This window comes from Malus sylvestris, chromosome 17 (genome assembly GCF_916048215.2).
Source record: "Malus sylvestris chromosome 17, drMalSylv7.2, whole genome shotgun sequence".
In the NCBI taxonomy this organism is placed as follows: Eukaryota; Viridiplantae; Streptophyta; class Magnoliopsida; order Rosales; family Rosaceae; genus Malus; species Malus sylvestris.
Window position 1 is genome coordinate 11,681,500 of NC_062276.1, and position 72,089 is coordinate 11,753,588.

Here is a 72,089-nt window from a genome sequence, read left to right on the forward strand (position 1 = left end):
AATTATCCAGCAGTGGTACTGTTCCTTTACAGTTGTGGGTAATAATATGGTAGCTAGACCTTCAAAATTTATGTGTCTAAACTTTTGTTAGTGCTGTTTTTTTGCTATTCTTTTACCTTTCTTGGTCAGAGCGATGTAGTGGGAGCTGCAAGCTTCACGTGCTCAACTTTGGCAGAGAACTTTGGCAAAGTTATTTGTGGTACCCATGAGCTATTGTTGCGTGTGGGAAGTGGGTGATTGAACAGTAAGATTCATGTGCTTTCTACTTCACCAGAAGTCTTCGACAGAATGCCCATAATTTCTGCAAAGCTGAGTGTGCGTGTGACAGGTGCTGACAAGGCTAGAAAAGTAGGTGCCTCTTCGATTTCTGAGATCGGCCCTCGTGGTCTCTGAGCAGCCCAGCTTTTGAGAAAGCGAGCGCCTCTTCGATTGATTCGGAGAACGATGCCTCATCGATTTTTGAGAAAGAAATCATGCTGGGGGTCTGGCTCTCGAGATTCGGGGAGCAGTGTCTCTTCGATTTTTGCGAAAGTAATCATGTTGGGAGTCTGGCTCTCGAGATTCGGAGGGCGGTGCCTCTTCGATTTTGTAGCAAGCAATCTTGTTGGGAGTGTTTTCTCGAATGTGAGTAAAGGTTGGGCATGTTTGCTAGTCTACCTTGCCACGAAGCACAGAGGTTGACACACAGGGACTTTCCAATTATCCAGCAATGGTACTGTTCCTTTACCCTCTCTTCGATTTTTAAGAAAGTAGTCATGTTGGGAGTCTGGCTCTCGAGATTCGGAGGACGGTGCCTCTTCGATTTTGGAGCAAGCAATCTTATTGGGAGTGTTTTCTCGAATGTGAGTAAAGGTTGGGCATGTTTGCTAGTCTACCTTGCCACGAAGCACAGAGGTTGACACACAGGGACTTTCCAATTATCCAGCAGTGGTACTGTTCCTTTATCCTTGTGGGTAATAATATGGTAGCTAGACCTTCAAAATTTATGGGTCTAAACTTTGTTAGTGCTGTTTCTTTGCTATTCTTTTACCCTTCTTGGTTAGAGCGATGTAGTGGGAGCTGCAAGCTTCACGTGCTCAACTTTGGCAGAGAACTTTGGCAAAGTTATCTGTGGTACCCATGAGCTATTGTTGCGTGTGGGAAGTGGGTGATTGAACAGTAAGATTCATGTGTTTTCTACTTCCCCAGAAGTCTTTGACAGAATGCCCATAATTTCCGCAAAACTGAGTGTGCGTGTGACAGGTGCTGACAAGGCTGGAAAAAGCTGGAAAAGTAGGTGCCTCTTCGATTTCTGAGATCGGCCCTCGTGGTCTCTGGGGAGCCCAGCTTTTGAGAAAGCGAGCGCATCTTCGATTTTTGAGATCGGCCTTCGTGGTCTTTGAGCAGCCCAACTTTTGAGAAAGCAAACGCCTCTTCGATTTCTGAGATCAACCCTCGTGATCTCTAAGCAGCCCAGCTTTTGAGAAAGCAAACGCCTCTTCGATTTCTGAGCAGGCGCCTCTTCGATTTCTGAAGCTTCGTCGAGTGCAGATTTTTATAGGGGCTGGCATTAAGTTCCAAAGCACACTTGAATCTCCACCAGTAGAAGCTTCATTCTTGCACTTCTAAGATCTTGATTTGTCCGACCTCTTCTCTCTTCAACACCTTTGAAAATGTCTGGCCCCTCCGACCGTCGTTTTGACTTGAACCTTGTTGAAGAGGCAGCTCCGCCTTCTCCAGACAACATATGGCGCCCATCCTTCGTCTCCCCTACTGGTCCTCTTACCGTTGGGGATTCCGTGATGAAGAATGATATGACCGCTGCGGTGGTGGCCAGGAACCTTCTCACTCCCAAAGATAACAGACTACTTTCCAAACGGTCTGATGAGTTAGCTGTTAAGGATTCGCTGGCTCTCAGTGTTCAGTGTGCAGGTTCTGTGTCTAATATGGCCCAACGCCTATTTGCTCGAACCCGCCAAGTTGAATCATTGGCAGCTGAAGTGATGAGTCTCAAACAGGAGATTAGAGGGCTCAAGCATGAGAATAAACAGTTGCACCGGCTCGCACATGACTATGCTACAAACATGAAGAGGAAGCTTGACCAGATGAAGGAAACTGATGGTCAGGTTTTACTTGATCATCAGAGATTTGTGGGTTTGTTCCAAAGACATTTATTGCCTTCGTCTTCTGGGGCTGTACCGCGTAATGAAGCTCCAAATGATCAACCTCTGATGCCTCCTCCTTCTAGGGTTCTGTCCAGTACTGAGGCTCCAAATGATCCCCCTCCGGTGCCTTCTCTTTCTGGGGCTCTACCGACTGCTGAGACTTCTCCTAAGCAACCTTTGTGAAGGCTCCCTCTTGTGTGCTTATTTTGACTCATGTATATGTACATATTTGTAGCTTATCGGGGATATCAATAAATAAGCTTTCCTTCATTTCAACGTATTGTGTTAAATACACCAAAGCCTTCTTCGCTAAGTTCTTTGAATTTTCTTTTGTTAAAGCTTGTATGTTGAAGTTTTCTGAGTGGAGCATGTAGGTTGGGGTAGTGTTCCCTTAATTTCCCGAGTGAGGAAAACTTCTCGGTTGGAGACTTGGAAAATCCAAGTCACTGAGTGGGATCGGCTATATGAATCTTAGAACGCCATTGTGCTCGATCCTGTGTCATGTCCTTCGTTAGATCCAAGTACTCTAAGTCTTTTCTTAGAGTCTCTTCCAAAGTTTTCCTAGGTCTTCCTCTACCCCTTCGGCCCTGAACCTCTGTCCCATAGTCGCATCTTCTAATCGGAACGTCAGTAGGCCTTCTTTGCACATGTCCAAACCACCGTAACCGATTTTCTCTCATCTTTCCTTCAATTTTGGCTACTCCTACTTTACCCCGGATATCCTCATTCCTAATCTTATCCTTTCTCGTGTGCCCACACATCCAACGAAGCATCCTCATCTCCGCTACACCCATTTTGTGTACGTGTTGATGTTTCACCGCCCAACATTCTGTGCCATACAGCATCGCCGGCCTTATTGCCGTCCTATAAAATTTTCCCTTGAGCTTCAGTGGCATACGGCGGTCACACAATACGCCGGATGCACTCTTCCACTTCATCCATCCAGCTTGTATTCTATGGTTGAGATCTCCATCTAATTCTCCGTTCTTTTGCAAGATAGATCCTAGGTAACGAAAACGGTCGCTCTTTGGTATTTCTTGATCTCCGATCCTCACCCCTAACTCGTTTTGGCCTCCATTTGCACTGAACTTGCACTCCATATATTCTGTCTTTGATCGGCTTAGGCGAAGACCTTTAGATTCCAACACTTCTCTCCAAAGGTTAAGCTTTGCATTTACCCCTTCCTGAGTTTCATCTATCAACACTATATCGTCTGCGAAAAGCATACACCAAGGAATATCATCTTGAATATGTCGTGTTAACTCATCCATTACCAACGCAAAAAGGTAAGGACTTAAGGATGAGCCTTGATGTAATCCTACAGTTATGGGAAAGCTTTCGGTTTGTCCTTCATGAGTTCTTACGGCAGTCTTTGCTCCTTCATACATATCCTTTATAGCTTGGATATATGCTACTCGTACTCCTTTCTTCTCTAAAATCCTCCAAAGAATGTCTCTTGGGACCCTATCATACGCTTTTTCCAAATCTATAAAGACCATGTGTAAATCCTTTTTCCCATCTCTATATCTTTCCATCAATCTTCGTAAGAGATAGATTGCCTCCATGGTTGAGCGCCCTGGCATGAACCCGAATTGGTTGTCCGAAACCCGTGTCTCTTGCCTCAATCTATGCTCAATGACTCTCTCCCAGAGCTTCATTGTATGACTCATTAGCTTAATACCCCTATAGTTCATGCAATTTTGTACGTCGCCCTTATTCTTGTAGATAGGCACCAAAGTGCTCATTCGCCACTCATTTGGCATCTTCTTCGTTTTCAAAATCCCATTGAAAAGGTCAGTGAGCCATGTTATACCTGTCTCTCCCAAAAGTTTCCACACTTCGATTGGTATATCGTCTGGGCCTATTGCTTTTTTATGCTTCATCTTCTTCAAAGCTACAACCACTTCTTCCTTCCAGATTCGACGATAAAAAGAGTAGTTTCTACACTCTTCTGAGTTACTCAACTCCCCTAAAGAAGCACTCATTTCATGTCCTTCATTGAAAAGATTATGAAAATAACCTCTCCATCTGTCTTTAACCGCGTTCTCTGTAGCAAGAACCTTTCCATCCTCATCCTTGATGCACCTCACTTGGTTTAGGTCCCTTGTCTTCTTTTCCCTTACTCTAGATAGTTTATAGATATCCAACTCTCCTTCTTTGGTATCTAGTCGTTTATACATATCGTCGTAAGCCGCTAACTTAGCTTCTCTGACAGCTTTCTTCGCCTCTTGCTTCGCTTTTCTATACCTTTCACCATTTTCATCAGTCCTCTCCTTGTATAAGGCTTTACAACATTCCTTCTTAGCCTTCACCTTTGTTTGTACCTCCTCATTCCACCACCAAGATTCCTTTTGGTGTGGGGCAAAGCCCTTGGACTCTCCTAATACCTCTTTTGCTACTTTTCGGATACAACTAGCCATGGAATCCCACATTTGGCTAGCTTCCCCCTCTCTATCCCACACACATTGGGTGATTACCTTCTCTTTGAAAATGGCTTGTTTTTCTTCTTTTAGATTCCACCATCTAGTCCTTGGGCACTTCCAAGTCTTGTTCTTTTGTCTTACTCTTTTGATATGTACATCCATCACCAACAAGCGATGTTGATTAGCCACGCTCTCTCCTGGTATAACTTTGCAATCCTTACAAGTTATACGATCCCCTTTCCTCATTAGAAGAAAATCTATTTGTGTTTCTGACGACCCACTCTTGTAGGTGATCACATGTTCTTCTCTCTTCTTAAAGAAGGTGTTGGCTAAGAAGAGATCATATGCCATTGCAAAATCCAAGATAGCTTCCCCATCCTCGTTTCTCTCCCCAAAACCATGGCCACCATGAAAACCTCCATAGTTGCCTGTCTCCCTGCCCACGTGTCCATTTAAATCTCCTCCTATAAATAACTTCTCCGTCTGAGCAATTCCTTGCACCAAGTCTCCAAGATCTTCCCAAAATTTCTCCTTCGAACTCGTATCCAACCCTACTTGAGGTGCGTACGCACTAATCACATTGATAAGTTCTTGTCCTATTACAATCTTGATTGCCATGATTCTATCTCCTACCCTCTTGACATCTACAACATCTTGTACCAAGGTCTTGTCCACGATGATGCCAACACCGTTTCTCGTTCTATTTGTGCCCGAATACCAAAGTTTAAACCCTGAGTTTTCTAGATCATTTGCCTTACTACCAACCCACTTAGTTTCTTGTAGGCACATAATATTTATCCTTCTCCTCACCATAACTTCCACTACTTCCATAGATTTTCCCGTTAAGGTTCCTATATTCCACGTTCCTAAACGCATTTTGCTCTCTTGAACTCTACCCTTCTGTCCTAGCTTCTTCACCCTCCCCCGTCTAATAGGATCAAAGTACTTCTTTTGTGTGTCCCGGGTAAAGTTGATAGGAGCATGTGCTCCCAAACAACTTTGAGTGGAGTCGTTCGAAAAGAAGTTTCTATGGCCCCCTTGCTCATTTAACACTGCATCCGGGTGCCGATGGAGATACAGCGACCCTTGCTCACTTATCACTGTGCTCAGGCCACACAGCGCGCCACTTACGGGTGACGCCCTAGCTTTAGCGCGATTTTGTTCTGGATTCATTTTCATAAGGATTCGACGTGATCATGGAGTGCCGGCTGTCGACTACCTGACGCCCTCCCCCTCCTCCTTTATCCGGGCTTGGGACCGGCCATGTAAGACATAGGCGGAGTTATTGAGTAGACACCATTGTACAAAATTCTTGAAGAAGTAACGGAACATCACTCTTATTCTTCATCAAGAACACCCAAGTTAACCGAGTACAATCATCAATAAAAGTAACAAACCAACGGAATTCATTAGAAGTAACTTTCGCCGGACCCCACACATCAGAATGTATCAAATCAAATGGCAAAGTAGCTTTAGAATCACTTATGGGAAAGGAAGCATGATGACTCTTAGCCATGACACATGTTTCACACTTGAACTCTGAATCCCTACAAGTGCGAAACAAAGAACGAAATAGATGTTTCATATAACTGAATGATGGATGTCCCAATCGTCGATGCCACAACCTAATTTGATATCTGTCATCCACTTTAGGACTTAAAACTTGATGATTATTTGAACCAGAAACAACAATATCCTCCATACTCAAGATGTACAAACCCCCATATTCTTTTAGCACGACGAATTATCTTCTGAGTTTGAATGTCTTGAAAATAACAATACGTAGGGTAGAAGTGAGCTGAACAATATAAGGTATCAAGAAGTTTTCCAACCAACAAAAGATTACACTTAACATCAAGAACAAGTAAAGCACGGACCAGTGATAAGGTTGAGTCAGAGAGATAGTGCATTCACCCTTCACATGGGAAGGTGCTCTATTTGCACTAGTAATATACGAATCACGAACATAGTCACATAACTCATCAAACACTCTAGGGTCACTAGTCACATGATCAGTGGCCCCAGTATCAATTATCCATTTATTTGTTCCACCAAGATGCATAACAACACTATGATTATATTGAGCCATTGAACAAAATCACAAACAATAAACACACAAAAGATACGTAGCGGAATGAAAACAATTTACCCAAACATTGTAGCAATCACTGTTCACGGCACTGTAGCAATAACTATTTACGGCACTGTAGAGGATCACTGTTCACAAGCAGGCCATTGTTCACGCAAATGTAACAAAGTGTTGTACTGTAGCGCGACACTATTCACTTTTTTTTTTTTTTTACGAAGGAAATCACGAAAAATGTGGGCACAAAATTAAAGCACACAGGTCACCAAGAACGAATTGCTCTGATGCCATATTAAACTAAACATGGTAAATACCAAAAATATATATGACAATATGTGAGAATTTCTTATATATTCATTAATCTCCAAAGTTGAGTATATATAGGAGTTGCAATTGGTATTACATATGTACTTCACCAATGTGGGACAATAAACTACTATTTACACTTTAACTAATATATAACTCGCAACAGTTTGTATATACTTCGAGATCACATACACCAAAAATTGCAAAAAACAAATGTGTAATAGACTAGTAGTGTATGGATGTTTGTTTATTAGGCTCTTATTTTCGAGTGTAGATGTAGTACTTAAACGACAAATGTGTTTTAATATTTTGAAATAATATTTATGTGGCAATGTGTGGTATGTGCAAATTTATAAAATATATATATATATATATATATATATATATATATATATATATATTTCTCAACAGGTCATAACGGGTGTGACACAACACAATCCGTTAAGATAACAGGTGTTACACGAAAACGACACGAACACGACAGACCCAACCTGTTTGCCAAGCCTATTCTACAGGGTATATAAAGGCCACCAATCTGTCACCTACAACCGACACCGGGTTTCAAAATATTTAAAAAAAATTAAAATCTATGTCAGCTACAAGTGACACAGGCTTTGAAAATATTTAAAAACTTTCTCTATTGTCAGGTATAAGAGACACCATTCTTCTTTTGACCGACGCTAACTTTATGTTGATTACAAGCGACACTGGGTTTCAAAATATTTAATAAAAATTAAAACTTATGTCGGCTACAACCGACACTGGCTTTGAAAATATTTAAAAACTATCATTAGTGTCGGAAAAAAGCGACACCAGTCTTCTTTTAACAGACACTGACATTATGTCAGTTAAAAGCGACACAGTTTTTTTTAAAGCGACATCACTATTAAAAAATATTAAAATATATGTCGGTTATAAGCGACAGTAATTACGACACCATGTAAAGTAGGTGTCAGAATCTCTTAAGCGCCACTATGTTTTATAAAAGCAACACCAACCACTGACACAATAAGGTCTTTTTTGTAGTAGTGTTTGGTCAGCCAAGGGCTGGTGCTGATATCAGGGCTTCTCGTCAATCCTACAATCGCACTGGACTCCATTTTTAATTGGTAAGCCTTTTGCTAAAGCAATTGATTTCATAATTGTATTTTATGCTCTGAAGCACCATAATTTTTTTTTTTTTTATCTATTTCATCTTTTATTGGTCAATTTTGATCAGGTTTTTTAACAGACATTTTAATCTAATTTTACATTTTTTTTATGTGATGCAATTCCAGCATGAACTACTTGAACTGGGACATGCAATTTATGTTAGGGCTAGCCGCAGTAGCCAGTGTTCGAGTCAGTAATGAGCTCGGTGCCGGCCACGCGAAGGTGGCCAAGTTTTCGGTGTTTGTAGTGAACGGGACGAGCATACTGATTAGCATAATCTTCACTGCGATTATATTGATATTCCGAGTCGCACTAAGCAAGCTTTTTACGAGCCACGACGAGGTTATCACGGCGATATCAAATTTAACCCCATTGCTGGCCATCTCTGTTTTCTTGAATGGCATTCAACCTATACTCTCAGGTATTCATATATGATATGTAGATGCAGTAGATGAACAACCTAGAAGCAAAGTTTTTAGAATATGTCTACATGAACTCGTGTGTTGATGAGCACTCGAAATGATAAGTTTATTTGTGCAAAAATATGTGATTACGAACGTCATGTGTTTACAACGAAAGTTTCTGACGTATTGCATTTTTTAGATACTACTGGCTCTGGTAAGTATTTTCATACTATATGTAGTATGTATATTTTGGAAACTATACTTGTTTTACGATGAGGGGTTATTATGTTTTCAAAAAGGTTTTTACAAAGCTTTATTTTTAGGCCCACCCACCCTTATTTTTTGTCCCTTTAGGTTTAACAGCTGAGCTTTCATATCGACGAGGATTCTTGGAAAATCTGGGTATAGGAGGTTACCTTCGATGGTATAATTCTCAATCTACTCTACTGTACTGTACTTGTTCTCTGACATCATGTGTGGAATGGGTTCATTCCCCCTTACTAGCACATTCTTACATATAGGCAGTTTTATATTTAAATTTATCCGCATTTTCCACTTCACTACACTTTATGGCTTCATCACCTTCCTAATATCGACCAACATAGCTTGATTCGGAGTCCCGGTGGACATTCCAAGTCGGGATGTGTCATAAATGTCACGCCCCGATCTCGATCTACGTCCAGGATCGACATGTGACAACTTTTAGTGGTATCAGAGCTTAGGTATTAGGTCCAAGTACCTTTACATTTGGGTGTTAGAAATTGTGTCATGGAGGTGGAATGTATTGTTATTGATTTTACACTTGAATCTTAAATATTGATTATTGTGAATTGAACCATGAGTATATTGATGAATTCTTGTTAGTAGTGGCATTATTTATGCTTGTACAAGATTGGTGTTGAAGTTATGTTGAGACAACGATGATTGTAGTTGTGGGTTGAGGTACACTGTGGTCGAACTTGAGTTAGCTAAATCTGGATATAGCTGAAGTGTGAACGTGTTTGTGCATCATTGTTTGTTTGAATTGTTGCTTTGGGTGGATAATGAATTGACAATGAAAATTTCAAAGACAACATTAAGGGGTGAAGAATGTGAAATCCCGTTCCTGGATTTCACTGTTGCAAACTATGTATTTGTATTAAGGAGATTCTATATTATTTTTGGGAATATATATTAATTTTAGATTTTAATTACTTAATACAAAGTTTGAATTTTTGAAAATAAGTATTTAAATCCGTAGACCCTCAGGGGTCAATCTTAATGTTTTCGAATTGAGCTCAACCCCACGAGCACATACGCGAAGGCCATTCGTGAATCGGGACGAGAAAAAAGAAGTTATGGACTTTAGAAGTTTCTTAAATAAAATAGGGATTTAATATTTTTAGGGGTTCCTATTAATTTGGGAAGGGACCAATAAGAAGGGGTGAAATCTTGAAAGAAAAACAAACAAACAAACAAAAAGACTAGAAGCCTGATGGTAGCAAGGGAGAAGAGAGAATAGAAGGTAAGGGAGAGAAATGAGGGAAGGTGATAGGAGCATATTTATGCGACTTAATTGGCTTGTTCTTGTGCGTTTACGTTGTGTTTCTTTAGTTATTTTAGTGTTTAAAGCCATTTTCATTTGTTTGTAGGTCTTAATAACAACCTTGGCAAGAAAAGTGCATTTTGGTGCACATTGGATCAATATTGGGCTCTAATGGATTGCATGCATGAGGATGGACGTTTTGGGCATATGTGTGTGCAAGTGTGTGTGTAATTGCAAGGATAAACAATGACAACTCATACACATGCAAAGAAGCCCACATGCAAAGTGAAAGACTCTAAGTACAAAGTATGCAAGAAGATGCATTTTGGAGGCCCTTGGAGCATGTTTCGGGCTTGGAATGGATAGCAAATGCACGGGCCAAAGTGGATGGACGAATTTGAGAACTAAAGAGGCCAAGAATGTGAAGAATTAGTGTCCAAAAGATAAAGAATTCAGCCCAAAAATTTGTCACTCCAAGTTGCACACTCCTTGCCATGCAAAACACATAGAATTCCCTTTGGATTCCCATGCCATGCTTGATCACTCTTGTCCCCTACATAATTTCTGATTTCATGCTTTAATTCATTTAATTATTTCACTCAATTGCTTGATACCTCTTGTTCCCTTCACCCATTAGATTTTAGACAACCTTTACATCCATTACATGCACCAATTGATGCTCCATCATTCACATTTGGAATCCAAGGGCATTTGTCACACATGTTGTTGCACTTTTGACCCATTTGTTGACACATTTCACCTCCCTTTCCATCTCTATGCAATGTACACAATCATTCATGCTCCCTAGCTGCAACACCACTCCATTTTACCCTTCACACTTTGCATCATCACTTCATTTTCACCCTTGGACCATTGCACACCACACACACCAACTTGCCATGCATTTCATCCCTAGCCTAACCTGATTTTCTAAGGTTTTTGGGGCCTATAAATACATGTTTACACCCCTTAGCCAAAGAACAATCCCTAATATTCATCATTTTATCACAGAAATTCGTCCATACACACCCTAGGAAGCAAAACACCCCAAAAACACCATTCTAGTGCCTAGAAAACATAACAGCCACTCCACCTTCTTCCACCCTCTTTGCCTAGTTCTCCACCACCTTCCAACCATCAAACACTCTTCCACACTCACCCTAAACCCCTCCATATCATTCCCCATCCATTCTACACCATAAATCCACCCAAAAATCTGTCCACAAGCTTCATGCCGCAACAAGGAGGAAGGGAGATCCATTGATGCACTTGCTTTCCAAGTTGGAGCATTTTAGGTGTTTTCTTTCCTTTGATTTTAATGTCTAATTTTATGTATCTTTGTATTGCAAGAATGAGGAACTAAACCCCCTTAGTTGGGGGGTGATTCGAAACCATGTACATGCTTGCAATATGATTTGATTATATTCAGTTGTTATTTCATAAGTTGCGGATTCAATTCGTTCATCTACTTGATTGATAACTTATTTGTGTATGTTGATTGAGAGTGCACGCTTAGTTTTCATGCATGAATATGATGCTAGATTATGAGGGAGTTTCACCTAATAGTTACAATCTTATAATCACAAGTAGTGAAGGTCGCTTGAAAACGATCGCGTTGAATGAATTCTTGGCACTAGTTTCATGCTCATCATAGTAACGAATGCCTCGTCAACACTTACAGTTCTCATTGTGCTTCATGATTCTTGATTGTATCTTTGTTGTGTTCATCACGTAAGGAACCTTTGAGGAATGCTTTGAATTGTTGTATGCGCTTCCAATTCATTAACTTAAGGAGAACTTGAAGGTTAATTTAAGCGTATCTAATTAACTTGGGGTGTTGAGTTTCATAATTTATTGAAAGAACAACTGAAAATCATTTTGTTTGCAAATGTGTCATGTGTGGAGAAGAACCTCCTAACTAGCCTTTTATCCATCCTTTTCATCCAAAAACGTTTTACAATCTGTTTTGTTTTAAAGTTTCTGTTTTGTTTTCAATTTTCGTCCAAAACAAATCCCCCTTTATTTTGAAGTCTTAGATTAGTTAGAAAGTGTTTTGATTTGTGTTTCTAAGTGTTTGGATTCAAGTTTTCATCCAACTTCGTCCAAGTTCTTGTTAGGTTCTCAAAACTGCCCAGAAAGTGGTTTTTAGGCAGTTTTGAGTCATTAGGTTGCTGTTTTGAGTTTTATGTTTGTTTAAGTATTTTAAAGTATAGTTTTGCATTCTTTGAGTCTAGTTTAGTGTTTTAAATTTTGTTTTTATGTTTTTAAGTCAGTTTTCAAGTGTTTAGCAATCCCTCCTAATCCCCGGCCTAGAACGATCCCTACTTACATACTTTACTACATTTGATAAAAAGAGGGTTTAATTTTGTGTGTTAACTTATTTTTCACATCAGAAGGCATTGGCTGCCCAATCAGAGGAAAAAGGGGATAGACCAATTAGGAGACGAGGGGAGAGAGGAGGACCAATCAGAAACTAGAGAATGGAGAGAAATGAGAGAAAGGGAGAAGCACCCAACGTGACCTCTTTTCTGTGACCCGACAACTCGACTGTGACTCGGTTTGTTTCCGGCCACTTCCACCATTTTTCAGGCCAAATTCACCCATCCACCACCTACAACCTACTCCATGACCCCCCATATTCCATATCCACATAAATTCGAGGGCTTTTAGGTCCAAAATTCGTGAAAAAAGACGTTGGGTTCATGGGAAGGTTTGACGGTGATCCTCCGTTCTAGCGAGTTTCACCACCCACCACCACCTTAATCAACTCCCCTTAGACCTAGGAATAAGACCCAACCAGTTGTAGGGGCGTCGAAACACCGAGGAAGAAGAATCGAAGCTCACCCATTCTAGGGTTTCTAACGGGTGCGAGCCAAATTGGTCATTTTTCCGGCTAAATTAGACTTAGTCACAGGCATGAAACTTGCTCCACTCATAAAGATCTACATTTTGTGAAATTTGGTAATTTTTTGAAATAGTTAAATTTTCCGGCGAGTCGGTGTGGCTGGCCGCCGCATGGGTCGAGACCCCACCTGACCACCCTAGGCTAATTTTGATTCCTCAATTCCATATTTGACATCCATTTAGTGAAATTCCAATGTTTTAATATAGTTCCGTGGTTGACCACCTAGTTAGCTGTCACGGGGTTATTATATGAATTGAAGATCCAACTGTTGGATCGTAATGAAATGTTAATATGTTGTTCTAGAAGTATAATGTGGACTTTGGGAAGTTACAGATCAGAAATCTGATCGGCAGATCTCCCAGATGAGATTACTAGAGTTGTGGACCCTACCCTCGATCTTGATTAACGGTTGACTTTTTAGTCAACTAACCTGAGTTATTCTAGCATGACTTATGGAATTTAGTGGGCTCATCGTGTTGACGTGTGTCTCGATTTACATACTAGCGACTATAATATATGTGATTCATATTGAATTGTTAGACTTGGCCGTCCTTCTATATTTATTAATTGTGATTTGACTGTGGGTTGGAAACATTTATGAAATATGCTTTGACGTGCATAGTTGAATGTGGTTTGATATGCACGATTGATATGATGTTATGAAATGTAAGTGACTTTAATATATGTGGTATAGTTATTACCCTGTTTCCATATGTAGTATCCTTTGAGGATATGACTTAGTTTTATAAATGTGTTTTCTATTGAAAATGTGATTTGACTTGTGTATTGGGAATGTTTATGACATGTGATTTGAAATGTATATTGAATTGCTTGTGAAATGTGAGAGCTAGTAGTGGACCGTTAACCCATTGTGATGGGGATTTGTTGCGTCGAGCCTTCGTGGATGGAATAAATTGGATCTATGTCTTGTTTCTTCGAACTGTTGTTATGCATTGTACTTCGTGATTCCATTGTGTGATGGTCCAGAATCAAATCATTTGACTTGTTGGTTCCTTGGATTTGATTTAAGCTTCAGAGTTGTAGACTTCGGCCAAACTGTGTTGCCCTAACCCTGCATTTCGGTGTATGATATGTATTATTGATTGATATGATTGTGGAATGATGTTGGTTGTGACTGTTGCCATTGTGATTAGACTCGTTGACTAGGATGACTAGAGAATATTATTGTGCTTCGTTGAATGTTCCTTGAGATGCTGCATGCCTGAATGGTGGTATTATGTTGAGACATAGTGATTTATGTGAAAAATGTTCGAGCGTAGCGAACGACGAACTACGAATGGCTTGATTCCTGTTTAGGGTACGTAGGCAGTCTAACGAGGAGGTTAGATGCAGCCATAAAGTATACGAAAAATTAATGTGCGATTCGATTCTAGAGTTGTGCTTTGCCATATCCCGGAGGCGAGGTAAGTTAGAGATACAGGTATTTGGTGACATCACGTGCCAATCCTGGACATAGGTTGGGATCGGTGCGTAACAACAAATGGTCCCTAAAATTGATCCTCATCATCAAGATGGTCCCTGAAATTAAAATTCAATTAATGTAGCTTCTGAAAATAGGTGTCGTAAATCAATGTAGTCACAATTCTATTAAAAATTCTGTTAAGTGGTGATGTGGCACCTAAATAGGGCCCACAAGATTTACGATTTTTATCACAAATGGTCCCTGAAATTGACCCACACCATCAATATGGTCTCTGAAATTGAAAATCAATAAATGTAGTCCTTGAAAATAGGTGTCGCATATCAATATGATTATTCCGCCACTATTTTGTAAAAAAAAATTATTATGCGCTAATGTGGGTTTAATATTTAATTAAAAAAGTTGTCTAAATATCTTTTTGCATAATGGAATTATTTTTTCTTATAGTAGGGCCTACTCCGAAGAGAGATCCCTTTCATAAATTCTCAAAGGCACAAAACTTAACCAAGGCCTAAGAGGGGGTGTGAAAATATTTTTTTTCAACCAACAATAGACACACCTTGGTTATAACCTCATTATCTCAAGGTAGACCTCGCTGTTCTTTGCATCACTAGACCACCATGGAAGCGCCTAACAAGCTCTCCAAGATTAAGGTTGTGAGGATGTTGATCGCCTAAATGTTAACGGTGATGACCCAGAAATCGTTGCCAATGGGCCAAGCCATCACCAAAGGGGATCTCAATCCAAGTTCAATTAGGTGAAGGGTGTTGAAGTGTGTAAAGATGCATGTATTGGTATTTTTTTAGAGAATAAAGAGCGAATGAGGTAGAGAAATGTGGATTGAGATCAGAGGTGATTGCAAGACTGGGTTTTTAGGTTGACAATTTTTTTATTAACTATTAAATTATTAAGCCTATTTGTAATTTTTTTTTTTTAAGACTTGTGTGACCCATTTATGTGTCACGTTAGCATATAACAGAATTTTTTACTGAATTGTGATGGAATGACTACACTGATTTGAGACACTTACTTGCGGGACTACATTGATCGATTTCCAATTTCATATACCATTTTGATGCCACTGGTCAATTTCAGGGACCATTTTGTTGTTGTGGGTCAATTTCAATGACCATTTGTGAGAACAAAGAACTTATGGAGCCCATTTATATGTCAGATTAGCACTTAACAGAATTTTTAACAGAATTGTAACAGAATAATCACATTGATTTGCAACACCTATTTTTCGGGACTACATTGATTGATTTTCAATTTCAAGGACCATCTTGATGGTGATGGTCAATTTCATAGACCATTTGTGATAAAACCCTAGAATATTTATGTTTGACCGAGGAATATAGTATATTTTGTTCTAAATTTTTTGTTTTTAGGGGCTGAAAATATCACATTTTGAGATAATAGTTTATTAGATTGTGGCGCATTTACGTAACCGTAATGAAAATAAGAGGAATTGAATTGAGGAGAAGTTGAAAAAATGAGAAGTCAGAATCGGATTCATGTTGAAGTTGTTTACTTGAATGTTTTGGAATAGGAATATAAATGACACTAATTTCATAAAGTTGTTTACTAATTTATCAAAATTAGAATATAAACTAGTATGATTACTAAAATGCCCTTGTCCCAAATCAAATATTTTATATATTTTTTAATAAAATTTGATATAATATATAATAGTAAGAAAAAAAATTAAATTACTTTTTTATTTCATACACATTAAAATGCTTTTGTTTATTTTTTTTATAAATTTAAGTATTTTATTTAATATTTAAATTTTCTCGCTCAAGTTGTATAGTTGTACATAATATGAATGAGCATGAAGTTGTGCATAGTGTGAATGAGCATGGAAATAAAAAATGTAAGGAGTTGTGCATAATTAAACTAGAGTTAATAGGTTTATAAAGGATAGTCTTGAAAATAAAATAAAAAGCAAGTGGGCATAAAGGGAATAAAAGTGTCATTCTGATTGCCCAAACAATTAGAATTGGATTACCACCTACATCTAAGGAATTCAATTCCACCCATACAAGGAATTGAATTCCAAAATTTGTGTGGGCCCCATTGTTTTTTTTATTCCTCAATGTTTAATAAACACCGAAGTACTACGTAATCAAAATTCAATTTTACATTTTCATTCCGATTACGGATACGTAAACAAGCCTTGTGTGATGCTTCCTCCAATCTTTTTCGATGAATTTTCTTATTCGTTGACTGATATTTTCCAATTTGAATTTTTAGTATACATATATAATATATTTATAAATTAGCATACTTCAGTCTTTCACAGTCCAGTCACCTAATTTTTTATTTGTCAAAGTATGGCTCAGCTAGAGTACACGGTGCGTGCAAAAACAATACTAAAAATACAACAATAAAAATAAAAAAGATTATTTGAGAAAGGAAGAGAAAAATCAACAGAACCATTCTATTTCCATGCTAATTTCCTCTTGTGTTAATGTGACTTGTTCAAAATTTGACTTCAGATGGACTGGCGAGAAAGGAAAAGGTCTGATATTCTAGAATGCCGGAGAATTTTCACAACACAAATTTCGTAATAGTAAGAGTTGTTCCTTCAATCTTGTCCGGCCTTCAGTGAAATCAGCAGGAAAGTGCAAAGAACTATATATCCGAGCCCGACCTTCAATGTTTCTTCTTTGACTCTGATCTTTCTACACAACGCGTAAAAGAATTTATTATTAGTCGGACTCCTCCTTATAAAGCACGGATGGGGAACTCGGATTTTTTCCGTCACGTTCAAGGGCAGAGAGAGAGAGAGAGAGAGAGAGATGAAAATGGTGGTACAAATTTTTCAGATGGTTTTGTTGTTGTGGCAAATGAGTAGTGCATTGGCACAATCACAGTCTCTAGCATTGCCTGTAGCATTGCCTGATTGCCAAGCACAGTGTGGGAGTGTTACGATTCCATACCCTTTTGGAATTGGACCCAACTGCTACCTTGATGAATGGTTTTCGATATCCTGCAATGATACTAACAATCCTTCCAAGCCTTTCTTAAATAGCACCAAACTTGAAGTTCTGAATGTATCGATGGAACTAGGCACAGTTCGTGTCAACTATCCTGCAAAGTCAACGTGTGGTGATATGAGCAGTGCCTATGTGATGAGCTTGGAAGGAGGCCCTTTTGTTTTCTCCCAATCCAACAATGGATTCACTGCTGTCGGATGCAACAACTTGGCTCGGATGACAATGAACGGTTCGACTATTGGCGGGTGCTTATCTTTGTGCCGAAGTGGTTCAACTGCAGATGGTAGTAGTAGTACCTGCAATGGGATTGACTGCTGCCAGACAACAATCCCTTCGGATCTTCAGGTGTTCAATACAACTATAGAGAGCGTGGAAACCGGGGAACGCACAGAGGGATGCAAGTATGCATTCTTAGTAGACCGACAATGGTTTGAGAACAAAGGACTAAGAAAAGCCTCAGACGTACAAAACATGGACTACTTTCCTGTGGTGCTGGAGTGGGGGATAGATAGACGGTCATATGACTCGCTTGCAACGAATAAATCAACAACTTTCAACAGTTCAACTCGGTGTGAAAATACCACCTTTTTTAGTAACCAGAACTCCGTGGTTCGATGCTTTTGCAAAGGGGGATACAGAGGAAATCCGTATCTTCCTGATGGATGCCAAGGTAAACCTCTCACAAATTCACAATCTTTTTAATTATTTTGTTTTTATTTTGAATGCTTTGGCATTTAAAGAAATGGCCTCAAATACAAGGCAAATATTTTCACTATTTATTTCTAATTCATCTTTTATAATGTTCATTCTTCTGCCGTTTGGTTAATCAGTCTTTTGCACTTAATTCGTATCAGATATTGATGAATGTGCGGATCCACAGATGAACCCTTGTTTGCTAAAAAATCTTGGAAATACGTGTTTCTGTGAAAATTCTCTTGGGAGTTATGCAGCTTACATTTACGGTCCTCCTGAAAAGAAGAAATCTGCAGTGAAACCAGTGGTTATAGGTACGCCTCTGTCCCCTCAGTTGGTCAGGTGCGACTTTCAGTGGACTCAAATGCGAAAAAACTTGAACATTTCACTAAATTTTCCAGAGAGATTAGCCAAAGATTTGGGTACTTTTTGTAAAATGTATTGATTTGTGCAGGTGTTGGTGCAAGCTTGGGGCTATTACTCCTTCTTGCTGCTGCGTGGTGGTTATACAAGGTAGTGAAGAAAAGAAATGACACTAAACGCCGAGAGAAGTTCTTCAAACAAAACGGTGGCTTATTAATCAAAGAACAATTGAGCTCCGGTGAAGTCAATGTTGAGAAAATAAAAATATTTGATCCAAAGGAGCTAGAGAAGGCCACAGATCATTTTAATGTGAACAGAATACTTGGTCAGGGAGGCCAAGGTACCGTTTACAAAGGAATGTTGACAGATGGAAGACTTGTTGCAGTGAAAAAGTCGAAGGTGATTGATGAAGGGAAACTCAGGCCTTTCATTAACGAGATTGTCATTCTTTCACAACTTAACCACAGGAATGTGGTTAAGCTATTCGGGTGTTGTTTGGAGACAAATGTTCCTCTACTGGTGTATGAATATGTTCCCAATGGTACCCTTTTCGAGTATATCCACGAAGATAATGAAGAGTTTCCTCTTCTGTGGGATATGCGCTTGAGAATTGCCATTGAGGTCGCTGGAGCTCTTTTCTACCTGCACTCATCAGCTTCCATTCCCATTTATCATCGTGATATTAAATCCACAAACATACTTTTAGATGACAAGTACAGAGCAAAAGTAGCTGATTTTGGAACTTCAAGATCAATTTCCATCGATCAAACTCATGTAACCACACTAGTACAAGGCACTTTTGGATACTTGGATCCGGAGTACTTCCAGTCAAGCCAATTCACTGAAAAGAGCGATGTTTATAGCTTCGGAGTAGTCCTCGTTGAGCTCTTGACGAGTCAAAAACCAATTTCATTCACAAGATCGGAAGAAGGCAGAAGTCTAGCCACATACTTCATTCTTAAAATGGAAGAGAAACGTCTATTTGATATCGTTGATGATCGGATTACGAAGGAGGGAAGTAAAGAACGGATTGAGGCAGTTGCTTGCCTTGCAAGAAGATGCTTGGACTTGAATGGAAAGAGACGTCCCACGATGAAAGAAGTTGCAATGGAGCTGGAAGGGATTAAAAAATCAGTTAAAGGTTCTAATGTGCAGCAAAATCTTGAAGAAGTTGAATATGTTCCAAATGAAGTGACTGATCCTTGGGATATTGTTTCTACATCAACAAGTTCAATGGTGGACAGTAGTACTGCTTCATCAACTGATCGGCTTCTGCTATCGTCGTCCAAATTACGATGACCATGGACCGGTCTTAGGCTGCGTTTGGTACAGCTTTTGGGCACAGATTCTGAATTGCATCCAAAGCTTCTGTTTCCCAAAAGTGTCTACTTCGGCCTAAAGCTAAAGGACCACCGATCTGTTTTGAGCAAACTGGTCCAACCTAGCTTTTAGCATATTTGAAAAGGGAGATGACTTTCACACACTTTTTTTAGCGACTCACGCACCTCTGTTTAATCGTATGTATTAATTATGTTTCTTTCTGCATGTTTTTAATTTTTTTCTTGTATTTTTTAAACTCTAAGATGATTAATTTGTACTTGTTTTTTAACTTTTTCTGTATTTCTCTGTGGCTGTTTTGTATATTTTGTACCTGTTTTTGTTGAGCAAATTCTTTGATGGATCAGAATGATACCCTCTGATAAATTAGCTTATCTTATAAGCATATGTTTTTCATTGTTTTTTCAGCAGAGTAGTTACAAATGGAATAGAAGGGAACATAGAGATCCTTCCAAAAACTAGTTGGATTTGTAAGACCCATTCAATTTAGTAATGGTTCCTGAGACTCTATATTAATTTTTATTATATTCAAGGAGATTTTCTACAATAATCCCTACAGTTATAATAAAAACATGTGACTGTGTGATTATCGCACTTAAAATTTTCTTCTAAGTAGTCATGTGTAAATAGATTATTTTTTTTATATTTTAACTTTGTTAAATTGTGACGAGCGTTTAGTTTGAGATACTATTAACTAGGCTTAATAAACAGATCGTGTCGTGTCATACTTATTATCTTAATGAATTTTTAACAAATCGTGTTATTTTACCTGTTAAAATTAACAGGTAAATTGACTCGACCTGTTTTGGTTGGTGGTTGGTGGTTGGTAAGAGGATCTAGTACACATACACTTCAATAACAAAACTATTTTTGGTTGGTGGTTGTGTAAGAGGGCTACTAAACTAATTCCCCAAAATAGAAATTTAAATTTAGAAAAAACAAACTGAAGAAAGAAAAAAAGACCTGAAATGTGGCCTACTACCGTAAGGGCACTTGTCCTTTCGAAGAAAACCCAACGACACTCACTGATATCATCTGATGTCAGTGATATAATGGAATGTCGACAAAAAAAATAAGTGGTTTAGTAGCAGCTAAACTTCTCTTGCCAAGATAACACGTACAAACTGGTGGGTGCCTAACATTTTGAATGGTAGGTAACTATACCCCTTTTCTTTTTTTTTTCTTTTTTTTTTTAAGAAAACTTTATTGAAAAACTTCATTTACTATTTACTTTAACAAAACATATTTTTACATTAAAAAGTCAATCATGATACTATTTATTTTATCTTTTATTTTGTCCTTATAGTTAAAATTCAAAGTTTTCAAACCATTTATTAGTTTTCGTTTTTTTTTAATCAGAAAGTCAATTTTCATTAAGACAAAAACTAGTACAAAGCCCAAAAAAGACCGGGTAAACAACTACATAAAAAGTAAAAGATCCAAGTAAAATGAGAGCAACAACTCAAGATATAACGGAAGACCCATATAAGCTTAGGCCCGAAGGCAATAGAAAACAAAAAGTAAAAAATTATAATCTCCACAGCAAAGATCACATCGTCACCACCATCACATCCTCGGATGAAGCCAAACTCCAAATCGAGAAGGTAGACACCAAATCCAAATCCACTTCACGAACTCCTACAAATATATACAAACAAAGTATCATACGATAGAGGGTGAGACTAAGGGTATGTAAAATACCCAACACTTGACCTCAATTGGGATCCTGCATAGGTATGCCGGTTGGGGGATGGGAAGTGAAGGAGGGTAGTAGATTTGGAGTCCATTTTCTGATCGGAGCCCGCCTATCCAAGTACATGGTGGGATGGGAATGTAGTATCATAGCTAAGGAGAAGGGAGGACAGAAAGTTAAAAGACAGTTTCTCCTCATTCCCTTCTTATTTTTCCTACATAATGTAACAACGTATAAATATATTCACCCTACTCCTTCCAGTTTCAGGTAACACTTAGGGTGCGTTTGTTGTACCGAACTATTTCGAACTGGACTAACTTTAGAGACTAAGCTAGACTGACTTGGCTTAGACTAAGCTAGACTGACTTGGCTTGGACTAAGCAGGATAAAAACAGTGAAGTGTTTGGTGCAGTACCGGACTAAATCACGGACTAAATTATTATTGGAATTCAAATATTATTTTTTGTCAATTTTTAATTTATCTTGTTGATATTTTATTATTATTATTCTATGCTTTTTTATTTGGCTCACTCTCTCCCGTCTCTCTACCCTTCTTTTCTTTTCATCCCTGTCTTCTTTGCACTAGCCCAGAACTTTTCTTCTTCTTTTCATTTCATTTCCTATCAACAATTTAGGAAATTGTGAATATGTACTTCAACCCATAATCCAAATATTGTACCCAATTTCTCCATTATCAATTACAATGAAGAATTCAAATCAAACCCAGAAAAAATCCAAATTGTTTTTTTTATTTTTTCCATTTGCAGAGACTTCGTTTGATTATGTAGATGATTCGTCACAATTTTCAGATGCTTCATCGGATTGCCGGTTGTACAGAGGCCTCCGCTGAAATTGTGCACAGGACGCTGTTATTAGGATTGTTGTTATTGTTTTGAGATTTAGGCGTTGCATCTGGCATGGTTAGGTGTTGCATCTGGGCATGGTTGGTGGAAGAGGTCAAGGAGGATGGAGCCCGAAGTCCTTGCTGTCGAAAATTGAGGTCTAGAAAGAAGGAGCCCAATCGGAGGGCGCGACCGATGAGCTTGGTTTGGGCGGAGGTGAATCGGACGACGGAGCTCGTGAGTTCTCCGATTGAAATTCGAATCGAGGTCTTTGTTCATTATTTAGGGTTGGGGACGAGGAGAGGTAGAGAACGCGAGCAGAGAGGAGAGTAGAGGACGTAAGCAGAGAACGATTGAAAGGATTAGCTAGTCCCATGATTCGCAACGTCTCTGGCCAAGATCGTCTAGCAGGGTCCTTAGTCGAGGCGAGTCCGGCTTACTCCCACTAAATTTAGTCACGTGAAGTAACAAACATGAGACTGGACTAATTATTAGTCTAGTCCAGTCCAATGAGGATTAGTGAAGGGAAACAAACACACCCTTAGATTCTCTCTCACCCTACACCTTTCAGATAAATATATTCTTTTAAACTTAATATTCTCTAACAATTGGATGTTAATGCATAATAAAAATTTATAATAAAACTTATTGCACATGGCATATTGAGCGAGTGGTAAGATGAAGTAGAACCTCATGATTAGGGAGGCAGATTGTCTGCCTCCTGTTACCATGTCCTTCCCATCCATTTTTATTTGTGAGGTCACGGTTAAGCTACGTTAATATTTTATATTGATTTTTTAATAAAGATAATAGGACAAAAAGCAATATAAATATAAAATGTTGACGTGGCTTAACCATGACCGCACAAATAAAAATGGATGGGAAGGGCACGGTAACAGAAGGGCAGACAATCTGATGATTAGAGCTTCTGACATGGGCAACCAGTCAGCTGGGCCAAATAGTATGACTGGCGCTCTCTACCTAGGTTATACCGCTAGCTCGACTTCGCCTGGAGAGTTCAAATTCTCACACATTTTCTAAGATGTAGTTATGTCTGTTCGCATCCAAGCATGGTTATTTCGTATATAATATCAAAATAACTAGAAATTTTTCGGTGTTCCCGTCACCCCACATCACCATCACACTTGGTGTACCCATCCAATCAGGAGATGCCACGTTTTCCATTAAAGTGTTTGTTTAATTGATTTTCTTAAAAAATAAATCAGAAAGATTCTTTAATGGGAAACGTGGCATCTCCTGATTGGATGGGTACACCAAGTGTCCATGGTGATGTGGGGTGACGGGAACACCGAAAATTTCTCCAAAATAACTTCGTAAACATGTTCTAGAAGTTGGACTGTCAATTCAAATTGAATAGACATATTCAGTAAATAGATTGGATTCCGATCGAATCAGATTGAATTATCAGATTCGTATGGTATTCAAATCGGAGGCAGATTCCCTGACCTCCCATTTCCCGTGTCCTACCGTGTCTTCCTATTTTGTGTGGTCACGGTTAAACCACGTAAACATTTTATAATACTATTCATTTTTGTCTTATTATCTCTATAAAAAAAATATAAAATGTTGATGTGGCTTAACCATGACCACACAAAACAATAGGGCACAGGAAGTGGGAGGGCAGAGAATCTGCCTCCATTCAAATCATCGATACAATCGTAGAAAGAAATATGTTAAATTTTAAACACCAAATCATAGGAAATTGGCCAAGGACCACTTTAAGATTTAAAGGATAACTTTGAAAAATAACAAGAGGCGCCATCAACTGAAATGTGCCTCACTAACCTAATGACACTGGTCCTTTGAAGGAAAACCTAATGACAATGGTAGAGAATGACTCATATGGTGCAGGTGCAATTTATATGGCATGAGTTTGTCATCACAATAGCTTCTTGTGCTAATAAAATAAAAACATGTGAAAGTGTTTGTTCATATATCTTTATTTCATTAGCACATAACGTCACATGATAAAGAACTTGTGTCTTGTAAGTCATTTTCGATACCAAGTGTCTAACCAGTCACTAACAATTTTAGTTTATCTTTATATATAAAGCCAGTGTACCCCATTTGGGGTCACAGCATCACCAAAACAATTTGGACAAAAATGCCCCAAAACAAAAAAAAAAATTCAAATGCAGCCCAAAATAATGCAGGCGTAATTTTGTAATTTTGTCATCATAAAATATAATATAAATATAAGTGGGATGAGATAAACGAATAAAAAAAATGAAAGAATGAGTGAAAGTTGATGGTGCTTACGTGAAAGGGAAGGGAAAATATAATAAAAAATAAGAAAAATCATGAAGCAATTCACGCATATGAATACATTTAAAATATATAAGTTGCGTGTAGCGTGCTGTGATTCAAAAAATGTATTTTGCACGCGGTTGTTTTTAAATATTATTTCTCTATTTTCAAACACTTAAGAGGCGTATAGTACCAGTTATAAAAATAAATAAAAAATAAATAAAATCCTCGCACACGCATAATAATGTGATTCAATTAGTTGTCAAATGATCATTTTTTTTAATAAACGATGTTATCTACACTAAGGGGGAGGAAGTGGACTTACCCTCACAATGAGTTAGTAATAATGTGATTCAATCAGTTGTTTATTAAATATTATTTTTTTCTAATCTCAATTTAAATTCAATAGAATGTAGATGGAAATTGAAAGACTGCTTTTATTAATATGGATTCAGCTGCTTTGATTGGTTTATGAGGGGTTTCTTCTAGCATGGTCTACTATTATTCATTTAGTTCAAATATTTGACTTTTTTTTCATAAAAAAAAATAAGTATAGAAGCAATTCACGCATATAAATACATTTAAAATGTATAAATAGATCGTAAAACACTGTAATTCAAAAAATGTTTTCTGCACGTGTAAGTGTGTGCACGAAGGCTAATATATATATAATTGAACACTGCCTTTGAATGTCGATATTTGACTTTATGTCAATTCCAAGAATATATATATATATATATATATATATGTAGACTTAGGTAGTTGCAGCTAAACTTCTCTTGTACACCTAATATTTTGAATGGTAGTTATAACATAGTTTCACCTCTTTCCCTTCTTATTTTTCCACACAATGTAACAGCGTATAAATACATCATGCACACTCCTTCCACGTAAAACACATACACACCATCTCACACAGTTTCACAACCATCAAATTTTGGTGACTCAGCCGCTGAGATAACCATGGGGACGGCAGAAGAGTACCAACCGCTACTTAACGGACTCGACTCACATTCCCGGATTCCTGACCTTTCGTCCACTGCCGTTGAAGAGTTCCTGGAGCACAAGCCCGTAGCAGTTCGGTGGTGGCTTAGGCTGGTGGCATGGGAGTCAAGGCTCTTATGGACTTTATCCGGCTCATCTATCATCGTCTCCATATTCAACTACATGCTCAGCTTTACCACCCTCATGTTTTGTGGGCATTTGAGTGCCTTGGAGCTTGCTGGTGCCTCTATTGCCAGTGTGGGAATTCAGGGTCTTGCTTATGGTATTATGGTACGTACCCAAACTACTAATGTACTCTGATAATTAACGACAACGGTCATTAGCACTCAACATAATCATTCTGCAGTCGTGCCAGATTCATTCAATGTCTATTATAAAGTGCAAATAGCAGTTTTCATTTAGTGTTTTTTTTTCGCTACTTCAGACTTAAGTTAGCATCTAGCGCTCACATTATACATGAAAAAAAAACACAACATGTTCAGTTTGGAGTATCTAAATCTAAACCGAGAGTGCCAAACTTGTTACGCTAAAAAGGCCATGTAGCCCAATTTTCTCTCCATATTTTTCTTGTATGGTTGGACTAACGCTTTTGTGTTCTTAATTCTTGTTTTGGAATCAAAGTTGGGAATGGCAAGTGCTGTGCAAACAGTGTGTGGGCAAGCATATGGCGCCAGACAGTATCCAGCAATGGGAATCATATGCCAACGAGCAATCATCCTGCACTTGGGAGCAGCAGTCCTCCTAACATTTTTGTACTGGTGGTCAGGTCCAATCCTCATAGCCATTGGCCAAACAGAGGAAATAGCCGAGCAGGGACAAGTATTTGCCAGAGGAATAGTCCCACAGCTCTATGCATTTGCCATAAACTGCCCTCAGCAGAGGTTTCTCCAAGCACAAAACATTGTCAACCCTCTGGCTTTTATGTCGTTCGGGGTTTTCCTCGTCCACATTCTGCTCAGTTGGGTGGTGGTTTATGTGGCGGATTATGGGCTGACGGGGGCGGCTCTCACTCTGAGTTTCTCATGGTGGCTTCTTGTCATCGTATATGGGATTTACATTGTTGTCAGCCCCAAGTGTAAGGAGACTTGGACTGGCTTCTCTGGGAAGGCCTTTTGGGGCATTTGGCCTTACTTTAAGTTGACTGTTGCATCCGCTATCATGCTCTGGTAAGTGTAAGATTTTTAGGAAATACGCGCAGATACAACCGGTTGCAAAGTTTTAGTCACAATAGAACAGAGAACGACGATTCATTGTCTTTTTAGCATCCCCAAATTCTTCTTTTGATTAAAAATTTGTTACCGGTTTTTATTTGTACGTATTACTCTTCTCCCCTTTTTTCACTTTACTTCTCACTTATAAAACTCATTTTTACTTACAAATAACGTTGGGTTTTGTCATGCATTGATGTAGTTTGGAGATTTGGTACAGCCAAGGGCTGGTGCTGATATCAGGGCTTCTCGCCAATCCTACGATTGCACTGGACTCCATTTCTATTTGGTAAGCCTTTTGCTAAAGCAATTTTTTTTATCTATTTCATCTTTTATTGGTCAATTTTGATCAGGTTTTTTAACAGACATTTTAATCTAATTTTACATTTTTTTATGTGATGCAATTCCAGCATGAACTACTTGAACTGGGACATGCAATTTATGTTAGGGCTAGCCGCGGCAGCCAGTGTTCGAGTCAGTAACGAGCTCGGTGCCGGCCATGCGAAGGTGGCCAAGTTTTCGGTGTTTGTAGTGAACGGGACGAGCATACTGATTAGCATAATCTTCACTGCGATTATATTGATATTCCGAGTCGCACTAAGCAAGCTTTTTACGAGCGACGACGAGGTTGTCACGGCAGTATCGAATTTAACCCCATTGCTGGCCATCTCTGTTTTCTTGAATGGCATTCAACCTATACTCTCAGGTATTCATACATGATATATAGATGCAGTAGATGAACAGCCTATAAGCAAAGTATTTAGCCGTTGTTTATAATTTAGCTTGTGTGGAATTTCAGGGGTGGCGATCGGAAGTGGATGGCAAGCTGTTGTGGCGTATGTTAACCTGACATGTTACTACATTATCGGTCTTCCAATCGGATGTGTTCTGGGCTTCAAAACCAGCATGGGAGTAGCAGTAAGTTGAATATCTCCTCACTCTCGCTAGCAAAAGTGATTGATTTGCTTTGTGAGTGATGGCAAATGATGAATTTTTGGTATTTTTCAGGGTATTTGGTGGGGTTTGATCATTGGAGTTTTTCTACAAACAGTAACTCTAATTGTTCTCACTGCAAGAACAAACTGGACTGCTGAGGTAATTTAAATTTCGAAAACTAATCTTAAATTGCAAATACGAAGTGCATTTGACTAAGTTCTCACCAATGGCCATGCTTTTGTAGGTTGAAAAAGCGGCTGAACGATTGAAGAGATCTGCAAGTGCAGAACGATTGAAGAGATCTGCAAGTGCAGAAGGATTAGACTTGGTGACCGATATATGAGGCGGCCATGAAGGTTTCCGAACTTCATTTCACCTGCGCTTCATGTAGGAAATCCTTTGTTTTGATATCGCATGGTCAACGAGAATTAGCCTAGATGTTTGTTTTGTTTCTTCCCCTGCACAAAGCTCATCAGATTGAATGAAAAAAAGTCATTGTTTCACAGAATGAGCAGCAAAAATTTCTACCAGACCTTTTAGTGTAGAAGCTGAAACACTTGAATCACAAAATTGTGCTTGTGGGTTATACACAAGTGCGAATTCCAAAAAATGCACATTAACTAGGCTGCTGCAACATCAAACGGTTCCATTTTGTTCTCCGTCCATCTCATCTCAAAGAGCAAGACGATCAAGGGTGGCCGGAATACTGATCCAATATAGTTCACAAGCAGCAAAATATACTCACTTAAGCTGGTGTGAAGTAATTCCGCTCCCACAAAGTAACTCTTAACTTATATTCTTGGCTTAACCGTCAAGCCACTATACCACAAAATAGAATATCGTAACTTTACAAATCTGCAACTGCAAGTAAGTCCTCGAGGTTTTTCTCGTTATCAGAGTGTAAATAAATCAGTTCACGTTTTCGCTCATCATTTGATGAAGTGACTTGTGAAGAACACTCTAATTCATCATCATAATTTTCATCATCCTCTTCATCATACTCATCGTCACTATCATTCTCATCAATGGGCACCAAAGACTTACTAGCTCCTTGTTCATTGCTACTCTAATCCAAATTTCCTACAAGCTGATTAGCCACCTTCTGTTCCTCTGCTGTTTTTACCAGAGACAAAAGGATATTTTTTGCTTTCTGATCAGGCGGAAGCCTACAGGATTCCATTTCCTGGTACCAAACAACAGCACTGCCGAAATCTCTGTTCTTTCCATTCGCATCCATGATTGTTGTCAAGATTGTTTGATTTGGTTTAATTGTTGTGTTTGGCTTATACATTTGTGAGTAATTATGAGTCATGTGTTAACAATAATGAAGTGACCTGTGTTTGTTTTCGGTGGAAATATCACATGGTGTGGATGAAAGTTGCAGACAAAGTAAAAGCAAAAGTTTGGTGGACATCATCATGAGTAAAGATATAATGATGATGCTTGCTTTTACTTTAATGATGATGTTTGTTTTTTGCTTTAATGATGATGCAAGACACAATGATGATGGCTATGATGGCTTGGCCTTATATTGGGAAGGCTTGCCGAGTTAGGGAGAGAGAGAGAGCATTCGGCTCTCTCCTGAGAAGGCATCAGAGAGCATCCAAAGGGGGAGAGCATTCGGCTCTCCCATGGGAAAGCATGGGCACGGGTGAGAGAAAATCAAGAGAGGTAGAGTGAAAAGTATTCTAGTGAAAGAACTCTTAGGGTAGAGTGAGGCTCTTGGGAAAATTCTATGAGTGAGTGTGCAAGGGATTTGAGATTGGGTTATGTTGATTTAACTCATGTGTACTTGTACTGTCATTCTCATAGTGAAAAACAATATCTCTCCGGGGACGTAGGCAGGTTTTTGCCGAACCTCGTAAATTTCTCGGTGTCTTTATTTCTTGTATTTTATTCTGTTCAACTGAGTGTGATTTTGGTGAGGTTGTAATCTGAATCTCCTTTCCGCACTAATGAACGGACCAAGGCACAACATTAATACCAGATGCCAGCATTTCCTCATATGTCTCCATCTTCTCGATATTATTTGTCTTAGAATACCCTTTGATTAACGTCCCATAAGTGACGGCATTGGGTTTAAATGCATCTTGTATTATTCTTATGAAGAATTTCTCAGCACCCTCCATTTCAGATGCATTCACATATGCTGATAGCATCGTCGTATAAGAGCAAAGATCAGGGTTAAACCTGAAGAAAAAACAAAGAAAAACAGAGGGTTCACTATCCAGATCAGAGAGTAAATTTTTAGGGATAGGGCTATTTCTACCCTCCAACAAAGGCATATCTTTAATTATGTGTAAATGGACCACTGTTTTTGACATACGATACTTGACATTATGCCACCTAATAATTCATGTTCTATCAGACAGTAGAACCATAAATTGCATACAATACCTAGGTATTTCGTTCGACAAACACATGTCAAGGTAATTGGTGAAGGGAGAGAAGTGAGAGGAACGACCTGATGGATGCCGATCGAATCCAATCCAACATTGACTGGTTTGCAGAATTTACAATCTGATATAATACTGAATCATCCAAGTTCCCGGTTTACATATGAACATCAATTAACTATAACTTCCAAGTCCAAGATTTCTAGGTCCTAGAATCTAGGATAAGTGAACCCAACAACTAACAGGTCCAACCTAATATGTCAATGTAGTCAGTTATTTTTAAACTCATTCTGCTCGTGATAGAGCTAGACAAGAAAGAGAGACAACGTAAATATTTTACGGAGTTGAAACTTTTTCTTATCCAGTTTTGTTTATTAGGCCTATCCCATAAAGTGCACATGGTGCTCAGTATTCATTTACTGCCACTAGTTAGCACAACAATCCTTTTGGAACCAAAACAAAGAATTTCGAATATAAGGTTTAGCAAGTGCAACTCATCTCCGAAACTCTGACTATAGTATATCAACATGAAGGTACTGAGAAGTATACCTGTCCCTTCTCATGCTTTTGAAGACAGTTCGAGCTTGTTCCCCCATTCCTGATATTGCAAATGCGTGAAGCAAAATGTTATAAGCTTTGCGGGTAGGTCTATAAAAGAGAGAGAATGGTGGCGATTGTAGTTTTCATCAATGGTGAGGAATTGACATCAAGAGTTGAAAATTCATTTGTAACTGTCAAATACTTCAGCTCCCTGTATCACAGAAAAAGTAGCATTGAGCCTAAGTACCTGACACCAGCATCAAGCATTTCCTCAAAAACGGCCAAGGCTTCTTCCTCTCTTCTTGCTTTCCCATAAGCATTAATGAGTAAGGCATAAATCACTACGTCAGGTCGGAGACCAGCTCTTTGCATCTGCCATTAGAAGCTTCCTTTAATTTCTGATGAATTTTATAATTTTTATTACTAACAATAAAGCTATTAATTGAGTAGCATGATTAGACGTTAAGGTCATGGAACTTTAGGTTGATAGTTTGTACCAAATTCAAAAAAGAACAGTAATATTTGGAAAAAGAAAAAAAAGAAAAACAAGGTAATATGATAAGCATGAGAAAGAGGAAAATACAGGATTTTTACGTTTCTTTGATCAATAATTTTTGCCCTTTTTTTAAATTTTCATATGTGATTGGCAACCATGTAAAATCATTGTTAAACCTCGGTGATAACAAAATGCATATTCTCATTTAGGTAAGTAAGCCTTTTTTTTTTTTTTTCAAAATAGACCAGGAAATTATTGCTGCGAGACCACACATTCTTCTATTTGGATCATATATCAACCAATGATGCTAAAAAGTAGTAAAAAAAACAGTCCAAGGAAACTATTTTCTTTCTTCAAAACAGACCAGCAAAATATTGCTGCAACCCTATTTTATAATTGTAAAGCATACTCAAATAGGAAGGTTTAGCATGCTCTACCGAGCTACATGGCTAATTAAGTAATTAATCATGTACTTTACCAAAATTTACCTGGTTATACATCTTGGAGACTTCCTTGTATTATTTTCAAATGATATCAAGCTATTAATAGTGATCGTCGATTGTGGAACACCTCTCTCAGACATCACTGCAAACATCTTACGAGCTTTATCATAACTCCCCCCCTTCTTATACATATAAATCATCATGTGGACCTTCTTTTGGTCTGGCTTTAAGGGTGATTTTTCCTCATTTAAAAGAGTCTCAAATATTTCTTCAGCTTCCTTGAACTTACATCCCTGTAATTCAAGGTACTATATGAGGCAGGTAGAAAGACTCCAATGAAAGCATGCATAATGCTCACAGGGCAGCAACATTGAAAATATTGAAGATGCCGGCATCATCAAAATGTTGTCAGCACTAAACTGAAAATTAAGATTTAATCGAAGTTGTTAGGACAGTGACAAGTTTGGCTAAACAAGGTATTTACCTCAACAAATATCTTTAGTATTATTTGATATGTCACAGCAGACGGTTCAGGCCCAGAAAACAGCATCCTTCTAAATATTGCTTCAGCATTGTTATATCGCCGTCCTTTTCCATATGCTTCCATAAGAGCAGTATGAGATATTACACTTGGTGGATGGCGGCCTTTCTCGTTCATCAACCTTAAAAGCTTCTCAGCCCTTGTGTAGTGCCCTTGCTTTCCATAAGCTGTCATAAGCATCAGGAAATCCATTTTGCTGAAGTCCCACCAGTTCTGTGTCTGGAGCCATTCGAGAATCTAGAAGTCAAAGGAACATACGCAACAAGTGATTTAATCATCAAATAAAATCCAGCACTTAAAGAAATGTGCTCAGAAACCGAATAATTGCACAACAAAAAGAGCATCTTTAAACACCTGGCTGACAAGGATCCATTTTTTCAGTTGCTTAAATCTAACCAAAGTTCCAAGGACAACATCCTTGGGAACAGTCTTGTCCTTGAGCTTTTCACTTTTGAGCACAGAAACTGCAGAACCTGTCTTTTCAATTTCATTCATAAGTCTCCTCCAGTTCTTCTGGTCGGCTTCATCAGCAGCATCTTTGAAAGCTTCTACTTTCTTCCTTTTCTGCAAGAATTTTCTTGGTGCCAGCATGCCCGTACAAATGACACGGGAACCTATAAAATTTGTGCATTCTTTCAATTTACTGAAGACGAAAAGTCACACAGTTATTACTGAATATCACAATGAACACATAAATCATCAAATATCTCTCGGACTAGTAATTTCTACGAAAAACATGATTGTCCCGGGTTGCCGGCAATCTGAATGTACAAAGTCAATATACATCCACTTGCGCAAACAAGCCAAAGGCCAGGAGCGCAAACAAGTAAATTACTTAACACTGCAATTAGGAAGATATAAAATAATGTAAAATTCCTATATCTATGGTATATGCTTGTACTTGTTCGACTTCGAGGGTAATGGCAACCTAATTTCACTCAATGAATTATATGACTCCCTACTTTGATTCCAAAGACATACAGAACAGAACCACCATTCTCACCTTCAACCCCAAGAAATGCAGCAGCTCTAAGACAAATGCAATTATGCAAGATAGGAAAACTATAACAAGAAGACAAAAAAAAACATACTTCATATACATATCTTTCAGTATTTTGAATCAAAATTGAGAATTTAATGAACCACAGTTCCCTGTTTTGGCTGCCCAGATAATTTCATAGCTAAAGCATGCAACTTTCAAAGTAAAAACTAAAAACTACAACCCAGAGACCCAAATTCTCCATGTTATCCCCCAAATTATACAATCAACCAAACAGGACACTAAAGATTCAAACTTTAGAACCTGAAACAAAACACAAATGCTCAAATGTAAGATGGGGTTCTGAGGGTTTTGCAGGGGTTTAACAAACGGGGGTGAAGGAAGAGAAACAAACCTCCAATTATCAAGAGGAGCTGATGAAATGAAGGGCTTCAAGAAAAGGGTTTGAGGCATTTCTTATCTGGGTGCCTCTCAGAAGCGTTTGAACCAAAGCTGAATCTCAATGGAGTTGAAGGGGATTTTCTGAAGAAGATGTGGGAGCAGAAGACACTCATTTTTCTTTGACAAAAAACTTACCTTGAGACTCGCTCAAAAAGGAACCAGAGTGGACTACGTGGACACGTGGAAATAATAAGCTGAAACAAATTTAGGCTTCATAATTTGAGATATTTGATCGCTTTAAGAACATTTTAAACAACTACCTAACGTTTTGAAAATTAGACATATGTTAGGTATTTAGAGTTTAATTAATGATGTGAACAAATATATTGATGGGCATGTTCAGATTTTTATTGACACGTCGTCTATGAAGCTTTCATTCCTTAAATATATTGTTTTTCGCAAAGTTATCCTTTGACTAAAAAAGATAGCTTTGAGGATTTAGAGCTCTATAGATGCCACAATAGTAAAATTCTAACATGCCCTTTAATCTACACTATCACTTAACGTGAGTGATATCATCAAGGCCGAAACTAGTTAAGGATCAGTGGGGGAATGTGCCACCAATAAGTTTTTGGATTGGGAAATAATGTGGCCTAAGTAGGAATTAAAGCCCCACTTAAGTCGTAGCTGTTTTTAATCACTCAACACAACGTCAAACTAGACTATAGTGAATAATAATAAACTTACAATCACCTCCAAGTCTATCACTCATTCCTCATTAACAACCACCAGGAGGCGGATATAACAGGGAAAAAAAATGGTTTAGTTGCAAAGTTGGTTCTTGTAGCTCATGAAGAAGAACAAGAAGAAGAAAAGAAAAGGTCTATATGTTTTAGGGAACGTCGTTTTGATAAGAAAAGTTCTAAGTTAGCCATTTTAAAACGTCAATGAACGCTATCTCTTGCTATACATCTTTTTAATTTGAGCTCCTAACCCTATACATATAGGGTTTATATTTGTTCACTATAACAATATTAACCTAAAGATGCTATTAAAATGACACAAAGAGTAAGGATGTTAAGCACACAAAACGTATGAGTTAACCAAGTGCTCGACGAAATACCTCACATAAAAAGTTAAAAAGAAAATGGGAACTCTTGGATTGCACAAAGACATGCATTCGCCACTTCTTAGTCGCGCCTTGATGAACTTTCTAGCTTTGCCCTTGGATGTCATCACTTCAGGTTGGCAACGTAACATTAATTTAGGTGTAATTTTAAAAATATCAGATATGTATTTGGAATATTTCTTAAAATTAAGTCTAATAAGAAATTAAGTTATTAGTACATTATCTTTAAATTTATATTTAGATCAGAATATTACTCGAATTATTTTAAAAATATATATATATATTAATTAAGAATTAAATAAAATAAAAGGAAAACTAATGAAAATGACTTGAAAACTTTCAGTTTTAACGATAATGAAAAAATAAAAGGTAAAGTGAATAGTACTAGGATTAATTTTTTAGTGTAAAAATATGATTTTTCGTTAAAATAAATAGTACCGGGAGTTTTTTGTTAAAATTTACTTAAATAAAGGGAAAACTCTAGGGAACCGTTCACCTTTTTTTTTGTTTATTGGAAACTGAACCGTTCACCTTTGATACCAATTTTAAACAAAAGATTTACCCCCAAGAACGAAATAAAATAATAAGGACTGAAGAAGGTGGAGAAGAACGTTTTTTTATGTCTCGCAGCAGCTCCAAATAACCCCATTAAATTCTCTCTCAGATCACACACGCGCACACACATACATCGCTCTCTCAACCTCACAAACGCCCTGAATTTTCTCACTTGCCAAACACCCCGCTTTCGTTGATTCTCCCCCCACCGGTCGTGTTCCGTCTTGGGAATTCAATATCCAGCTCCGTCGTTTTCAGCGAACCGTGATCTGAATCTGGTACGACAGGCAAGGTGAGCAATTAGTACGAACTGGGGATTTTTAAAGGTGTTTGGTAGTGTCATGAAATTGTGAAAGGTTGTGTTTCGCAAATGGGGTTCTTTTGGAATTTCGAAATGGCGGTGCCAACTCAATGGATACTGATTGAAAATGTTGCTTTTTGGGTCCTGGATTATGAAAGCTTGTAAATTTTTATTTTTGATAACTTTTCATTTCATATTATTGTGTGTTTTTTGCAACCGAATAATAGTTTGACCTAAAATTCTCTTTTTCCAGCTTAATTGGATTGCATTGGATCTATAGATTGGTAATTTTCCCTTGGCATTGTTCTTTAGGTAAAACTCTAGTTTATCTAGATATCAGTAATGTAGTACTTACCATCTGTTTGGCTGCTGTGAAAATTTGGGAAATGGAATAGCTTCGAGTTATATGCATTTGGGCTTATCTGAGATGAAATGTGTTATAGGTTAGATAGGGAAAACCTGAGATTCAATTTTTTTTATTTTTGGCTTCCAATACCCTCCCCGCAAAGTTTTGGTATGATTCTCTGTTTAACTAGAACAATTTCCCCCACATTTCCCGTTATTTTTCATGTTATTGTTTTTCGGGATGGAATGCTAGCTTGGTCTAATGATGTGAAGGTTATGCATTGTAAGGTTTTGTTTCAATTAAGTGAAAGTTTACAGCGCGTGACTTTTTTGTTATACAAGTCAATGTAGATGTATACATGTAAGTAGTGCACATGCACCGAATGTGTCAGGGTAGCTGGATTTGTTACACAAAATTTTATGTTTTATACTTTAACTAACTTTACCGTTTGACTTGTAAGAACTGCAGCGTTATATGTTTGTCAGCAAAGTGTTGAATGGATCAGAGACCAGGACAAAAGTGATATTTGTGAAAGAGGGTGAGGCAGCAGATAGTCAGGAGCCGATCAATGGAGTCTGGCGAGTATGAGGAAGGCACGGTAGTTGAATTCTCTGCAAATGGGAATTCCATGAAAGCAACAGAGGTTCAGGCAAAGCTTGATGAAGGAAACATTCAGGAGGCAGAATCTTCGTTACGAGAAGGGCTATCACTCAATTTTGAGGTTAGTTTATGCCATCATCTATAGGTGTCAAAATCTTTTCCATAATTTAATCTCTTTCTGTGCAACTATTAGCACCAATCAGAGTAGTGCTTTCATGATTGATTATGACCTACCCAAGATGGAAAAAAACTCTTTTCTGATAATCTACAGGAAGCAAGAGCCCTTCTTGGAAAGCTGGAGTATCAAAGAGGTAACCTAGAAGGTGCACTTCGTGTGTTTGATGGCATTGATCTTCAAGCTGCCATAGGGCGATTGCAACCTAATCTTGCTGAGAAAACACCTTCTAAGAAGGGCCGAACTCGTTCTGACTCACAGCATACAGTCTCACAGCATGCTGCTACTCTCATTCTTGATGCCATATACTTAAAAGCCAAGTCTCTACAAAAGCTTGGGAGATTAAAAGGTTTGGTACTGTTCCAGTAACTTTATGCGACGGCTTTCATTCTCTTTTACTTTTTAAGTTTGAATTAAAGTAAATTGGAACCTCCTTGTTTATGTGTTTGCAGAAGCTGCTAATGAATGCAACAATGTGCTTGATGCTGTGGAAAAAATATTCCATCAGGGCATACCTGATGCACAAGTAGATGGTAGATTACAAGAGACAGTCAGCCAAGCTGTGGAGCTTCTTCCTGAGCTTTGGAAGCAATCTGGCCACCCTCAAGAAGCAATATCTGCTTATAGACGTGCCCTACTTAGTCAATGGAACCTTGACAATGACTGCTGTGCAAGAATTCAGAAAGGATTTGCTGTGTTTTTGCTGTACAGTGGAGTAGAGGCTGGTCCACCCAGTTTAGGTGCTCAGGTTGAAGGCTCATATGTCCCTAAAAATAACCTGGAGGAGGCTATTCTGCTTTTGATGATCCTTTTGAGAAAATTATCCCTAGGTAAAACCAAATGGGATCCATCATTGATGGAACATCTAACATTTGCTTTATCTTTATGCAACCAAACTTTTGTTTTAGCAAAGCAACTTGAAGAAATCATGCCTGGAGTATATCACCGTGTTGATCGTTGGAATTCTTTAGCCCTTTGTTATAGTGGAGCAGGCCAGAACGAAGAGGCGTTGAACCTATTAAGGAAGTCTTTGCACAAACATGAACGACCAGATGAACTCATGGCATTGTTATTAGCCGCCAAAATCTGCAGTGAGGATTCCCACGTTGCAGCTGAGGGAGTGGGATATGCACAAAGGGCTATTAGCAATGCTCAGGGGTTGGATGAACATTTAAGGGGTGTAGGACTTCGCTTGTTGGGTCTTTCTTTGGGGAAGCAAGCTAAAGTTTCTTCTTCTGACTTTGAGAGGTCTCGTCTTCAGTCTGAAGCACTGAAATCACTAAATGAGGCGATTATTTTGGAGCCGAACAATTCAGATTTGGCCTTCGAGTTGGGAATTCACTACGCAGAGCACCGGAATCTGAATACGGCTTTGCGCTATGCAAAACAGTTCATTGATCAAACAGGGGGCTCCCTGATAAAAGGTTGGAGGTTGCTTGCTCTTGTTTTGTCTGCTCAACAGCGATTTTCAGAAGCTCATGTGGTCACTGATGCTACTTTGGATGAGACCGCAAAATGGGAACAAGGGCCACTTCTCAGGCTTAAAGCAAAGCTAAAAATTTCCCAATCATTACCCATGGATGCAATTGAAACTTATCGTAACCTTCTTGCTTTGGTTCAAGCCCAAAGGAAATCTTTTGGACCTCTCAGAATGAGTCCTCAGGTGAAACCTCTGACTTCTGCTTATGTTCTTAACTTTGTCTCAAAATAGAGTCTATCAGATTGCTACTAAATAGAGGAGTCCTCCCGAAGCTATTATTTGTAGTGGTGGGAAAGTTAAGCGGTATCATACTGTGATTCTGCAATATTGTGGGGAGAAGTTTAGAGATTTGATCTGATTGATTCACGTAGTTAATTTTTACAAATCAGAAATTTAATCTGATTGATTCACATAGTTCATTTCTGATGCAAAATTTTGTCTTTTCTAAAATTACATTTTAAAGATTTTATTCTCAGCAAGTTCCTTCTATGTTTTTGTTTGCCTTTTTTGATAGGCTGAGGATGATAAAGTCAATGAATTTGAAGTTTGGCATGGATTGTCAGACTTGTACTCTAGCCTTTCGTATTGGAAGGATGCAGAAATATGTTTGAGTAAAGCCAGAGAGCTGAAGCAGCACTCTGCAGAAACGCTGCACATAGAAGGCAAGAACTAAACTCATCTATTACATTTAACGAGATTTCCAAGACATTTCTATTCTACTTCTTAGAAAGTGATATGCATGAAAATTTCCAACGTGTCTTTCAAGTGTGAGTTTTAATCATGAAGGAACTAAATAGCGTAACAAAACTTTCAAACACTTCCAACACTAGGGGACCTAACGTGGCATAGAAGCCATATACCTCTATAGCAACGTAATGTGATCATTTGATGTGCATTATGTTGACTGTTAAGTTACATCATGTGTAGGTGTCATCTTTGAAGGACAGGGGCAAATTCAAGAAGCTCTAGCCACTTATATCGATGGTCTTCTGCTGGAACCCTGTTATGTTCCTTGCAAGATTTTGATTGCCGCTCTTCTGTCAAAGATGGGATCAACAGCATTGCCTGTGGCAAGGAGCTTACTCTCGGATGCATTAAGGATCGATCCTAGCAATCGAAGGGCTTGGTATTATTTGGGAATGATTCACAGAGATGATGGACGAATTGGGGATGCCATAGACTGCTTCCAGGCAGCTTCCATGCTTGAAGAATCGGATCCAGTTGAAAGCTTCAGCTCTGTTCTCTGACATCTCCCTCCGAAAGAGCCACTCGGGGAACTTGGAATCTGCTCACTTCAACTCATTCATCTGTTGAAGGGAAACTATTTTTTGAGCGTATTACGAGAAGAAACGAAAGCAAGGGAAGTAGAAGCTCATTTAATTTTTGTGGATTGCAGAGAAGTGAAAATAGAGGAGATTTATTTTCTTTTATTCTTTGTTTAATTTTATTTTTTGGAGGGCAGGTTTTTAGCAATACTTCTGCTCAGCTGTGTAAATGTATGTGGTTTAACCGAGGAAAGTATATATCTAAACGAAATTCACATTCGTTTTCTGCAGTTGTATCAGGTCTATCTTCTCATTCTCTCGGTCTCTCTTTCAAGTGTAACTGCACGCCACCATGTAACGTTACAAATTCACTTCACTCACTTCACGAAACACATTGTCAAATACCATATTCTAATCCAAGTTTATGAAATACCATGTCATTTAACCATATTATAGCACGCGGATTAATAACTCCCTTCGGTGGTGCCACAACCACAGCCGGAAATCATCTACCCTTTACGCCACTAGTCCCAAGTTTGCCATCTTCATCTCCATCTCCATTATTGCTTGTATACAGAATACGAAACACAACTTTAACTCGTGAGTAATTTAATATATATATATTTTTTGTACTATTGATGATTTCCACCACCTATAGGGGAGCTTTTCGGCCAAGGAAAAGTGTAAAATGCTCATTTCAAGACGTTTCGCAGTCTAAATTGAGGCATTTTAGACACTCGGGTATATATTGCATTGTATCACAATTTATTTATTATTCCATTAGCTATATTTGTTTAGGGTAGGTTGAACAATAATTCAGGAATCCCCAACGATTGTGCAAATACAGACATGCCACTCAGATGAGAGCTACGAACACAAACACCAGTGCTTGATCCACAGGGAATAGGGTGATTTTCCACGACCTTTCCCAGACAGCCAATCGAAATGGCAAATTTGTGTGAGCCTTCTATAAAGTGAACATATCTTCAATACTTCCGGAGGATGGTGGCCGGGAAGTTACAGGCGGGAGATCAGAAGCGGAATGGATATGGCCTCCTCACCCATGACTGGCTCGAATAAATCCAACTCCCCATAACGCTCAAGAACGCGCATTCTGCAGTCTTCAGCAGCCATTACTCCAGTTGCGAATGCACCATGCACTGAGCCTGGGAAGTCCACACTTGTTGCCTCCCCAGCAAAAAATAGGGTATCTACTGGGACCCTAAGCTTCTCGTACAGATCATGTGGTTTTCCAACTATGTCGTAGCTATAGGACCCAAGTGTGTCAACGTCACTGCCCCAATGAGAAACAAGATGCTGAATCTGCAAAGTTGAAAAGGCATCAATTATGTTAGGGTTCAAATATCAATTGCATTTCAAATTTATTGACAAGAGTTTGAAAAAAGAATTACCGGAGTAGAAGCATCAGGAAGGATCTTCTTTAGTTGTGTAAAAGCAAAATTAGCAGCCTCTTCATCAGACATTTTCTCTATGTCTTTAGCCAGCTGCCCTGCAGGCATATAAACAAGCACAGAGTGACCAGTTGCCTTGTGAAGATTTAGAAAGTAGCTGCAGCAATAAGATGTGTCAGCAACCACTCCTAAAAACTCCACGTTTGGCCAAAACACCTTTTCAAAGTGCAATACAATTTTATTCTCTATTCCCACTCCGAGGTCTTCAATGGCTGCTTCCTTCCAATCAGGTAGCTTCGGCTCAAATGTTATGCTCTTTGCTTTAAGCACACCAAGAGGAACAGCAACAACAGCAGCATCTGCAACAAATGTTCTCCCATCCTCTACTGTTACCTTCACCCCATTATATCGCCTTGTTATTTTTGTGACCCTGAGAACAGGAATGTACGTACAATGCTTGTTAATTTAGCTACGAGCAGATAGCCGAACATATAATAAAACAAGAATAAAAAGATATATGCATACCTGTGGCTCAAGCGTATGTCAAGACCTTTGGCTAGGGTGTTAATAACAGGGAGGTAACCCCTGACCATTAGACCATGGCCACCAGGGAGCAGTTCTTCCTATAGAAGAGAGACAAAATTTCTAATTACATCGGCATTCAAGGTTATAAACTTGTTAATGCAAGGATCAGGATTACCGTACACAGGCAACAAATTATAGTCGAATTAAAAACTAAAAAAGGCAACACGTATATAAATGTAATCTGATGGATGTGAAGCTTGCCTGATCCCAGCATTTAAGTGAAATTGTATCCGCATCAGCAGCAAACCATCCTTCCATTCTGCACAAATACCACTGCAGTACCTTATGCGCAACTCCCTCCAACCTGTCCAACGTAAAACATAGCACTTTCCATAAACTATTTCTTGACCAACAAGACATAAACAACCGAAACAAAATAATTAAATATGATATTAAATTATGGTACCTTAATTCCGGTTTCCTTTCAAAAACAATTGAGAAAGCACGGGTGATGGACATGTCCTCACTAAATTCCTGTCTTACTGCGTCTGTCTGCATAAAGGAAAAAAAGCATATCAAAGAATGGCCAAAATGACAAGACACTATTTAAGGCTTAAGATAAAAGCAAAGCAAGTATATGAACATTTCAAAAACCCTAAGTCATAAACAATGCAGTAGCTATAGAAACAATAAATATACATCAGATGACTTGCCTCTTTCAAAATGTTCTCAAATACTTCACCAACTTTTGTGACCAAATCTTGAGGAACTTGATTCCCATCCATATCAAAGAGTGCATAGCTGCAAAGAACACATGAATATATCCCTAATGTCAGACATCCCCCTACATATGAAGGCTGGGGAGGAAAAAATCAACTTCACATAAAGGCGAAAGCAACATGTTACCATCACAAATATTTAAACACACTTGAATGTATCAACCATATACATTACATTGTTGACTGTTGGTAATAATTTAAATCATCGATGGCATATGAATGTAGGACAGTAACACATTTTTTTGGAGTAAGAATCGACATAACTGTTCAGATCCAAAACCAAAGAACAAAGCACGGTAAAACTAAAGCAATGCTCACCGACAACACAAAATTGAACAACATTTAAAATTCAAATCATTTCAATACAACCACTCATTTCAGTTAAAGGAAGAGATTAAGTACCTTTCCAAGTCATGGTCATACAAGACAGAGTTATCCTCACTCGTACGGTACAAGGGTAACCCCAATCTTCCAATCAATGGTGCCAATGGATTCTCTTTGCATACTCCATGCAACCTGAAGCATAAAAAAAAAATGATTTAGGCTTCTAATTCTAAATTCAAGCAACCTGAATTCCAAATACAAGCAATTCGAGTTTACAAATCAAAGCAAGCAAATCACACATTGTTGGATTACCATGATGCACCCAAGTCAATAGGGAAACCAAACGAGTAATCGGTGCAAACTCGACCGCCCAGCCTGTCTCGAGACTCCAACAGCACAACCTGAATCAAAATTCAAAATTTAACAAAACCCGTAGCTGCAAACTGCGAGGTGCAAAATACTGAGATGGAATTTCCATCTGGGTACCTGAATTGATGCATCATGTAGAGCCCGAGCAGCTGAAATGCCCGCCATACCGCCACCTATCACTATTACAGATGGGGACGGCGCCGTCGCACTCGATGGCTGCCTCTTCTCACCATTTGAGCAAAGAGCTGCATTTTCAAAATATTACCAAACAAATTATACTTACATTCATAATTTTACAAATAATCCAGAATTAGGAAAAGCAGTAAAACCGTTAAAAGAAACGAACTATAAAACCCCAAAAGAAAATTAAAAAGGGATTTGCAAACGGACCTCTGCGCAATTGAGGATTACTCTTGCTTCCAGACGCCATGGTGATTCAAATCCAAATTGGTATTGGAATTAAAATTATAATTTAAATTGGGATTTAAATTAAAATTAAAATTGGGTAATACTAATAAGGGATCGAGGGCTTTCCTCTCGAATTTAAGAAGGGTAAGAGGCAATTGAGGGGAGTAATGGAGAATGAAGATCAAGAGACACGTAAAGAAGTGATTGGAATTGGAATTCAATGTCCTCTTTGTAAAACCCAGCTTTCCCAACCAGCTCATGCGACTTTCTTGTTACCTAACGATTTCTCAAACAGCCGCGATCAGCGATCGGCTTCCGATTTCCGGCGAGAGATCGAGCGCAATCGCGCACCAGAGTCGCCGGCTCTGGAGATATTGGGGGGTGAAAGTCGGGATTTTTGGCTGCGGATTTGGGTACAAACAGAAATTTAGGGGGTTTTGGTGAGAAATTGGCGGAAATGGAAGGGGGAATTCTGGAGAGAGAGAGATTTGATTCCCACCATCCTGGTTGCTGCGTATATATAGACAGCCAGGCCAGCCAACAGGTGAAGAAGATGAAAGGTTCTTCTACCCGCGGGGGTAGCTTGATGTGTACTCGCTCTAGGATTTTGCCACGTGGAGACAATTTTTTTGGAATTTACCCGGGCTGTGATGTGATTCCATATTTCGCGCAAAAAGGGCCTTTCCCGAGTAGGGGTAATGTGGTAATAACAAAAAGAAAGCGAGAGGTATTGTAAATTGTTGGTTTTGGCGTCGATTGGTGTACCGTGTACGATCTTCAACCTTTAAATATTTTTTGTGTTATTCACAAATTACTTTTTATTTTTCACATATTTATTTTTAATTGTTTGATCGTATGAATTTAAAGAACAAACTATATAAATTAAAAAGAGAGGTATCAAAAAGAAAAAAAATAACATATGAACAGCATTAAAGTATGATTTTTTTTTTAATTTTGTGGCCCATTTTAATTTTGTTTTCTATTCTTTATTTTTATTTTTTAAGTTAATGAAAATTATAAAAAAATTTCAAGAAACATATGCCTCGTATCATTCGTTATTGTTATTTTAACACATCTAATTTATTGTTGTTGTTGCTGTTTTTATTTTAACAAACGATATTATCTACATTAAAGGAGAGGGGGTGGCTTAGCCTCACAATGGGCTAACAATAATGTGGTTCAAATTTGCCTAAGACTTCTCACTTTCAAGTAAAGAGGAATACCACTAAACCGTAGTACTAAATGACTAATTTATTGTTGTTATTATTAGGGTTTTTTTTTGGTCAAAAAAATTAGTGTTATTTATAGGGATGACAATTCTAATCGTCCGTTAAACCCGATAATCGTGGATAACCGTCCAAATGTAATGGATTTGGGTATGGAAGTTTGAGTATATTCTGGATATGGGGAAAAACCATTTACATTATTCGGTTATGGTTTTGGATATGGTTATAGAGTTCCCAAACCATATCCATAACTGAATCCGACCCGATTAATAAATAATATAATTTATATATAATATAATGGTATAATATATATATGTGTGTGTGTATGTATATGTATATGTCTATGTATGTACTTGTATATCCATTATTCACCGAACCATTACCTTGAGAATACAAAAGTTGCATTTTGTAGGAAAGTAAAGTTTTGAATCAAAATCAATGTGAACTCAATGGTGCTTATATGAGATATCAAAGACAAGCCAACATCATCAGTGTTTTAATTTTTATACTTAACAAGATTCATTCATTGGATCATTTTATACATCAAATGTTTAATGACGAAATTAATATCTACTAACTTATAATGTCTTAACTGAACTAATATATTTTTTGTATTGACGAAGATGGATATACTTGTTAATTGATGGGGAATCCGTTACCCAGTGGATATGGTTATGGATAATACCCGATGGTTAATTTGCGGTTATGGATATGGTAAATTTTCGTGGTTATGAAGATGGATATAGCATTTCCGTCCTCAAACCGAACCGTTGTCATCCCTAGATATTTAGGGTTGACAACATTTTATACCTTTAAGTTTAAGGTGGTTTTCAAAATAGGTTACAAAATTCAATTTTCTCACATTGCGGCTAGGATTTTGAAATTAATCAGTTTAGACTTTTTGTTTCTTTAAATGTCTAAATCTCTATTAAATTGACGATTTTTGTTTTGTCAAGTTGGTGAAAATGCGAGTTATACCTTAAATTATCTTCAAAGGAGATGTCAAATATGTAAAATAGGACTAAAAGACATTCAGGTGCTCTCCACTGAATATGCCATATATGATGTGGCAGTTGAGTCGTTGTTTTTTTTCTCGCACAAACAATATTATCTATACTAAGGAGATGGGGTGGGCTTATCCTCACAATGGATTAGCAATAATGTGGTTCAAATTCGCCTTTGGCGATAATCGAACCTAAGACCTCTCACTTACAAGTGAAGATGAATACCATTGTACTAAGTGGCGGCAGCTGAGTCATTTGACTCTTTACTTTCTAGCTGTCTGTTTTTTGACATCAAACAAAGAAGGAGTCAAATATATTTAATTTAATTTTTTAATGCATTGGTCCCATTGGCAACTAATACAATAAAAATTAGATTTAATTGTTTGTTTTTAATATTTAATGTAACTATGGTCCGATACAACAATAAAATCAATATTTGACATATCTATTTAAAAAGAAGTAGATTTAACATTTGTATCCATCAAATAAAATTTTGACATATTATATTTGGCATCTACTTTGGAGATGCTCTTAGCCCGTATAAAACAATTTTCAAAGGAGATGTCCAATACGACTAGGACTAAAAGTCATCAAAATTTTCTCCAAGGGATACACCCTAATTGATGTGACAACTGAGCCATTTGACTATTTTCTTTTTAGCTGCCTTTTTATACAACCAACAAACAAAGATAGAGTCAAATGCCTTAATTTATATTTTTAAAGCATGGCTCCCATTGACAATCAATAGGATGAAACTAAAATCAATTTCAATTATTTTTTAATAGTTAATATAACTATGGAACCCATATATTAATCAAATAAACATTTGACACATATATTGGAAAATAATAAAATTTAACATCTATATTTAATTGGCCACATTAGTCATCACATGAAAATTTGACAAATTATATTTGAAATCTTCTTTGGAGATGGTCTAAGGGTCTCAAGATCACAATGTTTCAATTTAATTAATTGTCATACAATTAATGAGATTAAAGGCACAAATTGACACGATTACAATACCTTGGATGCAAAATGAGAAAATTGAAATTTTGTGGCCAATTTTAGATCACCCCAAATTTGAAGGATATAAAATATAGTTAACCCTTATTATTATTATCATCATCATCAGATTTCATCATGATCTACTTAGTATTACGGTGTAGTGATATTCTTTTTACTTCTAAGTGAGATGGCTTCATTTGATTTTTGTCAAAGACGAATTTAAACCACATTATTATGGTTCGCCCATTCTAAGGTTTAGACCCACTCACTATCATTTGTAAAATTAAATTTTTAAAAAAAAAACAAAAAGTTTCAACCAATATGTTAATTCTACGTGGATTGGCATAGAGATTGTGTGCTCCTAGTTTTGACATATGAGAAAATCCAAAGTCTTTTTTATTTTTTAATGTTTTGTTGCATGAGTCCTAGTGTAATGCACTAATTATAAATCATGAAAATTAGTTTTGATTGAAAAGTGGGTCTTACAAATATTATTTGAATAGAGAAACATATGAGCTAAAAAGGAGAAATTTGATATTTTTCTTTTGACATTTCCATTAGAAATACTCTTAGCATTTCACTTCCTTGTAATATTCGTAATATATAATTATCTTAAGTTCATTTAAACCATCAACAGAAGATGGAGCACACTGAAGCCAATTTGGCTTAAAAAGTAAACCCATGATTGGTAGTCCTATCATTTGTTTTGTCGTACATCATACATCCTATATTCGTCATTTCTCTTACAATTATATTTACTTCTCTTAAATCTAATTCTTGTTTATGAAAGAAGGGTGTTTTCAGATTGAGTTTGGACTCAATTTTGCTTGCATATTAATACGAGTCATACAACATTTCAGATTGTTGTATTTTATAAGAGACAAAATACCGCTTTAGCAGGCCTTTATCAGACCACAATATGCTTGAATCTGCTTAAAAATAGATAACAAGTAATTGTGCCTCAACTTAACCGTTTACGTGCTTCTTTTAAAAGAAAAATAAATTACTGGTTCGTTCCTCCAATAATATAACACGTTTGAAGGGTTTGAAGGTCCAAACACACACGTCGTAATAAGATCCAACAGTGAAATCGTGGTTGTAGTGACGCACTTGCATGTTTTTTTATTGGATTACGTGAAATTTTCATGCCCATATCGTTGAAAAAGGTGGAGTAAATAACCGATGCCGTATGCCAAAGACGAACGTGATTACTAGTGTGACGTTTTCTGCTCGTAACAATAGACCAAATACGACGAACGTGATGAGTGCAGCTGCTAGGACTCAACTGCTGATGTCATGTATAATTTCCAATTTACAAGCCAATGAATATGTCCAATCGGGCTTGCTGCGAAAAGTTTTAATTAATTTGTGTACATTTAAATTGAATTCATTAGTATTATTCTAATTCTTGGTTTGGAATCTTAATTTTGTCATAGGTATTGGCTACATGTTTGATGAAATACGAGTGAGCACGTATACGGGGAATGGGGTTACTCACAAATGCTTATTAGGGTCCCTTTTTTGTATCATATGGCTCCATGTTTTTTGACATTTTCTATTAATATTAAACTCCTTGTTTGATTTCACAAGCCACAATGGAGAGAAGGGATCGTGAAAATGTTAGAGTTTTACTGTAAAATTAATTGGTAATTTAGATAATAGCTCATAAGCCAATGTAAGGTCTTTTGTTTCCATGAAATGAGATTCATACACTCAACACACAATCTCACATATGGCGAACTTTTAAGCTAAACATGTGGGCAATACAAGCTAGGTAATGTGGAACACATGTGGCCTTTGGGCACCACACGAGGGACAACTTCCTCTAATACCATGATGAAAATTGAGGTTTCTCCATATGACCAATTAGTAATATGAGGAGTAATCCAACTACTTATCACACTACCAGAAATTGAATTTAGATTTTTCTAATGGCTAAAGTTATCAAAATAGTCCTGCCACATCAACAAACTAACAATTTTTATGACATAATAGGGTAGTGTTAGACACAAATGAAGAGTAAGTTTGGTAAAAGTGAAACAAAAAAATGTGTAGGGAGTAAAGTGAGATTGTGTGAAAAGTACAAGTGTCATAGATAAAGTTAAGCCAATATTAAAATTAATGTAAGTGGAATCTTTAAATCGTATGATTATAACATCTAAAATTCCTATTATTTTCTATGATAATCTAGCTTGCTTTTTAACTATACTGTCACACATCCATTGACAATTATATTCACTTAACAGGTCTTCCAATAAGAATAAAGTAGAGTTAAATGAATAAATACAAAATTAAAAGATTAAGTAAATGCCGACGTTAAAATGAAAAAAGTCGTATCTAATTACCTTTTTTGTTTGGTAAATTCTCTACTTACATTCACATGGATCTTAACTTGAAAATGAATAAAATCAGAGAATCACGTTTTCACAACTCTGACCATACAGACATATATCACATTTCAGCCCCCACTTATTATTATTATTTTAAATCCCACCAAGTTGGACCACTTGCTTCCTTTTTCAGCAGACGCTATCAGCACCAGATGAGTGCCTTCTGCAGAAACAGAAGGAGCCAAAAGTTCATCATAGCATTTCAAGTGGTCAAAATTAATTAATCGAATGCTTAGTATAAAACTAAAAGCGAGATAGTGACCTCCTTCTTGCACTTTGGATTTAGGGTTTCCGGTTTCCCATATGATTAGTGCATGCAAACTCTACTGGACATGTGTAAAGTAAAACAATAGAATTTAACGCATTTAAATCATAGAAAAATTAATGAAAATGATTTAAAAACTTTGACTTTTAACGATAAAGACAAAATAAATGATAAAGTGAATAGTATCAATATTGACTTTTTAGTGTAAAAATGTTATTTTTCGTTAAAATGAACAGTACCGTGGACTTTTTGTTAAAATTCCCTTAAATTATTCATATGTACAAAATTTATAAAAAAAATTATATATATATATAATTATAATATATAAAAATGTGTTCACATCAAATACTCCGAAACTTAAATTTTGCACCAAAAATGAGATAACTTTCAAGAAATAAACAACAATAGTTCAAAAAATATCCAAGAGTTAACCAAATTTGAATCAAATCAACTTGGAGTGTAGTTTGTGTAATAACCATGTCAATGCAATTCCAAACTTCTTTAAACATTGTATGCAAACCTGTGAGCTTCTCACAAGGCATACACTCATTCACACATACAGGGCTGACGCTGAGATTTTGGGGGTCTTATGTGAGACTCCAAGGGAGGCCCTTAATAAGTATAGAATTTTGGTTCATATGTTTTCTTTTACATTTTAATTTTTATGATTATTTATAGATTGAGTTAAAGAAAAAAATTTCGTGATATGGTTAGATATCTATTTATTGTGTAAAAGAAAAAAATTCGATGTTGTGTTTTTGGGTTCAAAACTCTTTATTTTAACATACCCAATAAAAAGCCCTTAGAGGGTCTAACATTTTGTTGCTATGTTTTCTTTTACATTTAATTATGATTACATATAATTGAGATGATGTAAGGAAAAAGAAAATCTTAGTGTGGCGGTTAGGTACCTATTTACATCCCCTATGTTTTTGGGTTTGAAACACCATACTTTAAACTAAACAAAATTAAAAAAGAACTCATTCTTTTAAATACCAAAACAATTAAAATAAAACACAAAAGAAATTAAAATAAAACATTAAATAAACACCATGCTTTTAAATACCCAAAAAATTAAAATAAAACACAAAAAAAAAGGCACCGGGTAGAGTCAAACCCAGTTTCATGGACATGGATTATGGATAAGAAGCGGAAGACAATTGGGCTTTGAGAAGACTTTGGTATATCATTGCAAATTTAAAACTTACACTATATCTACAGGTAAAATAAAATCGTAATCGGGGGCCCTTCCGAATTGAGGGCCCTGTGCGGTGGCACCACTTGCACACCCTCAGGGCCGGCTCTGCACACATATATGTGAGTTAGTGTTTCACTCAAATCATCTCACAAAACATTCCGCCATATGCTTGCTTGTCCACCTAACTCGGTATCAGTATTATGTAACTTCTTGGATCAAAAGGTCTTTAATAAGGTTGTAGTTGGGTTAAGGGTTAAGTGGCTAAACAAGAAATGGAATGGAAAATCAAAGATCTAAGAAACTTGTAGAGCACTCTAAATTTTTCCTCTTAGAGAGAAATTCAAATAACTTGAAAGCAATTAGAACTTAAGCACAACTTTACACTTTTTTTTCTCTTTTCTTCTTGCCGCATATAGCTTTTTTTTTTCTCAAACATTTTATTTTTATTTTTATGACACTACTTTCTTTTTTAACTTTCCACTTCACTGATTTTGCTTCATTAACCACGAACAACGTTGAACTCTCTTTTTATATAAAACCGCTCTACAAACTCCTTAGAAGGGTGCAAAAGTTTTACATGAGGCTAGGTAGGGAATATATGGGTTTAAGAACAAAAAAAAAGCGCACATAAAGGCTCATTGGGGCTAACTAGGAAAAATAATTATAAGGGTTGGCTAGAAATGCTCAAACGAAAGAAAAAAAATGCCTATATCATTCCAAGATTTTACATGAATTGATGAATGCAACGAGAGGTATAAAGTAAGTTCTAGAGATACATGTAAAAATGAGATCATGCACACAAGAATAAATGAGATAGATTCATGATGCTTCAATCATATATAGGCTCAAAACTCACAAGGGTTATAAACTCTCAATTCTCAAAGTTCACATAAGAAGCTTTAAATCATGCACTATATGCATTTGTTTTTCCAAGTCATGATCATAAAAAATTATGGATAAAACAAATATAATTTAGTGAACTAATGTCAAGCTTAATTTCTTGAAAGTTATGACAAAATTAAGAACGAATCTCATCAGTGAATTGGAAAGTAGCCAATAATAAAAAGATTCAAAGAAAAATAAAATCTTTTTGAGTTTTTCAAAATTTATATTTTTTAATGTATTTTCGTTATTGTTCAGAATTAAAACAAAAAGACTGAAGAAAAAAATGAAGATAAGAATAACGAAAATAGACAAGAAAGGTACATAAAAAGAAAAATATATGAATAAAGCTCTTGTACAAAGAAACTTCTCGGGTTTAAAGGAGGAGCGGCAAGTGAAGATGTAGATAACAATCCACCCCCGAACTTGAATTTTTGTATTGGCAACAAGGTAAAGTGGCTTTAATTTTCTACAAAAACAATAAACAAATGGGTAAGCTAAACGAGAGACTTAGGAAATAATTTATTATTGAAAAAAAAAAACAATTAACATTAAAGCTAAACCAACTAAAAAAACGTAACAATCCAATCAATTAAGTAATAGATTCAAATTCGATCCCCGGCGCCAAAAACTTGTTGTGAAAATTAGATGACCAAAATTAACCTCATTTAGTCTCAAATTTTAGTGCTCGCAAGTATACAAATCGGATGATAGTATATTATTGAAGCACGTATATCGTCCCATAGAGATCAAATTGATTCTAAAAATCTTACTAACTAAATTGAAACAAATTATAGCAAGAAACTTTAACGGAAAATAAATATGATTTTTTAATTAAATTAAAATTAGATAAAACTTAAAAAATAAAATACTATAATAATGAATTGAAAACATAAGAAAAGAAGACCTAGGGCATCCGAATTCACTGTAACCAATTCTACTTAGTTCCCTTAATATGTTATGCTCAAGTAGTTCTCCAATATTGATGATCGATTTTCCCAAAATTATTCAATGGCCATGACATCTGGTTGCATTAAAAGTATCCTTACATGTTAACCCTCTATGGCATCTAGATGAATTTAAACAAGTAAGAACTTATTAAGCTCTATGGAAATCGTTGAAAAATCACATAAACCCTAATTGCATGGTATCTACAAATAGGTGTTTATGGTATCAATTGCAATTAAGAAGCTAAACCCATGTTATGTAAGAAATCTACTCTAACTTGCATCAAATCCACTTAAGTAAAACTTGTATAGTGATCAAGCATCTAAACAAAAATCAAGCGCATTATGAATAGCAAAAGATATTCAATAAAGAAGAAAAACTTGGTAACAACAATGCCACAAGGCAATTAAATATTCATGATCAGGCTACATCGTAGCCCAACCCTTCTCCTTATAAAACCCACGGCAAGAATTGAAAGGCCAAGTAGGAAAGCCAAGTAAATGACCATTAATTCTAGCTCTAATGAAATGTTAAGTCCTTATTAAAGATAATGAAAAATAAACGAAAATAATAAAAACTAGTAATTAAATCTCTACTTAAATTCATTGAATAGCATTCCCATGTCACTTTGATATACAAAACTGTTGTAGTCTCATCTTCTTAATGTAACGCATATGTCTCTGAGTAGTTAATTAGCCCCGTGCTCCACTGAATTTTCTCTAGACACCCGAAAGCTCGTTTTTCACTTCTTTTTCATGTAACTCCGGTATTGAATGCTTATAAAGTAAAACAATAGAATTAAGTACATTTAACCCATTCATATATACAAAATCCAAAAAATATATATGATAATAATATTTGAAAATATGACCGCGTCATGTTCCAATAGGGAAGGTGATAAGCTTTCAACAAGCCAATGTCCTATCACAGATTTTGAAAAATAAGGAATGAAAGACAAATCATATGCTTCCGTAATGGGCAACTTAATGTATCCTCAAGTTTGTACCAGACCAAACTTGGCATTTGCATTTAGTGTACTAGGAAGATTCAATCTAATCCTAATATTTCTCATTGGAATGCAGACAAAAAGGTTCTAAGATATCTCCAGAAGACTAAATCTTATCTTTTAGGATATCACTTTGTGGATTCACTTGATTTGGTTTGTTACCCAGATGCTGATTTGTGAGGTTGTGTTGATGATTGAATGTCAACAAGTTGTTACACTTTTTTTTTTGGTTAGTGGAGCAGTTTCATGGAAAAGTTAAAATCAGAGAACTCGTTATGTTTCAGCCATGGACTCTGAACATTTTGGTTGTTGTGAAACTACTAGCTAAGAAAGGAAGGTGGTTACGGAATTTTATACGCTGCATTGAGATTGTCAAAAATATAGAAAGGCCACTGAAACTTTATTGTGAGAATAGTGCAGTAGTCATCTTTGACAAAAACAATAAGAGGTGTGATGCTTCAAGATTATTGGCTATCAAATACTTAAGGCTTTAAGACAGAGTTAGAGAAGGCATGGTTGACTTAGAAGTTAGAACACATTAGCACCTGATTGCAGATTTTCTAACAAAAGGGTTGCATGTGACAACATTTCATAAATTTGTACCTAAAATAGGTCTGCAACCATCTAACGATTTTGTTTGAATATGGGAGTAAGGTACGTATGATTTATTTTGTTGCATTTGAGTAACAGATAATTGAAGAATTTCCTATAAGATGAAATTATGTCAGGATGGCTTATGAAATGAAATTCTTTTCTGATTCTGATGCAGGTTTTATTTACTTTTGTAAAAGCTACATTGTATAATGATCATGACATCATAGGACCATATATATGAGGGAGTCTGATGGTACATGTGGTCCTGTGAAGCAAAAAATAATACATAAAATCTTGCAACTGACACGTGGATATTTACCCATAAATAATGAGAATGTCCTTATTAAATTGGCGAGGCTCATATTCGCTCCCGGCGCAGTTCGACCCCACTTTTAGCAGTTAGTTACAACTTCATCAAGCTTTCCTGGCCATGGCAAGGAGAAAAGTTATAGGTATTATATTTATGATTAATTACTAAATCTTATCTTATTACCTTCCTAACTGAAGGTCAACGTCATCAAGTAAGAAATTACAATCATATCTAATAAAGAATATTACAAGATAATCCCAAGATATTATTTAAAATATATTTGAGATAATTCTTTTCTCATTCATCCAACGAATGACTCACCTTGGCCAATCGGAGACCAACACATGTCAGAGCAAACCCTACAAATGTGGTTGGCATATGCTCTATAAATACACCATTCTCCACCAAATTCTGGTAAACTTTTGCTACGCAAATAAGCCCTAAACTCCTTTTTTTTTTCTTTTTTTTTTCCAGAGAAATTGACTTAAACATCAAAGATTTATTGCCAAAGCCCCCCTCTCCCCCTCTCCCCCACTCCTTAGGTGCGCGGCTTTAGTCTTTTATCAAAGGAGTTTTTTTATTTTGTAGGTACAAGTTCGTCAAGATCAAAGATGGTAAGTTTTTGCTACCACAATACCGAAGCTCACTCTTATTATTCCATGTATGTAATGTAACTTTTGTGCTATGATAATGAGGATTGCCTCCCTCTACACCTCCAAGCCCGTCTCCTACTAAAAAAAATTGAGATTAATTTCGCTGCTTTTCTCCAGCATTGTCATATTCCTCCTCTTCTTAGTCGGCCATTTCTGCACCATTGAACTCTAGCACTTGGCCCACGTGGTTTCTGTGCTCCAGCCTATCTAGGGGTTCGCTGTCATGAAGAAGAGTTAGACCATCTCCAACCAATGGCTGGCCAAATGACTCGTTTTAGCCATCTGACCCTCCAAGTTATTAATATTTTAATGAACAGTACATGACCATATTTGCCCCCGTCTCCAACCGAGGGTCAAATGGCCAGAGGGCTTGTTTTAGCCCTGTCACAAAAAACCGTCTCCAACCGAGGGCCAAAGGGCAAAACATAATTTATTATTTAAAAACTGCAACTTAAATGTTGTTTAAGTTTCATTTTGTTAAATGTTTTTTTTTATGTTGTATAATTTTTATGTTGGTTAATGTTATTTAATGTTGTTTCATATTGTTTAATGTTGTTTCATGTTAAAAAAATAGAATTAAAAAAAAATATGAAACAAATTTTGTAAAATAAAAGTTATAGGAAAAAAATAGAATTTAAAAAAAATATGAAAAATAGAAGTTATAGGAAAAATTTTGTAAATAAAAAATAATAATAAAACTGTTAAAAAAAATTCAAAGCATTCCTGTCGGTTCTAACTGACAGGAATATGTTCATATTATTTAGAGGGCCAGATGACCGAAAATAGCCGGAAAACTGTTTCCAACAGAGGGCCAAGCCAGAGGGCTGTGGAATCTGAGAGGGCCCCAAGGAATCGGAAAGGGCTGGCCAGATTTTTTTTAAATGTGTCGGATTTCCTGTCGGTTATAACAGACATGAATGCTTTGAATTTTTTTTTTACAATTTTATTATTATTTTTTATTTACAAATTTTTTCCTATAACTTGTATTTTTCATATTTTTTTTAAATTCTATTTTTTTCCTATAACTTTTGTTGATGAACAAAACCGGAGAGGTCTTGGAACAACGTAAATCCGACCATGAATCTGCAAAAAAGTAAAGAACACAAAATGTATCGCGGTTCACCCCAATGTTTGGGCTACGTCCACACTAATATTGTATTTCTCTGTTTGTGAGAGGATTGTGAGGGTGAGAGCCTCTGTATGTGAGGATGAGAGCTTGTGAGGGTGAGGAGGCCCTTTTATAGAATAAGGGTTCCTCACTTATTACATATTTGCCCCTCCATTTATTACATAATTACATTTGAGTCTCCCGAGTATTTATACGAGGTCTAAATACGAATGCCCTAAGTATGGTACAAACAACTTTTATTTTACAAAATTTGTTTCATATATTTTTTTTTAAATTCCATTTTTTCCTATAACTTCTATTTTCATAAAATTTGTTTCATTTTATTTTAAATTCTATTTTTTTTCTATAACTTTTGTTTGTATCATACTTGACCAATCCCGAAACTACCAAACATTGGTCAACGTTATACCGTCAAGGACCCAAAAGAGTTTCCCTCCAACTAGGAGGCCAACCATAGTGCCACACGTGTCAACACCAAGAGGCCAATCACAGGGCGAGACATGTCAACATCAAAGGCCAATCACAGTATGACACGTGTCAAGGCCAGAACTAGAAACTATCTTCTATAAAAGGAGATCATTCTCCCACAATAATCCCTAATGTCATTTGTACTAAATCATTCACTAGTACTCGCTAAATGAGAGCTTGAACCTATGTACTTGTGTAAATCCTTCACAATTAATGAGAACTCATCTACTCCGTGGAGGTAGCCAATCTGGGTGAACCACATACATCTTGTGTTTGCTTCCATGTATCTATCCATTTACATACTTATCCACATTAGTGACCAGAGCAATTTAGCGAAGGTCACAAATTTGACACTTTCTGTTGTACCAAAGTCTTCACTGATTTTGTGTATTAACATTTGGTGCTGTCTGTAGGAATCGCACTTATTCCTACTCTCTTCAGCTTTGTCAAGCTGGTTTCCACCATTCGTATACTCTCTTTTGACCAGGCATCCCTCTCCAACATGGGGAGCGAAGGAAGCCACATCACGCAGAATGACACCCCCCTCGTAGCTAGTGCGAAGCAACGAAAGAAGGAACAAAAGAAGTTTGCTCTTCAAGCTAAAGTCGATAAGTTGGAGGCTCAAAACAACAAGATAGCGATGAAAAATGAGATCCTCCAAGAGCAGTATGAGAAGGTTTTTGAGACGCTCCACGAGGCTAGATATACTAAAACACACGAGCTCATCACCCCTGTGGAAGTCAACCATCAACTGGGTGCCCCCCAACACGAAGGGTCATTTGCCGTCAACATAGGTATTCCTGTTGATGAGTGAGCTACTCATCGAAATGGCGACCAACATGAGACTTCTCTCAACCTAGCTGTTTCAACTTGAAGCAGGAGGAGTGGATGAATGCACCTCCTTACAGAAGGAGTGGAAGGATCGAAAACTGTCTTTTGTGATTGTCGAGACTTTCTAAAGCAACGTCGAGACAATCTTATCCATGTAAACTCGAAGATCAATGACCCAAGGGTCTCTAAAAGACTTGGTCCCCTTCCAAGTTCCAGGCCGACTACCAATTTAAGGAAGGGGCAACAAGTCCTAGAGAAACACGAAGGTATAAGAAACTCATAGATGTTCCAACAGACATACCTTAGAAGTCAGTACGGCGAGTCCAGGGAAAAATCACATGCTCTTGATCAAACCTTCCTACTTCTAAGAGGAGATGAAGATGTATGAAAGAAAGCTCCAGTGGTACATGACTCCACTTAGGACCCTCTTGTCCTACAACTACTTAAGGAAGTAAACAAGTTGAAGGTCGAACGACAAGCTGAGATACCTGATTGGAACCAACCTAGGCCTGGCCCTCTTACAAGAAGAATCTTCGACACCACCCTTCAAGTGAAAACAAAACAAAAGCTTGGTTTACAACTCTATATTGGAAGGAGAGCTCGATTGAACACGTTAACCTCTTTGAGTTCACCATGGCATATTGGATACACTCCGATGAAGAGCGATGTCTTCTCTTCCCTTCCACCCTCTCTAGTGGAGCTCTAAACTAGTATTATCGTCTTCCACCCGAGACAGTAGACTCATTTAAGGAACTAAGGAAACTGTTTGTCTCTTAACACATCTTCCAGAACGATCGTTTACATTCTACAGATAACTTGTACACTATTCGGCAGAAGCTGGACGAGTCATTACGAGAGTATGTTGGTCGCTTCAGCCATGAGTATCCTCGATGCGCTGAGGCAAACGACAAGACCGCCCTCAAAGCCTTCACGGCAGGCTTACGTGATTGTTTCTTCAAGTAAATGATCAATGCCAACACTTGGAAGACTTACTCTGAGGTGATGGCACAGGTTTACAACCATGCCTCCGCCGAAGCAATGACATACCAAGGGAACCCTCATATGGTTAACCCCTATCAACAAATGGGAAGTGGAAGTCAAGTTCTACTAAGTGAGAAGATCTTGCCCATTCAGACACCCATTACATCATCTCCTGCCTTATTTAGCTACTCGCTAAGTCACCAAACGTATTTATCTCTTGGTAAGAGGAAGAATTTTTACTCTCAGCAAGCCCATTACAATAAGAGGGATAGAAGTTCGTATCAAGACAACCAGGGGTGAACATACCGTCGACTATTATGACTATGGGGCCAAGCCTCACTCTTTCAAAGTGGAGGACTAGGTACTGAAGGAAATGCTATTATAAGAAGGCATACACATTGCAAATGTTTTGACCCTCAACCACTTGAGATCTTTTGTCACACAAACCATTCGGCAAATATTTAAAGAAGAGGGAATTCAGACAACTTTTTATGAGTCTTTTGCATTCTTAGCACTGGAACACTTGGTCTACGCTGACCTACCTCATACTACAACTCAGAGCTTCAACATGCGTACTTTGACACAAAGTATGTGATACTAAGTGTTATAACCAACATGGTTCACATATCGAAAGCATAGATCTCTTCATGCATAGCAAAACATTCCTAAGCATCACTCATGTTAATCAACATAAACATCATACATTTCAACACATTTATACATAAACATCATACATTCCAACACATCTATACATAAGCCAACTGTGCTTCAAAAGGGTTCAACACACTTTGTGTCATTCGACACTTGCTACAATATACCTCGACACATTGCCCTTATTCTCACCAACTAGGTGATGAAGGAACTCATCTTCATGCCACCAACTGGTTAATGAAATATACAACCCGTACTCTCCTTCATGCCACCAACCAGGTGATGAAATGTACAACCGTATTATAATATTATTTGGAAACTTGCCACTCTTATCACCAACTAGGTGAAGAAGGAACTTACCTTCGTGCCACTAATCAGGTGATGAAATGTACAACCAGTACTCTAATATTATTTGGCAACTTGCCACTCTTATTACCAACCAGGTAAAGAAAGAACTCATTTTCATGCCACCAACCAGGTGATGAAATGTACAACCCGTACTCTCATTCATGCCACAAACCAGGTGATGAAATGTACAACCCGTACTCTAATATTATTTGGCAACTTGCCACTCTTATCACCAATCAGGTGAAGAAAGAACTCATCTTCATGCCACCAACCAGGTGATGAAAGGTACAACTCGTACTCTCCTTCATGCCACCTACCAGGTCATGAAATGTGAAGAAGGAACTCATCTTCATGCCACCAACCAGGTGATGAAATGTGATGAAAGGTGATGAAGGTACTCACTTTCATACCACCAACCAAATGATGAAAGCAACACACCATTCATTCCACCAACCAGAAGACGAGTGGTACAACTTGTACATGTGAACTCCTAGCATTCACAAATAATAAAAAAACCCTCAAGCTTTACAACTCAACTAGGGGAGCACTTATGCCTAACAAGAGTTATAGTCACCAACAAAGTCTTATTGCAAGCCAACAACGGCTTCAGTGCATGGTATACAAAGATCAAGCTCTTCAGCCCTCTTGCATATGCTTTAGACATTTCTTCTCTATAACAATGTAAACACTACAACTCGTAGAAAGCTTCACACCCTCTTGATCAAGACTGTTCGAAGCAAATTCAATTTATATGGTTCATCCAAACCTTCGACTACAACAAGATGTGGCTTGCATCGCAATCTCTTGCTCAACAGTGAGGAAGCAAAATTTGTATATGTTGTCTCTCCCACATTTTCAAATTTATAGTTTTCCCTAAAAAAAAAAAATGGATGGCAACTACAAATGCCAATAGCTTTACACACTCTTGATCAAAATAGTGTGAAGCAAAATCAATTCATGGTACCCAACAAAACTTCAACCTCAAAGCTTCACTTATAATGCTTCACAACAAAAGCTTCACTAACAAAAACTTCAACAAATGGAGGGCAACTACAATTCTCAAAAGCTTCACACACTCTTGATCAAGATAGTGTGAAGCAAAATCAATTCATGGTACCCAACAAAGCTTCACCTACAAAGCTTCACCATAAAAGCTTCTCCAACAAAAGCTTCAACTGTAAAGCTTCACCTACAAAAGCTTCAACTCCAAAGCTTCACCTACAAAGCTTCAACTCCAAAGCTTCACCTACAAAGCTTCAACTCCAAAGCTTCACCTACAAAGCTTCAACTCCAAAGCTTCACCTACAAAGCTTCAACACAAAAGCTTCACCTACAAAGCTTCAACTCCAAAGCTTCACCTACAAAAGCTTCAAGTCCAAAGCTTCACCTACAAAAGCTTCAACTCCAAAGCTTCACCTACAAAACTTCAACACCAAAACTTCACCTACAAAGCTTCAACACAAAAGCTTCACCTACAAAGCTTCACCTACAAAGCTTCAATACAAAAGCTTCACCTACAAAGCTTCAACTCCAAAGTTTCACCTACAAAGCTTTAACACAAAAGCTTCACCTACAATGCTTCAACATAAAAGCTTCACCTACAAAGCTTTAACTACAAATGCCAAAGGTTTCACACACTCTTGATCAAGATAGTGTGAAGCAAAATCAATTCATGGTACCCAACAAAGCTTCAACCTCAAAGCTTCGCCTATAAAGCTAAAGATATATATATATATATATATTTTTTTTTTTCGGAAATTCAAAAGTTCTGAAATTCGAAAATTTGAAAAAAAACTAAAGGCTTAGGCCTTCTCTTCTTTGGGCCTAACAACTTTCATAACAAATATAAATGAAGGAGGAGTTTTGGGCTACCACTTAAAAAGGAAAATGATGAAGTTTTGTTACTTTGGAAACTTGGCTACTAGCAAGACACCTCTTTCGTTAACTCCCTCGATCGGAGACTTGGGGGACTCCTACCATAAGATACTGCACCTTGATACTTAGAAGTCTCACGACCACTCAGTGACTTGGATTTTTCAAGTATCCAACCGAGAAGTTTTCCTCAATCGGGAAATTAAGGGAGCACTACCTCAACCTACATGCTCCACTCACAAAGCTTTAACATACAAGCTTCAACATAAGAAAAAAAATTCAAAGAACTTAGTAAAGAAGGCTTTGGTGTATTTAACATAATACGTTGAAATGAAGCAAATCTTAATTATTAATATTGCCGATAAGTTACAAATATGTACATATACATGAATCAAAATAAACAAACAAGAGGGAGTCTTCACAAATGTTGCTTAGGAGAAGTCTTAGCAGTCGGCAGATCCCCAGAAAGAGAAGGCACCATAGGGTGATCATTCGGAGCCTCAGTACTGGGCAGAACCCCAGAAGGAGGAGGCACCAGAGGTTGATCATTTGGAGCTTCATTACGCGATACATCCCCAAAAGACGAAGGCAATAAATGCCTTTGGAACAAACCCACAAACCTTTGATGATCAAGTAAAATCTGACCATCATATTCCTGCAGTTGGTCAAGCTTCCTCTTCATGTTTGTAGCATAGTCATGTGCGAGCCTGTGCAACTGTTTATTCTCATGCTTGAACCCTCTAATCTTCTGTTTGAGACTTATCACTTCAGCCGCCAATGATTCAACTTTGCGGGTTCGAGCAAATAGGCGTTGGGCCATATTAGACACATAACCTACACACTGAACACTGAGAGCCAGAGAATCCTTAACAACCAACTCATTAGACCGTTTGGAAAGTAGTATGTTATCTTTGGGAATGAGAAGGTTCTTGGCCACCATCGCAGTGGTCATATCATTCTTCATCACAGAGTCCCCAACAATAAGAGGACCAGTAGGGGATAAGAAGGATGAGCGCCATATGTTGTCTTGATGAGGCATGGCTACCTTTTCACCAAAGGTCAAGTCAAAACGACAGTCGACTGGGCCAGACATTTTCAGAAATGATGAAGGAAAAATGAGGTCCAATAAATCTCTGAAGTATGAAAATAAGGGGAAATTCTTACAAGCAATAACTCTCTGAACGTACTTCTTACACACAATTGGTGCCCCTATAAAAGAAAGGGTAGTAGGGCCACTTGTTCAAAAATAAAAAAGGCACCACTCTCCGAATTTCGAGAAGCAGATTTCCCTGAGTAAAATATGTTGACAATCTCCACACGTAACATCAGCTCATCGGGTACCACATATAATTTTGGCAAAGATTTTTGACAAAGTTTAGACACATAAATTTTGAAGGTCCAGCTACCCTACTATTACCCACAAGGGTAAAGGAATAGCACCACTACTGGATAACTGGAAAGCCCTTATGTGTGTCAACCTCCGTGCTAAGTGGCAAGGAAGATTGGCAAAAATGCCCAACCTTTACTCACATTCGAGAAAACACTCCCAACATGATTGCTTGCTCAAACATCAAAGAAGCACCGCTCTCCGAATCTCGAGAGCCAGACTCCTAACAGGATTACTTGCTCAAAAATCGAAGAAGCACCGTTCTCCAAATCTCAAGAGCCAGGGTCCTAACAGGATGGCTTTCTAAAAAATCGAAGAAGCACCGTTATCCGAATCTCGAAAGTCAGACTCCCAACATGATTGCTTTCTCAAAAATCAAATAGGCATCGTTCTCCGAATCTCGATAGCTAGATCCTCGACAGAATTGCTTGTTCGAAAACCAAAGAGGCACCGCTCTTAGAAATTCGAGAGCCAGATTTCCTTGGATAAAGCTTGTTTGCAATATTCACACGCAACATCAGTTTTCCAGATACCACATACCACTTTTTCAAAGTGCTCTAACAAAGTTAAAACACGTGAATCTTGCAACTCCCATTACATTGCTATGATCGAGAAGAGTAAAGGAACAACGTTACTACTCGCTGTTGAGGCAATCCATATATATATCGACCTTCATCCTCCACAGCTAGGCAGACCTGCAAATAAAAAAAAAATGCTTAACTTTTCTTCACATCCGAGAGGGCACTCTCAGCAGAGTCTCATCTCGAAATACTCTGCTTCTTTTCCCCCCGATAATACCTCTGCAAACAAGCCACACCAGAGTAAGAGTATCTCATATCATCAAGGTTAAAAGCAAGAGTATCCCATATCATGCTTTTTTCCTGTCTTTTTCTTTGCCCTTGTTCTTACTTGCAAGACAAGGAGAAAGAGAGCAATCAGTCAACACTTGGAATCAAGCTTCCAGTCAAGAACTGACTGCGTGGAACTCCTTGCCTGATTACTTACCTGGCATTGCTCTCGAGTACTTATCTTCAACATCTTATGCTTCCAGAAAAGTACCACATCTGTCTGAGGAACAGATAGGGCAAGTGAGAATGATACAAGAAAGCATATGAAGATAAACGCAACAGAACACGTGCTGATTTATCTATTGCTTTGTCAACAACAAAAGTATCACATATCATCAAGGTCGAACGCACTCTTGATTTGATGGACTTGTTTTGACCCTCAAATTCTTGAGTCGGCCTTATACTCTGGAGGAAACCAGAAAACCCTCCAGCCTAGTTCAAGAATAAGCCTGTGGAAAGTTACTTCTTCATGTCATTTTCTTTGTCCTTGTTGATGTCTATAGAATAAGGAGAAAGAGAACAATCAGCCGGAACATGAGATCAAACTTTCGATCTGAGACTGATTGCTTGGAACTCTGATTGCTTACTTTGTTTGTCACATCTTTTTGCAGATCTCCTCACTTAGAGACCTGGGGGACTCCTACTATAGGGTTTGTATCACACTTGACCAAGCCCGAAACTACAAGTAAGCTTCAAGTGAAATTGATACATTACCTTGTGCATCCCCATCGGTTAGAGATACCACCCCTAGATGGAGGAAAAATACTTCCAGAAAAGATGCCACATCTACCTATAAGACAGATAAGGTAAGTGAAAACGATACCACACTTCGGTACTAAGAAGTTTCGTAATTAGTCAGCGGCTTGGATCTTGCAAGTCCTCAACTGAGTAGCTTTCCTCACTCGGGAACTTAGGGGATCACTGTTTGTACCATACTTGACCAATCCTGAAACTACCAAGCACTGGTCAACGTTATATCGTCAAGGACCCAGAAGAGTTTTCCTCTAACTAGGAGGCCAATCATAGCGCAACATGTGTCAACATTAAGAGGCTAATCACAGGGCGACACGTGTCAACATCAAAGGCCAATCACAACATGACAGTCAAGGCCAGAACAAAGCTAGAAACTATCTTCTATAAAAGGAGATCATTCTCCCACAATAATCCCTATTGTCATTTGTACTAAATCATTCACTAGTACTCACTAAAGGAGAGCTTGAACCTATGTACTTGTGTAAACCCTTCACAATTAATGAGAACTCTTCTACTCCGTGGATGTAGCCAATCTGGGTGAACCACATACATCTTATGTTTGCTTCCGTGTATCTATCCATTTACATACTTATCCACACTAGTGACCGGAGCAATTTAGCGAAGGTCACAAACTTGACACTTTCTGTTGTACCAAAGTCCTCACTGATTTTGTGCATCAACAACTTCTATTTCACAAAATTTGTTTCGTATTTTTTTAATTCTATTTTTTTCCTATAACTTCCTAAGCCATTATACAACATTAAATTAAGTAACATTAAACAATATGAAACAAAATTAAATAATATTAACCAGCATAAAAATTATACAGCATAAAAAAAACATTTAACAACATGAAAACTTAAACAACATTTAAGTTGTAGTTTTTAAATAATAAATTATGTTTGGCCCTCGGTTGGAGACGGAGGCAAATATGGCCATGTATTGTTCATTAAAATATTAATATCTTAGAGGATCTTGGAGGGCCAGAGGGCTAAAACAAGCCCTCTGGCCAGCCATCGATTGGAGATGGCCTTATGTGCTGGTTGAGGGGAAGGTTGGGATGGCCTTCGTGCTCATTTTTGGGTACTTGACTATTTGCAGGTTTATCAGTGCGATTTTTGGATCGATTGTAGTGCATATCGAGGAGGATTATGAGGTTTTGTGAGGATTGTGGTTGGTGGGTGTTCTAGTGATTGCGAATTTGGTTGGATTGCTATTGCATAGTTCGTTTTACTACGTTTGCAAAAATAGACATTAATTCCTCAAATTGACACCAAATTCTCATTTTAATTTTGCTTTTTGATTCTTCTAGGGAAACCTCATTTAAGAGGTATATTAGTAATTTAGCATCAACTTTTAGTTATAATTACAATATACTTAAAATGGTGAATATAATTGTATATGAGTTTCAAAATTTGGTTCTTTTTTCCAAATTTTCAAAATTTATTGATTTGTAAACGACTTATTGGAATAACGAACACAGAGAGAGGTTAACCACCATGGGGTGACCTAGTGGTTGAGGATGAATTACATGCCCGTATTCCACACGACACGTCCTTGATTCGATTTCTGGCATTGGTGAATCGTACGATGGTGGACATAGGGAGTCTGAAATGCCTCTATGAGTTTTCTTGGCCCCCAGAAAGGTCGTCTACCATGACGAGGTCACTAACTGGTCCCCTGTATGGCCAAAAAAAAAAAAACACAGAGAGAGGTTATAACTTAATTTTGGTCGACCGTTATATAATTTTGATTGGAGGCTTAGTTGTCGTGCAAATCATATATAAGAAGATGGACTCTGCTCTGTTTAATTTTGAATGATTGACCTATCGATATAGTCTGGCCATTTTGGAATACGGAGAGGAAAAGATCATCCAGTAAGTATTCTTTATGTTTTCCAAATTTGAAAATGTATAATGTAAATCTCATAGGAATATGGTTTAAGTATTTAACTGGTTTTTGGTAAATAAGTATATATATACTGTTTGGGTTAAAACTTGAACTTTGGGCTCAAAAGAGGGTTAGCCCAAAAGTAGATCCAGAAGAAAGGAAGCCGAAGCCCAGAAGAAGGAAGAAGCCCTTTTCCCAACTAAGTGCAGATCACTTAAGCCACTTGCTCACCTACCTAGAGATCAAGTGGTGTAGACTAGCTAGCTAATCAGCCCAAAAGTACTTTATAATGGCAGTACAAGTAAAAAGCTGATGAGTCACTACCCTTCAGCTGCATTCGGGCAAGATTAATGATGCAGGCAGCCAAGCCAAATCGTCTATAAAAAGAGAAAGAGAAATTAGAGATAGGGACACTCAAACAAACAAACAAATACACAAACTCTGCTCAAGCTAGATTTGCATACGAAGCTGTAGTCAGCACCATGCCTTCATCCTTTTCGGGATCAACATTCACCAAAAAGCCTTTGTAAAAGCTCTGCTACCCTGTCCTTGTTGTAGTATCGATTCCTTCCTATAAACTCATCCCCTAATCTCCCATTCTAGCACTCAAACCTTTTGTAAATCACAAAGAAATGAAGTTGCAAGACGATCAGCCTTACCCGACAAGGTGAAAACCTTGCCCGACCCTCTTTGTTTTGTCTTTTCATTCATAAATCTAGTAATATGATGTATACTTCCATTTTCATCCAAGTTATTTCTAGCAAGTTTATGATTAAAAGACTTCTAAGTTCTAACCTTTCGGGCATACAAGATTGATCAATTAAATGTCTTTGGTCTCAAGGCATAAAAAAAGACTTTATGTGAACTTAACCCATCCACGACAGTTCTTGATAACAAGAAGTCCGAAGTTACTTGGGGTGCAAGTAATCAGTCTATTTCTCAGTTTTACTTCTGTTATATTATGATTGCCATAAAACGCTTGAGTATAGAATTAACTCTGATGGGAAGCCTCAAGGCCTATACCTAAGGCCTTACAAAGGCACCTATCTGGGTTCGTTTTGCTCTTCGGGCACGGGCGATTAAAGGATAACAGTTGTGATACTTCTGCAACAATGAAACAACCAATATATATTTGAGTACTTGTTTAGTTTTTATTGGAAGCCTCAAGGCCTACACCTAAGGCCCTACAAAGGCACCTTTCATAGCTAACTTGGTCTCTCGGGCATATATAACATATGTTTTACATCTATCATACTAAAGATGGCAGTGGCATGCTTGAACACCTAAAGTTAATTTTGATTATGAGCCTTAAGGCCTACACCTAAAGCCCCACAAAGGCACTTTTCAGAATTAACTCTGTCATTCTCTTACAGCTTGCTAATAAGCAGAAGCCTGACAGATAATATCAACCGGTGCCAACCTTTCGGGGGGCTGTGTGCTCGTTGGCCAGGAAACATCCCCATCGGAAATTCCTCCAGACAAACATAGTTTTGGCACGCCCTGTGGGATCCCATTTTAAATCTTGTATATCAAAGAAGAGAAGCCATAAACCTTTCAGAAAGAGTACAAAGTAAGAATCATCTCAACCTTCGCTAAAGATAACAGATCAACTAGGAAATCCTTTTGAAGAACTGCAGGCTACTATGATACAAGTTTTGAAGAGCATGGAAAGAATTTCTTTGGAAACCAAATGAGAAGTAAGTAAACTTTGTACCTTAACAGGGAATCTACAGAGGAGACTAGATCTGGAGTTCTCTACCCCAAAAGGTGCTTAAGGAAGTGTGATGAGTCAGGCTAACTTCGGAAGTGAACCAGTTATTCCCTTATTTCCGTTATTTGAAGAAGAAAAGGATAGGGGAAAGAAAAAGGAAGTTCTTGAAAGAAATCAACCCATGATTATACCGGTTCTAGAGAAAGAATTCCCTAGCTTCCCTTATTATCATTTAGAATTCCCTAGCTTCCTGTTATTATCATTTAATAATAGGAAGCAGAGTGAACAAATACCAAAGTATGGGATGCCCATAATGATCGGAGAATCCAGTGGAAAAGAAAGCTTCGCAACTTCAGATAAGCCTCCTCCTTATAGGCCACCCCCGTTGGCTAATAAGGGAGGAGGAAGAGTCAACTGGAGAAAGCCTGAATCAAAGAAGGAAGCAAGTGCAGGCACTGACCGAAGCTCAAAGAATGAGTCTGCTTTTATCTTCCATGATAATATAGCTACTCAGCAACTGAGGGAGAAATTGGCTGAATTAAGGAGAACGGTGGCTCATAATGCTCAACCACGAGCTCGTCCAGTATTTAGGGTTACCTATCAAAAACCTTTTCCTGAATACATTGATGAGCAAAACCTATTTCCTCTCAACTTCAAAATGTCTGCATTCCCAACATTCACAGGAGAAGATGGCAGTGTATCCTCCACATATCACATTTTCAAATTCTCCAATCATTGTGTGGCATATGAAGACAACCCGAACTACAAGTTGAGGTTGTTTGGAAATTCATTGGCGGGGCTAGCATCTCAGTGGTACTCTCTATTACCTTCTAACTCTATTCCCAACTGGGGGCAGATGGAGATGGCTTTCCATGAACAGTTTTACAGAATAGAACCAGAAATGACTGTCAATAACCTGGTTGAAGTCAAACAATACGACCATTCGTCCATAGAGGATTTCATGATGAGGTTCAGATAGACAAGAATGAAATGCCAATTCCCTGTTAACCAAGCCCAGCTTATATCAATTGCTCAAAGGGCTTTGAGATTACCTCTGAGGAAAAGGTTCTATAATACGCAATTTAACGAGTTACAGGAGTTGGTAATCGCCGCCACCAAGTATGAAAGGTTGTTGCTAGAAGAACAACAAGTGAAGCATACTTCCAAGGCTCCTCATTTTTACAAAAAACAAAGCTGCAATTCATCGTGTGGAGGTGGAAGAAGCAAGGCCAGAGCATGAAGATGGCCATGATAGAGAGGAAATTGATGTTTGTGTTGCTGAAATGACTACGCCTTTCAAACCATTGACAGTGAAAGGGTTGGTTCAACCCATCAAAGACCAAACAATCGTAATGAATGATGGAGTCATATAAAACCTCTCAAGTACCAGAGTTATTCATTTGATTTGGCCAAAGAACTTGAGATCTATGAAGAACTGGTGCATGCAAGAGTAATTTTGCCCGATAGTACTAAAAAGATGCCCAAACCAGAAGAGCTAAGGGGGAAGAAGTATTGCAAGTTGCACTATACCTTCAACCATTCCATAGCCAATTGTGTCCAGTTTAGAGATTGGATATAAGACCTCATAGTGAAGGGAAAGCTATTGCTTGACAAACCCCAAGCCAATATGATGGTTGATATAAACCTTTTCCCGGAATCCCCTATCAACGCGATCAACCTGAGTTGGGGGTCATCATTTGTTGCTAAAGAAGAGGGAGATAGATCCCATGTTGCTCCAACACCCCCACGTCAATAATAATAATAACACCAGAAAATGGACCAAGTGATTATGATTAGGTCCTGAAATTGGTATTAGTAGGGGAGGTAGAAAGGAAAGTAAAGAGGGGGGCAGAAAGTTGCCCGAATATATAAACATGAGGTTTTCTTTTCAATTGAAGAAAGCCTAACTCATGAGGTGTTAAAAAGAAAAAATGTTTTAATTTAGACAGTTCTATGAGCAAGGCAAGCAGAGGTATGATACATGTTCATTCTGATAAAAAGAAGGGTTACAAGTGATCCTAGTTTAACAGATTTACATCTTCACTCAGAGTAATTATTCAGGAATGATAAGTCTGCATGATTGCAAAAATTCTACTAGGTTCGGCCATAACAGTGTTGCTATTAACAAGTTGAGACCTAGTGTGTTCTAACTCTAAGTTTGACTTTTTTACTTCTTCAATTTGATGTTTAAGGGTGCCAAGAAGAGTTGTTTGCTCAGCTTTAAGAGCAACAAGTTGTTCTTCTAGCTTCTGGATTTCAGAAGTTACCACTCCAATCCTTTCTTTTGTCAGGAAGCCCTCATCCATCAACTGTGCAACCTGAGCAGAAGTACTTGATTATTTCACCTTGAAGAATCTTACACGATTGGCTTGTCTCTCAGCTCTCTGATGTTGATATCTGAGAGCCCTCAAGTTCTCAAAGAAAGAGATGAAGGAATCATGTTGGGTTTTGGATAGCTAGTTAGCTTTGAAAAGCTCTATCGTAACCTTTTACATGTCATGAAGAGCCTTGAGGTTGAACGAAGCTAAGAAGTCCTTCCTCACCCATTCTTGGAAAGCTCGACGATGCTCTTAAAAGCCGAAAGGTTCAGAAGAACGATTTGAAGATTTCAGCCTTGTCTCAAGCTACCCAAATTCTTCAAAAAGTTTGGGCAAGTTAGTAGTTGTCGAAAATGAAAAAGAATGGGGAGGGGTTAGTACTCCAGTTTCTTCTGATGGAGTAGTGACCACTGATGAAGCCAGATCTCCAGTTTCGGTCCCGGTCCTCTCAATTCCAGGGAGGGAAATCCCTGTACCTCCAGAAGTTAAATAAGGCTGAGGGAACTCCATCTTATGCACCAAACGTGGGGGAGATTTGCCCGAAGCCTCTCCTAGGGTCAGCTGCAAGAACCAAAGATGAGCAGGTTAAGGAAAGAAAGACAGTTTAAGGTAGAGAAAAGCTTTGGGAAGAAGAAATATACCTGAATGGGTCCTGGGGTTTTAAAAGGAAGAGTATCAGTTCCTGTTTGAGGAGGAGAATCACTACCACCAGTAGGGGAAGAAAAAGCTGTGCCCGAACCTTCACCAATGCCCTAAGAGCTCTAGAGATTGCAACAGTTGTTAGTAAATAGGTTATGAGAAGAAAACAGAAAGAGAAGATGCCTTCATACCTGAGTATGAGGAGAAGAATGAGGTTCATCGGTAGTAGCTATCGGGCACGGAATCACTTGCAAGATAGCTATCCTTGGGGTCACATGAATCTTATGGGCTACGGGTTCTTCAAGTGTCACCACTGATGATCGTTGTGATTCATGTATTGGCAATGGTTGGAGAAAAGAGAAATAGAAAGTTATTATGGGCACAATGTATAGAAGTTTAATGTCAGGATAACTGCTTACCAAACTGCTATCTTCATCCATAAAATGCAGCATGACTCTTTTGCTGGATTAAATTGAGAAGTTGGAGTTGCCTCCAGGGCAGAAGGAGAAATCGAAGACGTTGGAGGTAAACCTTGGCTAGGCAAGGGAGGCAGATACCTCAACCTGGATAAAAGAGAGGAAGAGAAAGTTCGGTCATCTGTTCCAGAGACTATAAAGTTATTCAAGATTTAAGAATGAGGGAAATGCACTTCTGAAGGATTAGCCCGAGGAGGAGAGACACTTGTTTTTTGGGCAAATGATAAAGAGGCCTCGGGCGAAAAAATCTTTTCTTCCCTTACGGCCTAAATTAAGTAATCATGTTCAAAGTTTAAGAAAGCAAGGGAGATTATGCAGATAAAAATACAAGCAAATACCTCAAGCTCCTTGAGGGTGACATTCTGCAGATCTTCAGTTTTTTGATGCATTTCAGCTCCCAGTGGATCCTCCCTGGATGCAGTTGTTGGTTTCTTGGAGGCATGAGGCCCTGATTTCAAAGAAAACAGGGACAATTAGATAAGGAAGACGGGTGGCGGTCTGATAAAGGAAAAAAAAAACTTACTTGAAAACTTTGGCTTCTTTATGCCTGCCTTAGAAACTGGAACCGATGAGGCTGAAGACTTGGAAGCTTGGATAATCCTTGATCTCTTACTCTTTCTGGTGGGGATTGGCGGTTTAAGTTTGGGTGGTGATGCAGGTTCAGATTCTGAGGTCTTGACCACAACTACTTTTCTCCACTTAGGCGCTCTCATGTTTGCCTCAGGTACATCTTCAGCTTCTGAATCTCCAAAAGATTCTGAAACATCTCCACATTCTCCAGTTTCTCGTCTTTGAGCCTCTGTTACGGCTCCATGAAGAACTGCTGCATTAGCTGAATCATCATCTGATTCAGTGGATGTTAATTCAACATCTACTTGAGCTGCAGGATCCAGAAAAATAAGACTTAAAATAGTTTCGAAGGAAGGCAGAGTTGAATCAGGGAGAGAAATACCTATCAAGAATAACTGGTTCTTCTACTGAATCATTTTCTTCCAGTTTTCAAGTTCGCCCGAACTTGGGTATGACTTGAGGGAAAGTTGGCTACAAAGACGATGGTGAGTTTCTCGCAAATCTCCTTCATATATCTTAGTCCATTTGGTTTCCCAC

The 72,089-nt window shown here is 37.8% G+C and overlaps 4 protein-coding genes and 1 pseudogene across 6 annotated transcripts; 3 read left to right on the forward strand and 2 right to left on the reverse strand.

The window, feature by feature from the left end:
* The first annotated feature begins 17,136 nt into the window (after window positions 1-17,136).
* Window positions 17,137-20,061, forward strand: LOC126611121 (wall-associated receptor kinase-like 8). Its single transcript, XM_050279296.1, has 3 exons — window positions 17,137-18,055; window positions 18,240-18,392; window positions 18,533-20,061. Exons 1-3 carry the CDS (start codon window positions 17,188-17,190, stop codon window positions 19,738-19,740), a joined length of 2,229 nt encoding a protein of 742 aa, XP_050135253.1. The 5' UTR covers window positions 17,137-17,187; the 3' UTR covers window positions 19,741-20,061.
* A 5,398-nt stretch (window positions 20,062-25,459) lies between these two features.
* On the forward strand, window positions 25,460-28,239 carry LOC126611128 (protein DETOXIFICATION 41-like). The gene is made up of 7 exons (XM_050279307.1): window positions 25,460-25,857; window positions 26,209-26,753; window positions 26,998-27,084; window positions 27,206-27,501; window positions 27,595-27,713; window positions 27,804-27,890; window positions 27,976-28,239. The coding sequence occupies exons 1-7, from the start codon at window positions 25,546-25,548 to the stop codon at window positions 28,072-28,074; spliced, it is 1,545 nt and encodes a 514-aa protein (XP_050135264.1). The 5' UTR covers window positions 25,460-25,545; the 3' UTR covers window positions 28,075-28,239.
* Window positions 28,238-33,712, reverse strand: LOC126611133 (pentatricopeptide repeat-containing protein At3g59040-like; annotated as a pseudogene).
* Window positions 33,713-35,126: 1,414 nt separating this feature from the next.
* Window positions 35,127-39,669, forward strand: LOC126611126 (protein NPG1-like). Of its 2 annotated transcripts, none has more exons than XM_050279305.1 (6): window positions 35,127-35,504; window positions 36,320-36,580; window positions 36,731-36,983; window positions 37,087-38,297; window positions 38,629-38,776; window positions 39,042-39,669. In XM_050279305.1, exons 2-6 carry the CDS (start codon window positions 36,428-36,430, stop codon window positions 39,359-39,361), a joined length of 2,085 nt encoding a protein of 694 aa, XP_050135262.1. In that variant the 5' UTR covers window positions 35,127-35,504; window positions 36,320-36,427; the 3' UTR covers window positions 39,362-39,669. The 2 variants fall into 2 exon arrangements, with proteins under 2 accessions (XP_050135262.1, XP_050135261.1); XM_050279304.1 differs by having other exon boundaries at window positions 35,128-35,504; window positions 36,328-36,580.
* Window positions 39,670-40,123: 454 nt separating this feature from the next.
* LOC126611129 (polyamine oxidase 2-like) lies at window positions 40,124-43,696 on the reverse strand. Of its 2 annotated transcripts, none has more exons than XM_050279309.1 (10): window positions 43,179-43,696; window positions 42,906-43,033; window positions 42,732-42,820; window positions 42,498-42,611; window positions 42,026-42,117; window positions 41,783-41,864; window positions 41,578-41,680; window positions 41,317-41,414; window positions 40,792-41,221; window positions 40,124-40,702 (listed from the first exon to the last, which is right to left on the reverse strand). In XM_050279309.1, the coding sequence occupies exons 1-10, from the start codon at window positions 43,216-43,218 to the stop codon at window positions 40,397-40,399; spliced, it is 1,482 nt and encodes a 493-aa protein (XP_050135266.1). In that variant the 5' UTR covers window positions 43,219-43,696; the 3' UTR covers window positions 40,124-40,396. The 2 variants fall into 2 exon arrangements, with proteins under 2 accessions (XP_050135266.1, XP_050135265.1); XM_050279308.1 differs by having other exon boundaries at window positions 41,783-41,868; window positions 42,030-42,117; window positions 43,179-43,695.
* Window positions 43,697-72,089: the final 28,393 nt, after the last annotated feature.

Excerpts from the sequence above, each read along its gene's own strand:
- LOC126611121 (XM_050279296.1), top strand. The coding sequence starts at position 17,188 with ATGAAAATGGTGGTACAAATTTTTCAGATGGTTTTGTTGTTGTGGCAA. Across the intron at positions 18,056-18,239 it reads TCTTCCTGATGGATGCCAAG|ATATTGATGAATGTGCGGAT; the intron begins GTAAACCTCTCA and ends AATTCGTATCAG. Across the intron at positions 18,393-18,532 it reads AGTGAAACCAGTGGTTATAG|GTGTTGGTGCAAGCTTGGGG; the intron begins GTACGCCTCTGT and ends TGATTTGTGCAG.
- LOC126611128 (XM_050279307.1), top strand. The coding sequence starts at position 25,546 with ATGGGGACGGCAGAAGAGTACCAACCGCTACTTAACGGACTCGACTCA. Across the intron at positions 25,858-26,208 it reads GTCTTGCTTATGGTATTATG|TTGGGAATGGCAAGTGCTGT; the intron begins GTACGTACCCAA and ends TTGGAATCAAAG. Across the intron at positions 26,754-26,997 it reads GCATCCGCTATCATGCTCTG|TTTGGAGATTTGGTACAGCC; the intron begins GTAAGTGTAAGA and ends GCATTGATGTAG.
- LOC126611126 (XM_050279305.1), top strand. The coding sequence starts at position 36,428 with ATGGAGTCTGGCGAGTATGAGGAAGGCACGGTAGTTGAATTCTCTGCA. Across the intron at positions 36,581-36,730 it reads GGCTATCACTCAATTTTGAG|GAAGCAAGAGCCCTTCTTGG; the intron begins GTTAGTTTATGC and ends GATAATCTACAG. Across the intron at positions 36,984-37,086 it reads AAAGCTTGGGAGATTAAAAG|AAGCTGCTAATGAATGCAAC; the intron begins GTTTGGTACTGT and ends ATGTGTTTGCAG.
- LOC126611129 (XM_050279309.1), bottom strand. The coding sequence starts at position 43,218 with ATGGCGTCTGGAAGCAAGAGTAATCCTCAATTGCGCAGAG. Across the intron at positions 41,681-41,782 it reads GAAAGGAAACCGGAATTAAG|GTTGGAGGGAGTTGCGCATA; the intron begins GTACCATAATTT and ends TACGTTGGACAG. Across the intron at positions 41,222-41,316 it reads GACATACGCTTGAGCCACAG|GGTCACAAAAATAACAAGGC; the intron begins GTATGCATATAT and ends TCCTGTTCTCAG.